Source organism: Phycodurus eques, chromosome 1, assembly GCF_024500275.1.
Source record: "Phycodurus eques isolate BA_2022a chromosome 1, UOR_Pequ_1.1, whole genome shotgun sequence".
NCBI classification, from domain to species: domain Eukaryota; kingdom Metazoa; phylum Chordata; class Actinopteri; order Syngnathiformes; family Syngnathidae; genus Phycodurus; species Phycodurus eques.
Genome location: NC_084525.1, coordinates 9,337,345 through 9,409,433, shown reverse-complemented (window position 1 = coordinate 9,409,433; position 72,089 = coordinate 9,337,345). Strand labels below are relative to the sequence as shown.

Genomic DNA, 72,089 nt, shown 5'->3' with positions numbered 1-72,089 from the left:
TTATCAGCTTTTATCATCCTTTTCCGCCCCGATGTCCTCTGGCGAGGTCACTGTCGCTTCAGTAGGCAAGGGGAAATAAAGATGAAGCCCATTCGTGTGTGTGAGTGTGTTTGCATGTATGTGCGTGTGTGTGTGTTTGTGTGCGTGTGTGTGTGTGTATTTGTGTATGTCTATGAAAAGGCTATGTCAAGAAAGCTAAAACACAATGTATAATTTTACACACACTGAGCAATTTGCCTTCATGTCGAGCATGACAGACGTGTTGCCAGCTGTGTTTGCCGGGACGCCGAACGCTATGCACATAATCACTTTACCAGCCCCGGCCTGCCCGTTATGGATGGCACTTGTCATTTACAGAGTAGAGCCCAGGGCCATCAGTCACCTGTATGTATGAGTGTGTTCGTGGGTTTGTGTGTATGCATGCCACGGGAGTGGGACTTGGTGGGCAGACAGATGAACAGAAAAACAAACAGGTTGGTCTCCATACAAGCAATAAGGGAACAGAAGAAAATAAGAGATGTGCTGCAGTGAGAGCACGCACTAGTAAATAGTCATTTGCACACACAAAATACACACTGTATGCGTGGTCAGACTCGTTTTTCTCAAAGGAAATTAGACAAATTTAATGAATTTATTCCAGGGTCAAACTGTTGCCATCATAATACCTATTAATTGTACACGTACCCTTTTTAGTAATATCAGAATCAGAATCAGAATCAGAATCATCTTTATTTGCCAAGTATGTCCAAAACACACAAGGAATTTGTCTCCGGTAGTTGGAGCCGCTCTAGTACAACAAACAGTCAATTTACAGAACACTTTGGGGACATAAAGACATTGACAAAAAACAATTGTGCAAAAAGATGCAGAGTCCTCTAGCACTTAGAGCAGTTCGAACGACTAATATTGCAATAATTAACTGTCACACAAGTACAAGTAATTAGAGTGAGCCTACGTATGAGTTTTTCGAGATACAGCCGTCCATTGGTTGATTTTTTGCTTTGACGTCTGAGCAAAAACAAAATAGATATGAACGCTGTATGGTGGCAAGGAACTCAATTCAACTCACTTCACAACAAGGACCACTTTGGCAGAAAGTGAACATTTTTTTAAAAGAGGCTTCAGGTGGTTTCATTCCACTCCCAGTTGATGTTTGATGTGGCTGGTGGTGGAAGTTAATTAATTTAGCGTTCTCGTGCGTACCCGGTATCTTTGGTCTCCGCTTTGATGCTCCGGGCGTTGGTAATTCACTTAGCGTCGGCATGCCAAAGCACATGTCTGTGTCTTGCTTCTGATGATAATGGCTGGTGATTCACTTAGTGTCTGTATTTGAAGTTGATTCTCGCCAACCCCGTGGTTGTCTATCTCGGCGGGAAGAGCGAGTCTCGCCGAAGACTGGGGTGCTGGGTGTCATTCCATGGCGTGTCCGCTACACATCCATGTGCAAAAAGAATTTAACCACTGTAAATGTAAAAACATGTTTAAAAAAACTCTACCTTATCTTTGATAACAAGTGACAACATGTTTAGCAGCTAAACAGTCAACCTGCAACTAGCACTAACAGGTAACATAAGTAGTCGCTCCTGGACTTCTGCGTATAAGAGCCAACCACTTTTTATTTTGGGGTCAGAAATGGAACTAAAAGGGCGAAATATACTCACTGTTAACGTCTCTGCATAAAAGATTTAACCATAATTAACTTTTCAAAAAGCAAAAATAACTGCAAAACTTTACAAATCCTGATCTGTACCATTGGAATTCATGGATGTGACTTTGTGAAAGCTCAATAGAAAGTGAAGCTTATGAGCTGATATCTAACCTGTGGCAGTTGCACCCAATGTGAGATGATGCCAATAGAAAACCAATTTCACATGGCATTTTCATTTTTTTAGGCACCTTCATAAACTACCCCAGCCACCACCCCTATCCCCAGAAATGCTGATATTGCAGATACCAGAAACAACCACTTGCTCAAATTAAGTGGTAGTAGTTGAGTACAAGTGTTAACAAGTGTTACCTGACAGGTATTCTGAAATCTGAATTGTCCTGCCATTAACTTCTTTGAATCTTGAAGTGTTAAACTAGTAAACTTGTCTAGTAGGGTCCACCAAACCCGATTGCAGCAGTTGTTGCCACGCCTAAAAATGTCACTGAAAGACATTTAAAAGTTGCCATAAATAATAACTTGAAGCAGTAATGCCATTGACTTGACAATCAAAACAAAGAATACCTTGCGAAAGTGAGTCGTAGTAGTTTAACTATTAATCAAACACGCAAAGTTTGTCCTTCGGAATCACTGCTGCTGCTTTCATTTCAGAGAATAAACAGAACTCTGTGGATGTGTCTGAAACAATCAATAGGTGACCCCTCATACTGCCAAAGTAATAACAGCTGTTACTTGAAGGTATGTGGCAAACTTAGGTGAATGCACCATGAATAATGACTTTCATTGCCTGGGTCTCTTTGGGACGGAAAAAAAGAAACACAAGACTAAAAGCCCAGCAGTCATCCAAAGGCATTTTTATTGTCTCACCTTCATGGAAGACTTACCTCCCATTCTACGGAATTAGTACTGGACCATGCACTCAAACCTTGTTATACTTCTGACATTTGAACCTACTGATCATATTAGCCGATGTAGAACAAAGCAATTTATTCAGCTCCCGGAGGAAATAACATCAGACAATTGTGGAATGAGTTATATCCAGCAGATGAATATTTCACTTCGCACACCTGAATAAAAGGTGCTGTTTGTTTTCAAATTGTGTGTCCAAGTTAGGGTTTCATTACATTGGGAGACAACTAGGAGCTGCCTCCTCAGTGGACATTTAAAGATTGTTTTTGTTTAAGCAGACATTGCTGTAAATCTTTATTAAGATATTTATTTTGATTTGATTTGATCGATTGTGTTTTTTCTCATATTAAATGTAGAATGTTGTGATTTGGTATTTTGTACTGTACAATGCTGCCTTGAGATACAAGTGAGCCAACTTACAAGCTTTTTGAGGCACGAGCTGTCGGTTGTATGATTTTTTAAAAAAATTTTTGTCTTGACTGGAAAAAAATTGAGATATGAGTCGTGAATGTTGATAATAAACTCAACTCACTTCACAACAAGCAGCACTTTGGCGGTTCTTCAAAAAAGAGGCTTCAAGCTTTTGAATGCCACTCCCAGTTGAATTTAACAAGCCAGCTAAAACTAAAACATCTAGAATTATACCTGTAGCGTACATTAGTTGAATAAAAATGTAATTAATTTAGGAGAAAAGAATAAGTTGGAAGCGACGCCTGCGTTACTTGAATTTTGTGAATTTTATGGAAAATGTACTGATATAACATGGGGGAATCTGCAACACAGAAAAAACAACAACACAAATGAAGGGCAGGCGAACATTGGCAAAGGAAAGTGACTTGTGATGTGAAGGTGGGCTGAGCGTGTAGTGACAATGCATAGAGCTGGGGATTCCTGTTCTCATTCATTTGAACCCAAATATGCACTAATCTGTACTTTTAGTAAACCGCGATGTTGGATTCACATGCCTTGAGGCAGGCAGGTCGAGCTTCCGGGTGTTCGGCCGCCCGGTCCGCACGGGGAATAGGTGGATTTGGCAGAAAGGAGGAAGAAAAAAAAAAAAGGAGCACAAAAAGTTCCCAGGCAGGACGGCCGTAGCCCGGGTGTCTCTCCTCACAAGATGTTCGGATCGGACGCGTGGTGCCCGCTTCCGTCCCCAGGGAGTGTGCACAGGCCCCCAAAAAGGGTAGCTAGGAGCGCTGGCACGATGCCCTGCAGTGGGGAAGGGTCCGATGTGTCCTCGTCACCTCGTGGTGAGGTTGGGCGTCCTGGCTGGGCCAGTCTTCGGCAAGTCGGTTGGACGAGACGAGCACCGAGTCCGTGGGTAGCTCCGGCCTTTTTATGGTCAGGCGAAAAAGGGGGTGGTTCCCCCCCTTCCTTTCCCACCACCAAAAGAGAAGCTGGACCGCCTCTGAATGTTACTTTTCCATTTGAGGATTATTTTGTGGAATAAAATATCAATTATTGGATTTCAGATGGGGGCGGCATGGTAGAAGACTGGTTAGAGCGTCAGCCTCACAGTTCTGAGGACCAGGGTTCAATCCCCGGCCCCACCTGTGTGGAGTTTGCATGTTCTCCCCGTGCCTGCGTGGGTTTTCTCCGGGCACTCCAGTTTCCTCCCACATCCCAAAAACATGCATTAATTGGAGACTCTAAATTGCCCGTAGGTGTGAATGTGAGTGCGAATGGTTGTTTGTTTGTATGTGCCCTGCGATTGGCTGGCAACCGGTTCAGGGTGTACCCCGCCTCCTGCCCGATGACAGCTGGGATAGGCTCCAGCACGTTCCATGGGGTTGTAATTCACTTAGCGCCTGTGTGCGAAGTTGTAGCTGCCGTGCTCCGTGGTCGTCCACCGAGGCGGTTATGCGGAACAGCACAAAACTGGGGGGAGCTTGGTGTCATCTTTAATGGCGTGTCTGTTACACACCTTATGTATTAAACATAAGTAGTAAAGTAAGTAAAAAATGTATAAAACAACATACACAGTAACAGCCTCAAAGCCTGCTAGCTTAATGCTAACACATAAAGGGAAACGCCATAGACAGCTAATGAATAGCATGAGTGTTGCCATGTTACTGCAGCAACATCCATCCATCCATTTTCTGAGCCACTTTTACTCACTAGGGTTGCGGGCATGCTGGAGCCTATCCCAGCTGTCATCGGGCAGGAGGCGGGGTACACCCTGAACTGGTTGCCAGCCAACCGCAGGGCACATAGAAACAAACAACCATTCGCACTCACAGTCATGCCTACGGGCAATTTAGAGTCTCCAATTTATGCATGTTTTGGGGATGTGGGAGGAAATTGAACCCGGGTCCTCAGAACTGTGAGGCTGACGCTCTAACCAGTCGTCCACCGTGCCGCCTACTGCAGCAACAGATATATGAATACAAAATTTGGACTAACACATAGAGGCAGATAATAAAATACTGGAGCAAAAAAATGTGGCAAAAACTGTTTAACTTCATTGAATTCTATTTAATGATGTCATTAATTTATGTTTCTTATCAAGTACAATATTATAGAGTGCTATTTTTGTTATTAAAAAGCGCATTACAAACCTTTTTTTTGGTAGACTGGAACGGATTAATGGGATTTCAATAGGGAAAGATGATTTGAGATACAAGTGTTATGAGCGTGGTCACAAAACTAATTAAATCTTAAGGCACACTGTATACGTATGACTGCAATATGAAGCACAATGTGAGTCCTCTCTGTGAAAAGAAAGCTATATAAATACAATTTACATCCTAAAATTGCAGTAGCTGAGAAAAAAAAACACATTTGACTCATGCTTCACATTGAATCACTTGATTTCCTCACTCAGTGATGTAATTTTGTGAGCAATGAGGAGCAGCAGAAAGGTGGCACATGAGAGCATGCGTCGATCAGTTTAATATCCAGGTATTATGATCTCAATCTTTGCCACTGTCAGTTGCATGCTAGTGATACATTGCAATTCCAAAAAAGATGAGAAAAATTTGCAGCAGTTTAGTGTTGTAGTGTGAGATTAATGAGGTGGACAACACTCCATCTTTCATCAGTGAGGGCTTTTTTTCTTTGATTTGATGAGAGCATTGCTTTGCTCTTGCGGTAACAATATTGATGTGATAATTCCTCAATTAGACATAGCCCTCACCTTCTCTTCACTGATGATGCTTTCTGAAACAAAATGAAAAGTCCTCCCGCGGTGGTGCTTTCGACAACAATTAACAGAAGGCATTCACAGAGAATGCGAAACACAAAGCACGCGTACGGTAATTTGTCAGCAGCCAAAACAAGCACCAGATGAAATAAATATGGAGCGACGGGAACCATCGTATTTCAGCAAAACAAATAGATCAGACATCCCTGCATAATTTTTGTAATACTCCTTATTCGGGGTTGCGGGCAGCGGTCAATCACATGCTCAATCTCATGGTGCATATTAAGACAGACAACAATTCATACTCACATTCACATCACTCATAGGGAACTGAACCCACGCTGTGCACCAAGTGTACCACTACAACATGGGTGACCATGAATGGAGGAAACATGTCAGTGCAAAAGAAACATCCGGTCTGCAAGTACCAGATAATAAATGAAATGTGAAAGGAAAATATTTTCCATTCCTAGTTTTTGGGAAATCCCAGTAGGTGAAACAGTTGAACAATAATATACACTGTAGGATTTTACTGGCCACACAGGGCTGGGATTCAAACCCACAACCTTTGAACTGCTAGGCTGAATTGCGAGGCAGTCATGCTAACCAGTTGGCCATGTGAACTCTCGATTCAAATTTTTTTGGAAAGGGTCTGTACATTATATATATATATATATATATATATATATATATATATATATATATATATATATATATATATATATATATATATATATATATATATATATATATATATATATATATATATATGTAGAATGTAGTTCACATGGCCAACTGGTTAGCATGACTGCCGAGCAGTATATATATGTATACATGTACAGACCCTTTCCAAAAAATGTGAATATCATGGAAAAGTTTATTTATTTCCATAATTCCATTCAAAAAGTTTAATTTACATAGATTATAGATTCAGGACCCACAATCTAAACAATTTTAAGTATTTATTTGTTTATTTTTACATAATTTGGGCTTCCAGCTCATAAAACCCACAAAATCAGGAATTCCAAAAAAATTAGAATACGGTAAAAAAATCAGCCCAAATTTTGCAGTACATAAGTGTTTTAAACTGAGTGTCACACACTAATCATCTACTGAACTCAAAGCACCTGCATAGGTTTCCTCAAGTGTCATTAAATTGTTTCAGTTTGATTCAATTGTCTCAATTGGGTTCTATATGGGTAAGACTGCGGATTTGACAACTGGCCAGAAGACCATCATTGATACCCTCCATAGGATGGGTAAGTCACAAAGGTTCATAGCTAAGGAGGCTAGCTGTTCACAGAGTGCTGTGTCCAAGCATATCAATGGAAAGCCTAGTGGAAGGACAAAATGTGGCAGGAGAAGATGCACCAGCAGAGATGACCGTGGGCTTCAGAGGATTATCAAACAGAAGATTCAAGAACCTAGAAGAGATCCAGAAAGAGTGGAATGAGGCGGGAGTCACTGCTTCAAAAACCACCACATTCAGATGCATCCGGGAGGTCTGAGCCTGAGCCAACGTAGGAAGCATCTGAACTGGGCCAAGGAGAAGACGGTATGGACTGGCGGCCAGTGGTCCAAGGTCCTCTTTTCTGATGAAAGTAAAGTGTGCCTTTCATTCGGGAATCAATGTCCAAAGGTTTGGAGGAAGATGGGTGACGCACAGAACCCAAGCTGCTTGAGGTCCAGTGTGAAATATCCACAGTCACTCATGATTTGGGCTGCAATGTCCAGTGCAGGTGTTAGTAAACTCTGCTTTCTTAAATCCAAGGTCACCGCAACAGTCTACCAGAATGTTTCAGAGCAGTGTTCACCAACCTTCTTTGCACCGCAGACCGGTTTAGAGTAGGCATTTTTCTCACGGACCAGCTGTGGTGTGCATATATATATAAAAAAAACAAATATATATATATATATATATATATATACACACACACTTGCCTCACTTCTGCTTCCTCCTTCGAGGCACGTCCACTGTGGGCGCGATGGAGGATTGGCAGTCGGAGTTGTTGTAGGCAGCCAGACCGGACTGCAGTTCCGTAGCTCCTCAATGAGAGCAGACATTTAATTCCGTAAAAGTAGTTTTGCCTGTGTCGAGCAGCAACCTCCGACTGTATCTGTATCAGAGCGGACTTGGTGCATGAGAGTTAACTGTTGCGATAAAGCCGTATTTTAAGTAGGACTCCTGATATAGTGTTGTTTCGTTCGCGAACGTTCAAAAGAACAAATCTTTTCAGTAAACGTAATGAACCGAATTAGTTTATGAAATGATTTTGTTCTTTGAGCTCTGCCGCCGTTAGCCAGCCCGCTCGGACCGGAAACAGAAGCTTTGGAGCCGGCTGGAACCGGAAACAGAAGCGTGCCATGCAGTCTCGACGTGTCAATTGAGATGCGCAGCTGTTGCCAGTTTTGTCATTTTTCAAAATAAAACACATTTACACGTGAATTGCAATACAACAGAAATTATATAAATTGGTCTTTCTTTCTCTGCGGCCCGTTAGCAAATGCCTCACGGCCCAGTGCCGGTCCGCGGACCCGTGGTTAGCGACCACTGTTTCAGAGGACTTCATGATTCCTTCTGCTGAGGATCTGTATGGATATGGAGAGTTCATCTTCCAGCAGGACCTGGCCCCTGCCCATACCGCTAGAAGCACCAAAACCTGGTTTGATGCCCATGCCATCACAGTGCTTGACTGGCCAGTCAGCTCGTCGGATCTAAACCCCATTGAGAATCTATGGGGTATTATCAAAAGGAAAATTTGGAGCATCAGAACCAAAAACAAAGAAGAACTGACAGAAAGCAACAAGGAAATCTAGGCTTCCATAACTCCCAGCCAATGGCACAGGCTGATTGCGTCAATGCCACGGTGAATCGAGGCAGTGATTAAAGCAAAGGGATTCCCAACCAAGTATTAAAGATCAACATATTGTTTTGAAAGTACCATATTTTGATTGATTGAATGGGACCCTAATTTCAAAAAGGTCTCGGATATGATCATTAAACTTTCATCCACAAACTGATAAATGTGAGGGAGGGAACAAACAAAAATTGCTTCTGTTTACGGTAATGTCTGCATAAATACAGTACATATGAAATAAGCAGCATTGTCACAAACACGACCAAAACACTTTTGTGAATGTGCAGGGTGAAACTACAAGAGGGATTCAAGAGTGCAAGCTGAGTGTTGTATTTTCCCCAACAAACGTTCAGAAGATTAAGGTATGAGGGAACAATACTTGGGATTGCTTTAAAACACTGAAATCAAGATTTCTTTAGGGTCAGCATATCTCAGTTTCACATCAAATGCACATAGTCTCTGGAAGGGGATCGCATCCAGCATCCCTTCCTCTCAAAAAAAAAAAAAAACACGGCCTTCAAATTTACATTTAGATGGGAGTGACGTTTATGAGGACCTCACGAGTCAAAGCCCAGGGAGGGGTGCATTGAAACTAAAACGGCATCCATCAAAGTCATTTGCCATGCCTCCAAGTAAAGGATGAAGATGCATCAATGTTATATCAAACCTAGAGGATGCAAGCCCATTAACTCAATTAATGACAGGTACATCTTGTGATCTGGTGGGGCTTGATATCATTTTAATTTGCTTATTTTAGTCTTCATGTCGCCACAAGCAAGAGCAAACAGCAGGGATGGCCTGTGAGTGTCAACGACTGCTTTCCACTTCACACATGTACAATACCCTTTGGACTTCTCGCCAGTAGAACGCAATGTCAAACAAACAGAGAAAATATGATTTTTTTTTCACACGTCATTATAGTCTCCAAATTTTCGCATCGCTCTCGCATACTTTTCCCGCCTCTCTCCAGTCACACGTTCTTTCAAAACACCTCCGTTCAGAGCTGTGGCGTCACTCTGCCCTGTCAACTCCAGACTGGAACTCACTTGATCTTCTCCGTCTCAGGCCATGGCAGCGTGAATAAACAAATGATTGGCAGCTCCATCAGGGAGGGCCTTCAACAGGCGCAAAACGGCATGTGCACTTCCGTGTGCTTACACTGACCCCAAATAAATTGCACTACTTGAGCTTGTCTACATGTTGTGTATGTAAGCATTTTAAAAACAACAACAACTTTACCTTAATGTCCAATAGCTTAACGCTAACACTGGCAGACTAATAAGAAAAGCTAATGGACTCATAAAGGACCCGTCTCACCACGGACACTTACTTTTCTCTCCTGTTCCCTGTGGAAAACGCTACAGGACATTGAAGTCTTCCAGAAACACCAGGCTTAACAACGGCTTCTGCCACCAAGCTGTGAAATCCAGCTGTCCCCCACTTCAACTGTAAGAACTAATGACTACAGCCCGCCCACAGCACAAACTCCACACATAAGTGCAATATAATGAAAGGCCCTACAATATTGTCTCAGCATTAACTATGCAATAACCAAATCCGATAATATAATATTTAAAACAATTGTGTAATATAGTCTTCATCCTCTGCGACAAAGACTAATATACCGTACTGAGGAGCTAAGGCCGTCTATATGTACAGTATATCCATACAGTATGTGTCACTGCACCTTATTGAGGAGCTGATTCCTTTCCATGTACAGCTTATCTGTATGTCTGTATTATGCCTCCCCCAGTTGGCAAAGGCACACACACTTGAAGGAGCACTACAATGTCCATTTAATTGATGCAAAAAATGGGGCAAAAACTGTTTAATGTATTTACATTCTATTTTATTATATCACTACTGTATGTTTTTAAAAATACATGAGTGCTATTTTTCTTATTATAAAACAGATTACATTTTTTTTTTTTTTTTTTAATTAATGGCATTCCGTTCATTTCAATATGGAATGATGATTTGAGATGCAAGTGTTTTGAGTTGCAAGCGTGGTAATAGAACAAATTAAACTCGGATTTCAAGGCCATATGAATATGAATATTAATATTTCTGTATATGAATATGACCTTGTTAATTCATAATCCTCTGTTGGCAAACACATTTAATAAAATATACCCAAGGTTTCTGTGACACACAAAATGCCTGAGTGATGTTGCCACAATTACCTTTTTAAAGCCTTTTCCCCGCCACATATGACGATGAATTGTGTTTGACGAGGGCAAAGACAGTGTGACACGAGCCGCATGAATCGACCCACACGTCCTCATGCGTATTTATATTCACTGGGCTCAGCATGTTGGAGAGCTTTGTCTCCCACCCTCTGTTCTCTCCAGTTATAACTGCAATGTGCCCTCCCACTGTTACGGATCAAGGCATTAGCATCATGCTGGCCTTTATCGGGTGAGAAATTATCCATTCACCTCACTGACTGTCGGAGCTCTGAGAAGATGGCAGGTGCACACTAAGTATTGAGACTCATCTCTTAATCAATTAACGACTAATTCTCGGGGGATTGACTCAATCGATACTGGACTGTTCTGTTTGTCTTAGAATACTTTTCACTTCTCATCCGAGCAAACTTCATCAGTTCATGCAACAAGGCTTAGTTAGGACGCACGAGCCAGTGTTAGTCTGGAAAACTCAATTATTTATGCTCCAACATATAGGTGTGGAGCATGCCTGTAAATTGGAGGATAAATAGTTGTGTCTTCTAAGACAAACAGAACAGTCCAGTTGCAATCGATTCAATTTCCTGAGAATGAAATCACCTGGCTAAAATAAACCTGGCTTCAGTGGTTTTTCTTCGCGTACTCCAGGTTCCTCCCACTGTCATGGTCTGTGTTTTGGTTTGGGTTGTGTTTAGTTTTGTTCCATGTTTTCCTGTGTTCCATGTTTGTCATGTGCTCATTTGGTTCTTGTGTCCACCTGTTCTCGTTTACCTTGTGTAGACCAATCAGCTCTCTCCAGCCGCTCGTGTCTTGTCCAGGTGTTCCTCGTTGTCTCGTCAATCTGTTTGTATTTAGTTCCCTGGTTTCTTTCAGTTCTTGTCGGTTCATTGTCGTTGTCTTTTCAGTATGTCATTGTCAGGTGTCATTGTCCCTATCTGTTCTCTGTCCTACTCACCTGATAGTTTGTTTCCAGTTTTAGGTATTTAAGTGTTTATTTGTTACTTTGGTTTGGTTGTGGGACTTTGTTTGGTTTTGCTTTATCCACGTTCCTTGTTGGCCGTTTTTGAAGATTAAATATTATTTTTATGAGACTCCCGGACTCCTGCCTTGCCTCCCTACTTCCCTGCACTTGGGTCCTCCATGTTCTTGCCTTGCGTTCCTCGCCTTCGACCAAACCCCAACCGTGACATCCACATTCCTAAAATGTGCACGTTAATGGAAAACTGAAAACGACGTCAAACTCAATCATGCGGACAATATCGAGCCCACATTTTGTGGCCCACTAAAAGCAAGCAATGTGTGTCTACTTCATGTTTGTTGCAAAATGGATTTGTTTTTTTCCTCATTTTGGCAGAACATCTATATTCAAATTGCAGTTTACATCACTTTATTCAGCTATTACAAACATTTTTTTTTGCCAAATCCCTTCTGCAGATAGACTGAAAAATAATATTGATATTTATTTATTTGGTTTTGGAATCTTGCGCAGAAATGGCTTTTAATGCCAAAATAATAATTGTTGCTTTTTTAAATGGCATTCCTCATTCACTATAAGCTGCGTCATCTTTTCTCATGACACACACTTTCTACTAAATGAAACCATGAAAAATGCTGCTCCATCCAGTGTGAGAGTCCTGTCGAGCCAATGGGAATGGATCCTTTAATGGTGGCTAAAATGATTTTTTCTGGGGTCCATGAGATATGATGATTTTCACCAAAATTGTGGTGAAACCCCAGTTGGACAACTTCTTGAAGTTCAAGGTACCAGTGTACATAAAATAGCTGTTGCAGGGATGGCTGATCTCGAAACAGAATGTTAGTCTTGGGTCATGTTATGTCACTGAAGGTACCCTATGTGAAAGCCTGTGACATCCATTTGGCCCAGGATCCATCCCAGGAAAGCCGCTTTGGCATGTGGAAAAACAGCCCCTGGCTTTGGCTTATTCCGCTTTGATTAGCAAGGGTGACAAAAACACTCATCAATAATGTAAAAACACAATTAATGACTTCCCCACTTCTGTCAGATCACTCATCACCAACCCCGCCCCTGAGCTGCTGCCATCCCCTCGCCTTGCCTGCACGTTACTACATGCAGCAACAGGACAGATATGGTAAATGGAAGTCATCACTAAAACATAGCAATGGTAACCTGTTGTGAATTGACGCTTTGTTTTCCTCTACCGGCGGATCAAAAGCTACGTTTATAGGGCAAAAGCAGCTGAGGTTTGCAGTTGTACAGTACATCCTACTGACTGTTTTGTAGCTGTGATCACAAACTTTGATTTTATGAAATATTCATGTTGCTTTGCATTTTGAATGGGCGCAACAGAAAAGTAATTGCTCGTGTAATTGCAAGATAAATTATGGGTTTAGTGCGAGCATGAAATTTGAAAGTTTGAAGCTCCTACAGAGAGGCGAAATGGCTAAACTTCATTTACATAAATACTGAATATTATTGTCTTTACAGCACATGACGCCAATTTTTTTTTTTGCTTTGGCTTGCGGGTAAAATTGGAGATACGGGTGATTTATGGTGGCAGGGAACTCAACTCACTTCGCAACAAACATCAGTTTGTCAGATAGTGAACATTTCTTCAAAAAGGAGGCTTCAAATTGTTCAATGCCACTCCCAGTTGAAGTTTACTGTCAAAATAAACACAGAAAAAGAGAATCCCATGTCTATTTAAAACTACCACATACTGTAGCTTTGCCTTTGATAAATCTGCTTAGCGTAATGCTAACAACACAATGTCAAACGCTATGGAAGGGCTAACAAATAGCATCTGTTAGGCAGTGAGTGTTACAACGCTTTAAGGAACAGTTATTTGAACACAAACGTTGCAGCAACACATGTAGACAGACATTATAACAATACTCACAGGCATATATTCTTTACCCTCTGCCAAAAACCACCAAATCTTACAACAGCACACTGAGTCTCTTACAGGGGTTATGAAACAAATGGCGACACCGGGTAACAACATGGCATTCATAAATCATGTGGTGTGGATTCAACCAATGGCACAGCAGTGTATTTACTTGAAATAGTGTCCAGACTTTCTTTTTATTTCCAAACTGTGAATTTTTTTTTTTTTTTTAAAGAAATATATATGTATTGTATATGCTCCAGCGCCCCGCGGCCCTAACCAGAATAAGCGGTGTTGAAAATCGATGGATATATGTATTGTTAGTCATTTATTTAGTGGGCAACTCAGCTCCAAGCGCAGCTGTGCGTCCCATCTTGTCACATTCATCACCATCTTGCATTGTGACATGCAGAGGCAGCTGCTATCTTTGTAATGACTTCCTAAAAAGATTATAATCTTGACAGTGACCATGTCAACTGGTCGATGGAGTGGAAAGGCACCAAAGGGAGCACACCAGCATCGCTGCAATGAGATGGATGCACGACAGTGAAGACAAGAAAATGGACGTTTTCCATGATTGTAATGTTCTTGCTCCTCAATTATCCTTCCACAACTGCGTATGGGCTTTGTGATGATGACTGTGTCCATACGTGCGTGCGCGCGTGTGTCAGGGGGTGGGGAGAACCCATCAATGAGCTGGCTACCATGGTTTTTCAGCCCAGCATGATATAAGACCTTCTACTCCACCTACGTTTCACTTTCTGATTGGCGTTACGCAGGTATCCAGCTATTATTTATTGCTCCCCAAAGGGTAGACCCCCCATTTATCCGGAGCAGCTTTCACTGCACTCTGCGCTTGAGCACACAACTCGGCAACTTCTCGCCACACACCAGGTACGAAAAATTACTTTATATAATATTGGTGGTGGGTAATTATATAAAATTATTACGTTATAGTTAGAAAATACCTAGTAATTTTGCGTGGGGTGCGTTTGTCTTTATTTAATGCGTATTTACGCACTAAATGCGCAACAAGTGCAGCTGATTCCAGGATAAAAGAATAGTAATCAGCAGTAAATGTACCTTTTTGGCGAGTTAAGGCTTATAGTGTTGTTTTTCAGGTGTTGCTTGGAAAATGAGAAGGAGTTTTTTACTGGTGTCTCTGCTCCTCCTCGTCAAACTTCGATGCAGTCAGTCCAGATGCGAGGAGCCCGAGTCACGCAAAACAACTTCACTTGTAGGTTCCCCCCTCCCCCCCCCCCTCTTATTTTCCAAATGTTCATGTATTTCAGACTTGTTGACTGATTGATTTTATTTGACTGATCTTCATTACAGCACCAGACCCTTGGTTTAAATTACCCCAAACCGAACCTCATTAAGAGGTATAGCGATTGGGATTATGACAGTTTTGTGGGTCTGATGGGCAGAAGAGATGCTGCCGGTGAGTCGCTTTGTTTTATGTATGTGTCTTGGTTTATTCAATTATAAGGATTCATTCTTTCGGACGTTGCTTCAATATTATGAATTTCCCTGAAATAATTGTTTCAGGTGAAAACATTGTGCAGCACCCACAAAAAAGTAAGTCGATTTTTTTCCTTAAAAAGCTTCTCTTTTTTTTTTTATTGAAGGATGATATGTAATTGTGGTTCTTTTCAGGGGAAATGCATGACATATTTGTTGGGTTAATGGGAAGAAGAAACTCTGAGCCTGGTGAGTGTGCCATCTGACTTCACTGGATAATTTTTTTGTCGTTGTACAGGTGTACCTATAGTTATGGCCAATGTCTTTGTGGTACTTTTTTTTTTTTTTTTACACCCAGATAACGGTGCCTGGAGGAGAACGCTACCTGAGAGGAGAAGGATATTTGTGAACAAGTGTAGGCTGAGGTGAGGGACTTTTCTCTTTCAATGGGTCTATAGAATGCACTCTGCCGAATTGCTGCTGATATATGGTGAATTTACAATAGTATTCTATTGTATTTCATAATAATTGTAAAGTACTGTTAAATTGTCATCCCTTGCAGGTAAATTAACAGTTAAATTTATCATTTAACTAAAACAGCAAATAACTGTAATTTATGAGCATAAAACAGAATATTTAATGGATAGCTGTAAACTAATGGTGGATCCATTCATCCAGCCATCAAGCCATTTTCTTTTGTGCTTGTCCTCATGGCGTCGTGGCTGAGCTGGACTGCGACTTTGGGGCAGATGTGGGGTAGATACTGTGTACTGGTCAAAGACAAAGCCATGTTATGCAGAGCTTTTGAGCAGTAAAAACAATAAATAGCCTTTTGAAAACATTTGGATTATGCAACTATTGGTTTGAAATGTTGAAGTAAAAATAAATTCTCATTTCAAAACTGCCTGGTGTGTTTTTGCTGCAGGTTTCTCCAGGGGCTGTGACAGAACTGAAAGCAACAACATCCGCATCATGAAGGAGACGACTGACGGAGAATATGAGTAGCGATATACTGTAAACCTGTCAAATGGCCAATGAAAAAACATGCCTTCTACTTTATTACTTGATTCAAAGTTCCAAATAAACGTACTTTTATATAAAATGTATTCTTTTACTGTGGTGACGAATACTCAGTGACCAACTGTATTTGTTCTCATAAAATTGCTCCACAAGGATTCATATAATGATTTATTAGTTTAGGGCTTAGGTGCTCTCAGATGAAAATAAACAGTCTCATAGAGGAATTTTTTTTTTTTTTTTTTAATGAAACAGTTATTCTTCTCTTCTCCTGCCTTTGGATTTTGGGGAAAATGAACAGGAAACACAACATTCAAGACATTTTCAAGTAAAAAAAAAAAACTAAACATTTTAAAATAAAAATCATACTGAGTGACCTGACCTTTAGAATTTGAAAATCGTACTAATTATGTTACATTGTACATGTCACCTCAATTTAAAAGAGGATTCTTTAGATTTTTGGTGTCCCCATCATGCAATGCTCATGAGATGAATTGAGGAGGACGTCCAACTGCAATCCTTTACTCATTTGTGCGTCACTGGTCACATAGTGCTTATGACAAATGATGCGAAATGAATGTAATATCACACATGACAAAGAAATCAGGCATGCAAAGTGATAGCGTGTGCCATTAATACGCCACTTTGTGTTACAGTAAGATTGAAATCTACATACTGATGTTGTCAAACATTGTTACGCAAAATCCAAATAAAGTTGCTGCTGCTAAGTCCAAATTTTATTGTGCAATTACTGTCACACCAGAAAAAAACACCATTACCATCAGCGAGAAAGATCTTTCAGGTACTTCTGTTGACTCCCAAATTCCAAAACCATGCATATTAGGTTCACTGAACACTTGAAAATGTCCTTATTGGTGTGAACTTGAGTGTGGATGTTTGTTTGTCTGTATGTGCCCTGTGACTGGTTGGTGAGAAGTTCGGAGTCCACCCCACCTCTTGCCCAAAGTCAGCTGGGAAAGCAGAGTGGCGGTCCTGAGGGGTGGGGGGGGGGGGGGGGGGGGTTTGGGAGTGCCCAGACTGCCCTGTGCCAACCCCCCCCCCCCCCGCCCGTCCATACAGTTAATATGCAGTACCCCCCCCCCCCCAGTGTAATTGGTCTCGAACCGCCACAGAGGGAAAAGCAACCCTATTGAAGATAAGTGGTATGGTAAATGGATGGATGGATGTTTTGTTTTTCTCAGATATGCACATATGTATATCTAGAAAATGGTTGTTTAAAAATTGACAATATATACCATAATGGCATCAAACTACTTTGTATACACGGGGCTTGCCATGTACCAGTGTCATTTATTTGTATTTGAATTTTTTCTTACAACAGCTATTACAAATGCCGACAAATGTTTTCTGTTTTTATATTTGGTTAGTATTATAATTTGACATCAAAAGCCAATTAGTTTTTTTTTTTTAATCTGTTCATCGGGTTTGTCAGGATGAATAAAGTGGCAATCCCATGGGTACCAGGATCAGTCATGGATCTGTCTCATAGGAATTGCAAATTTAATTGCATCATAAACAACAAATTGACCAATTATCCCTTTGTTGACAGGGCAGTGTGTCCGCTGCAATCATCCACTTTAAAATGAACCCGTCTCTATGTCGATGTCTGAGTTCTGAGGTGCGGGTCAGGTGCACAATTTCAATGCATCAGATACTCACATGTTCAATTAGTTTGTTATCATCTCTATTATAGCAAATTCATATATCATTGCAGGACAACTTCAGTTAGAAAACACAACTTTGCTAATAAAAAAAAAATCATTTTCCAGCTAGATGGCAATGATATTAAAGGATTTTCAATATTGTTTTTTTTTTTCTGTCATGAATACTGTACTTGCATATTCACGAAATTTGTTCTCTGCATTTAACCCATCACAGTAGTGACCACAGAAAACAGAAGGTCAAGTAAGTGTGATTCCCACTAAGTGAGATCACATTAGTTAAGTGTTTTATTTATTTTGTCAAGGTTTTGAGTGTTTGTAATTTATTTTTGTCTTTTAAAATCCAATTGGTGTCTCATATTCTGGTTTTATTGTATACCACGCACAATACAAATGTTGGTCAGTAGTCTATTGGGCATGCACGAGGCCATTTCTTCATGGCCAAATTTAAGTTTGTTGTCATATGATAAACTTTAACACTACATTTTTGCAGAGAAGGGAAATGTGCACATCGCAGTGATTTTTCATTAAATATTGAGTTTGGCCTGCGATGTCCCAATTTGTTACTTGGGCCCACCGTGAATTTGAGTTTGACACCCCTGGTCTAGGACCTCTCAGAAGTGGAATGGTTGTGTGATTCTTTTTAATGGCCATGTGAAATCAGTGGTAATGACAGACACATACGCAGAGTTAAAATGAATTATTCTGTAATACAACATCAGCTCCTTATAAAAATTCCTGGGCTGCATCGTCTTGTATCTCACGCAAGTGGAATGGTCAAGTGATAAAAAGGGAAAATATTTCTAATATGACTCTTAAATCAGATATACTTACAGACTGATAGTCAGATTTCAAAAGGCTTACATTTTGAAATAATAAATGAGATCAGAGTAACTGTTAATGGATCTAAATGCCTCGCTGTACCGATCAGTCACATGTCAATCCAATTCATCCATTCATGTAGTATGTTGCACGCTGCCTAAACTGGGACAATAATTAGACAAATGTTACAATAATGTCACATTATCCAGCGTCACGTATTTAACTCTGAAAATGCAATAAATAAATAAATATAACAGCATAAATATAGAAAAAAAAAAATGAGCTGGTTACCGATGACGTAAACAACCAACCAGGAAGCAGCCTTTTGTGAATACGAGTACTGTGCTGCAAAAGCATATAGTTGGGGGTTTATGTTTTTTTTTTTTTTAAATCACTTCATTCTAGTTGGAAGGCAACAAAGACTGAAGAGGGAAAGCACTAAAATGGTGTTCTAACATTCCTGACCACCAGATGCCCCCCTAGCAAAGCCAAGTAGAACAATTACTCCTACTGTCAATTGAAAACTCTATTTTAGTATAGTTACAGTACTTTTACACAATAAATGAATGGCACAGCTTATACAAGTCAACCAATCAACTCAAGCTGTTGCATTAAAAGAGACTTGCTAATAAAGCTTTGTTATATGGAGGATATTGCCCAAGATTACCGTCATTTACACTATTAATATAGGCAATTATTTAGACAGAAAATTAAGGGGGGCATCAATTACTCGCATTATTTTCACTATTCACATCAGGGCTCCATCCCGATCACTGTACTAGAACACAACGCAGCATGTTTTCTCCAAAGGGATCGTTAGATTGGAAGGGAAATTCCACAACTGAATACAAATGGATCTGCCTGAGTCACATGATGCAAGTTACTTGGCAGGAGTTTCAGTCTTTCCTCTTCCTGTCCGTATGTTCAGAGCTGCACTGTGACATCTGTTGAGACAAAGGTTATTTGAATTTCCAGGAAAAGGCACTTTTTTAAAAAAAAAAAGCTTTTTCCTCCCACAGAAAGGCCTCTATCTCAATCTACAGATACAAGTCAACCTAATTGTTCACATTTACTCTGACATCCTTTATGTAACAACCAGCTAATTGTTTCAAATCTACAGTATGTGACGTGCATCCTGTGTGAAATTTATCACAACGAGAAGCTGTGGACACCCGATCAGACACATCAACACAGACAACCACAAACTAAACACTGCACCATCTACAGTATATGCTCAATGATGACTTTTGAGACTTCCATTTTCTATTTTCTGTACCGCTTATCCTCACTAGGGTCGCGGGAGTGCTGGAGCCTATCCCGCCTATCTCTGGACGAGAGGCGGGGTACACCCTGAACTGGTCGCCAGCCAATTGCAGGACAGACTTTCGAGACTTGAAAAATGATAGTTTAATTTGACTAAAATCTTATTTGCCATTCATGGTTGACATTTAACATGTTTTTGTTTTTCCTGTCCAAATGACTTTTGGCAAAAGGCGGGTACCCTGCACTGGTTGCTAGCCAATCACAAGGCACGTGTCGACAAACTACCACACTCACAATCAATATGGACAATTTGGAGTCTTCAATTAATTTCTTTGCATGGTTTTATATCAAGACTGGTTAGCACATCTGCCTCACAGTTCTGAGGACCTGGGTTCAAATCCAGCCTCATCTGTGTGGAGTTTTCTTGTTTTTCCAGGTACTGCGGCTTCCTCCCACATCCCCAAAACATACATGGTTGGAAAATTTAAGACTCTAAATTGCCCGTAGTGCTATGGTTGTTTTTTTTTTATACAGTATGTGGCCTACGATTGGCTGGTGACCAGTTCAGTGAGTACTCCGCCTCTTGCCCGGAGTCAGCTGGAATAGGTGACACTCGTGAGGACAAGTGGTATGGAAAATGGATGGATGGATGTTTTTCAGGTAATGTTAGTCACAAGTGTGTCAGAAAGGTTCCAGGACTGGTGTCCCAAAAGATATATTTCAAACCCAAACTATAAACTATGATTTTTCCTCTTCGATGTGGGCCAGATGGTCAAGCAGTAAATCCACAAAGAGATCTTGTGACGTTTGCTTGGTCCAGTGCACAAGAAGAAGCGATAGTTTTGGCAGAACAACTCGTGGCTGCTCACAATGCCGTGAGCATCTGACGGTTCCTGGCTGAGAAGAACATCTGGAGCAACCTCCCTTCTCACCTGACCTGGATCTGTGTGATTTTATCCTCTTTCCCAAACTCAAGGGGTTCAGCAAGGGGACCCTTCTTAGAGACGTGGATGCAGTGGCGTTATTTGGTATGTGCGAACTGTGCAGATGCACACGGCGGAGAGAGGGAAAAAAAAAAAAAAAAAAAAAAAAGCACCCGATTGAAACATTCCATAATTGACCAGGTTAATTGGGAACAAGTGAGTGTCATGATTGCGTATAAAAGGAGCATCCCCAAAAGGCTCAGTTTCTCACAAGCAAGGATGGGGCGAGGTTGACTACTTTGTGTACAAATATTCCAACATCTTAAGAAAGCAGTTTCTCACCGCACAATTGAAAGGGATTTCAGGATTTCATCATCTGCGGTCCATAATATCATCAAAAGATTCAAATAAGAGATAGGTTACCTGTTGCAAACGTAAATTACGGCCAGTATTCTTTCTCCCTTCCAACTAATTTACCTCATGACATTTCACACATTCAAACTACAGCAGCAGAGAAGGCTAAAATCATCATACAAGCCATTTCCCCTGTGTTCAAAGTTGCTCTGCCTTTGCTGAATGACATAGAAGGGTTTGTGTACTAGTGTTGCCATCAAAATCGCTTGAGCTTTTGCCATCCAGAAGTACATGAGACATCATGGTGAAAAGTTTGATTGGAAAAGAGCACGACTTTCACCACCTGCCACATACTAGTGGGGATGTCCCTCAATTCCTTAATTTCTATTATTATCTTTTTGTGTATATATATGTCTATTGAAATTGTACGTTATGTCTTCACTTGCTTACTTTGCCGTGCATAACACACAAGTGCACAACTGCATTGAGCCAGCCTCACAACATACAAAATAACAAACAAAACAAAACATGTATTCACAGCTACACCCATGGGAGACAGATGACAGAGAAGCATCTGAGATACCAGAGATGCTGCAGCATAGCAGGCCACCCAAAGCTGCAGCCGAGGGCCCTGAGCTGAAGTGGGGCCTTAGATACAGCTCACATTGGCCCATAACAATGACAAAAATATGGCACAGCTTTAGACACTGCAACAACAAAATGTTGGGAATGCGGTAGCTAGTAGGAGGCCCTGACAGATAACTGATATTGGTCCATATCAAGGACTACCATGTTTATCTTCACGTTCAGCACTCAGGTGTCACCAATCTGGTATCTGCGCAACCTGCATCCGCATTGTGCAAAACCGGTCTAAACCCTTCCTCCCGGTTCGGGTGACTGGCGAAGGGGCAAGTGACAAAGCAATCGTCTGAACTTTAAATGTCTACAATTTATTTTCTTAACACAAGATTTCAGCACAGAGCCACCAAAGATTACAATAGTCAATGTTTAAGCATCATTCATGTTTACATATATCATATTTGTATAAATAAATGATATACTTGCATTTAACCGTTCAAGAAACAGCTCACATAATGTGAATGTGAATATAGGCGAAAATGAATCACTTATCTGCAGAGGCATTACAGCGACCGAGTTCAATAAAACAAGCCTGTACACAAATGTAATTAACCTCCCAATTTTCACTCATTGTCTTAAAAAAAAAAAAAAATCCACTTTGAATATAGGCGACAATTACGCCCCATGCTTGATTGTGACTCAATCAAGTATATTGCCTAGTATGGGAAAAATCAGACCTGTGTCTGCCCCTAGCGTCAAAGCTCAAGTAGGGTTTCTACCAAAATATGAGTGGACCAAGATCTGTAAAAAAAAAAATTTAAATAAAATAAATAAATAAAATCAAAATACTGAGTCTTTCTTAGGGTGGGGGCTTCTTTCTGTACACAATGTTTTTAAGTCCAGAACTATGGAACACGTGCCAATGTCCACTTTTTTCTTTCTTTCTTTTCTTTTTAACTTGGTGGCGTTTTCACGATTGTATAAAATGTTGCACTTTACATGTTTTTGGAAGTTATTAATACCACGTATGTAAAGTTAGCTTTCATTGGTGGTAGTTCTTATTGATTTTGTGAGTCAATTCTTAAATAAAATCAATCGCCCTGGTTTTGTTTGGAAAGAAACGCCCCTCCTCTCTGTACCGCGAACTTTCGCCAACGAAAGTGTTTTTTTCTCTCATTTATTGATTTATTTTTCTGCCGTCTTGGGCGCGTTCCACGTTTACTGCCCACGCGTGCACCAGAGAGCCGCCGTCTTGAAAAGATTGCTTTTTTTTTTTTTTTGCAACGCACCTGCGGTCAATGTCGCGCTCTTGTCAAAATGACAGCTAAGCTGCGACTTCTTGACTTCCGCTGCGCGTGGGGGTGAGGCCCACCCAGAGCAGCAACACGTTTATCGAGCCACGAACGCGCCGCTACGCCCAAAGTTGCATTGCAAGACCGCACGAATTCATCCGGCTGCTGCACACGGTAAGATTGCCACACGCGACTCGCGCATTTACATAACACTTAAAAGTAGCTACTTTTTTGGTCAACACACATCCAGAATGCTCGTAAGAATAAAAAGTAAACGGTTTTTGTTGTTGGGGACCTTCAAATAACATGACGAAAAAAAGTCAAATGCGCTTTGCGATGTAAGTCAAGCGGTTTCAACTTTTAAAAGCTAAATTTGACTCTCCGGAATGAACATTAATGTGCCTCTGTGTCCATCCGACCAGTCGTAGTTACATTTGGAATATTTAGAATTTTCATTGACGATATCTGAAGCGACACTGTGACTCGTTGGCGAAACGACCGATATATCTGCGTTCAGTTTTGCCCTGTCATAACTGGAATACAGCTGCACTGCATCTGCAACGCCAATTCGCGACGAACACTTTTTTTTTTTTTTTTTTTTTTTTTTTTTTTTTTTTTTTTTTGGCCATTCATGCTCATGGTGGTTTCTCATTAGAGATATCTACAATTCAGTTGCACATATCAGCTAGTGAATGACAAATACTGTTTGTGCAACTGCATTGTACGTATCTGCAACTCCAGTTTGGGATATCTATAATGTTATTTTGACTAGTCAACTTGGAATTTGCATATATATATATATATATATATATATATATATATATATATATATATATAAATGTAACATAATTTTGCCCAGTTAAACCTTTATTTAAGATATCTGAAAAGGAAGGTAAATTAAATTGAATTGGGGATTATGACTTGACAGAATCAAATTGTACATGGGGGGGGTTTATAATTAGCTACTCTTGGCCAAAATTCTGTTCTGTGTAAGTCACTTGTAGTCAAAAAGATGTAAGCATTTATACGTAACCAGTTGAGGTTTACAAATGAGGAACTTTCTTTTGTCATAATTAACATTACAAATTTATGGAAAAGAAGAATACTGTAATCCTCTACACTGCCCATTTTGTCACTCTGTTCGTAAGTCAGTTTAACAAACTTCTTGAGGGGTGTGGAAAGAATGTACAGTATATTTGCTTACTATATGTCATTTTTATCAAGTTAATATTTTCTGAGTATGTGAATGACTATCGTTGGTTGGTTGTACAGTGACTGGAGCCGGTTTTTATCCATTTTGATTGAAATGAATAAAAACTGCTTCGACTCGTAGTATAGATAAACGTTAGTGCTAACTGACCAGTGTGAAGACTACAATATGTTTGAACTTTGACTTTAACACAAACAAACCAAACAATTTCCTCATGATTTTGAAAGATCTTATCTTATTTTGCTGCATGACTAACTTTCCGTTCTCCTACAGACGCCTTTCGGTGCAGTTATGTCCATGGTGTATTGTGGAAATTTGGTCTCTTTGTTTCTCTTAACATGCAATCATGCAACATGCAATCCAATTTCCAAATATGCCCAAATGGAATTGCTGAATGTTTTTGGTTCGATACAAGTTCTAGTCAGACATATACAGTGGATAAGAAAAGTCTACACACCTTTGAACAATGAGAACCCTCTGATGCTGCGAAAGTTCTCTACTTGTGTTATCAACTGTGACGACAAAAATGGTAGGAAAAAGCCTATTAGAACATCTGAACTATATTTGGGGTTAATCAGAGCCACTTTAAATGGGGGTGCAGGTGCGTGCTAACTCATGCCGACTTAAATAACATACATTTTGAACACAGCCACATATCCAATTATAAGAGTGTGCGCACACTTGTGCAACCATATTAAATTAGTTATTTGCTTGTACTTCCCTCTCCAAAATGTTTTTTTAATTTTTTTTTTCCAGTTTAGTCATAGACGATTATAGGGCACATTAATTGTGGAAAAAGTCTTTGAATTATTGGCACAATTATTTACAGCACAAAAACCTGGCATTTGAACAGTGGTGTGTAGACTTTTTATATCCACTGTCTGAGTCCTTGTGTTACTTTGCCGCAGTTCAGTGAGGCATGGGACACAACTGAATTATATAAAGTTATATCTCACATGTATAACTATACATGTGAGATATACATGTAACTTTTCTCTCACAGTCTTGAGTCTAAGCCATATCCTTATCAAACCAAATTTCCATCATAGCTAATATTCCAGCACTGAGGTCCAAACACTTTTTCTGGATATTTAAGATTTTTTTTTTTAGTCATCATCTTCATACACACCCAAGATCATTTTGTGATTTATCTTATTTTTTTATTTGTTTCTTTTTTTTGTTTCTTTATCAGTGACAAAAAAAACAAGTGTACCCAGAGACCACTTTTTCAACCGCTCTCATTATGCGCTTCATTGTGTACTGTGTTGTCAACATTTAACATAAACCACACAAGGGGAGTAAGCTGGGGAAATTACACAGTCACTTATTAAATTCACTCTCAAATTTGCCTGAGAGATTCACTGCTACTGAGATGAAATATGGTGATTATGAAAAGATATAAAATGCGTTTTGTACTTTTCTAAAAAAAAATACATTTTATAAGTGAAGAGGGACTCAAGCACATCTTAAGTCAATACTTATTGGCGCTCCCCTGCTATTTTTTGTCAATATCTCATATGTGCAGTACATGCTGTTATTTTTTTTTACACTTCTTATTAAGCAATCTAAAGTGTTGAAAATAGCTTGAAAACAAATCAATTAACTCTCTTGAATGCTGAACCGTCTGAGAAGTAGGCTTTACGTGATCACAATTTTTTGGGGCCGATCAGCGAGTTGAAAAAAACGATCACCGATCTGATCACAAGATGGAGCAATGTGTTTATTTAAATGACTTGTTAATTTACTTAATTGCAAAAATTTTTTATTTACAATAAATATATCTTTATTTATCCTCGTGAAGCACAGTGACAGAACAAATAAATGATCTTCTATTAGATGGCAGGAAGTACATACAGAAATTAATGTATCCAGTTTTTGTGACATTTTTGTTGTTGTGCCGTGAGATTTTTCAATTGTAAAATATGTGCCTTAGCTCCATAAAGGTTGGAAATCAGTGCTCTAGTCAGGTAATGTATTCTAATCACTCAGGTCAAACCAACACTACAACATGAAAGAAATAATGGGTGCTAATTTCCATCCATCCATCCATTTTCTGAGCCGCTTCTCCTCACTAGGTTCGCGGGCGTGCTGGAGGCTATCCCAGCTGTCATCGGGCAGGAGGCGGGGTACACCCTGAACTGGTTGCCAGCCCATCGCAGGGCACATGCATACAAACAACCATCCGCACTCACATTCACACCTACGGGCAATTGAGAGTCTCCAATTAATGCATGTTTTTGGGATGTGGGAGGAAACCGGAGTGCCTGGAGAAAACCCACACAGGCACGGGGAGAACATGCAAACTCCACACAGGCGGGGCCGGGGATTGAACCCGGGTCCTCAGAACTGTGAGGCTGACTCTCTAACTGGTGCTAATTTACTGTAATTAAATTATTGTAATTACTTCAAAAACACCGGCAGGTTTACGTACAACCGTTAGTGCTAACAGTAGCTTGCTAAGCTACATAACGTTTTGTTGCCTGATTGCGAGCCGTATAGTCTTAAAAGTACGTGAACATACCTCAAGCAATCCTTGAATTAAAGTCTTCTCCCGAGCATTGGTGACCACCAACACGCGTTTTTTCCCCATTTAGTGCTTATACTACACACGACAGTGATCCTAAAAAACGGGATGCGGTGGTATCGGAATACAAGATTTTATTGCAGTAGTCTGACATAGTGCAATCGTGAAAGACCAAATTTGTCTTGTAGTCTGATCCGCGCATTACGTGTTGTCTGTCCCACACCGCTGATGTTTTTCTTTTTTTTTTTTTTATAAAATACCTTTTATTGGTGGTCAGATATTTACAGTACTAGGTCAAAAGACACGCGAGGCTACAAATAAACTAGCTTTTGGATTCAAATATACCGTACATGATGATGACGACGCGGCGGCACGGTGGACGACTGGTTAGAGCATCAGCCTCACAGTTCTGAGGACCCGGGTTCAATCCCCGGCCCTGCCTGTGTGGAGTTTGCATGTTCTCCCCGTGCCTGCGTGGGTTTTCTCTGGGCACTCCGGTTTCCTCCCACATCCCAAAAACATGCATTAATTGGAGACTCTAAATTGCCCGTAGGTGTGAATGTGAGTGCGGATTGGTTGTTTGTTTGCATGTGCCCTGCGATTGGTTGGCAACCAGTTCAGGGTGTACCCCGCCTCCTGCCCGATGACAGCTGGGATAGGCTCCAGAACGCCCGCGGCCCTTGTGAGGAGAAGCGGCTCAGAAAATGGATGGATGGATGATGACGATGCAGCGTAAATGTCTTCGCGGAGCCGATCAATGACATCATTGATCAGATGGGTGAATTATGACATTAAAGCCGATCAGCATAAAACTATAATTATCGGCCGATACCGATCAGGCCGATATGATCGGTGTAAAGTCTACTGAGAAGTATCGTAAAACTCCACCTCCTCCCTCACACTGCGGCAGATGTGCAGCATTATGTTTCCTCGAGATTGAAAGTGTGGATGTTTTATTGACAATAAAAGGTGAAAATACTTTCGATACATTTGAGTAAGCTTGTTTTGTTAGGAATGGACTGCTGTAATGGTTTGGTGCAGAAGGAACTGGTCAGCCACAAAGGTGAGTGAGTGCATGCAGATTCATTTCCAAATATTATTTTTGTCGATGTGGGTGCCCAACGGTATATGATAGTAATATAAGGTATAATACCAACTTGAACAATTAGTCTTTGGTAACTCAAGCAAGATGCATAGTGTTTTTGTGTACTATTTGTATATTACATATTTTTTGAAAAATTACTTTATGTTGTAATCTGCCTTCTAGATGCGCATCACCTACAAGAAGTGTCTTGGACTGCTTGTGATCAGTGGTTTCATGCTGGTAGCGTTGTTGAATTCATGGAGCCCAGGAGGCGGCTCAGGAGTTGACCTATGGCCAGGAAGGATCATTGAAATGGAGTTGGTCATCAGGGAGAAAATTCAAGATATCTTTAATGACCATAATAACATTTCCTATCATATAAAGAAGGATGTAGCATGGTGGGTTTCACTAAGTTAATTTGGTTCTGTAATGGTTGAACCTGGTCATCACTTATTTGTTTTCCGGTACAGCCGCTTGGCAACGAATACGTGTGTCTGCGTGGCTGATAAGGAGACTTTTCGCCTGCCTTTCTCCAAACTGCTTTTCCCACGCGTAAAGGCCCACAACCTGGACATGAAATTCTTACAATCACATCCCGATCCCGAGGGTGTGAAGCATCACAGAGATCAAGAATACAAGAGTATTCAGATGAGGTAAAGTAAGGTTTTTTTTTTTTTAATTTTTATTTATTTATTTATTTTTTTTTATAAATGAAAATTACAAGTTCATTACATCAGCTGTCTGTAGAAAAGGAGTTGCCATGATGGATCTATAGCTCAGTGGTGTGCAAAGAGGGGTGGGGGTCAGTGGCCCCTGGCATGCGCCCGGAGGGGGGCGTCCAAATTTAATTACTGCAAAAAGTGTTCCAGCATAAGTTTGGCTATACCTGTATATGTATTTAATTTTTGAGCAAAAATAGCTTTAATAATAATTTGCGTGTGTCTGCTTAAAAACAAATTCTTCATTATTATGTTGGTTAGAGTTTGTTAGTTAATGTTAGTTTATTTTAGGGTTACATTCAATCAATAGGCCCAAATCTCCAGTTAATTCCAATTAATTATCATTAACTCTCATTGAAAGTAGCCAACTAAATACTTCCACAGTTCCTTAAATTGCAATTGAAATGATAAGTTTCCGGAACTTAACCTGAAACGTTTTACCCCTTTGTACTTACCCTGTTGTCTTCAATACACCTTAAAGAAGGTTGAACACAATATTCTACTGTCTTTAAAAAGACAGTTCTTATTGGTAATAAGTCATTGTAAAAGAGCCCATCCTTGTGTCATCTTGCAGTCCGACAAGTAAAACCTGTAACCTGCATCAATCATCAGGCCCTGACAGATGTTAGTGTACAGAAATTGCACCACACCACCTCTCACAATGTCTGTTGAAATGAAACCAAAACCAAAAGGCATTGGAAACTTGGCAGCATTCTTGCTTTCCTTGAGTTCACTAACTCAATTGTTTTCTGTTGTTTAGTCCTTTTGAAATGTGTGAACTCGGCCCTCATCATCTCAACATCGTCAATAACTCTCTCTCCTCTGGAATTGTTACCTCCTCATTCAAAATCTGCTTAAATTAAACCGCTGCTCAAAGAAACCATACCTCGACCCTGATGCTTCTTGAGAATCGCAGACCCATTTCCAACCTTCCATTTCTCTCAAATGTTCTGCGGAAAAAAAAAAACTGTTTTAAAAAAATTCACCAACTAGCTCAACTCAATCATTTTGAAACTTTTCAATCCGGCTTTAGGACACTTCATAGTAATGAAACTTCTTTTTCCACACAGCGTGTCATCCTTTTCCATGTAAGCCTATCTCCTGCATCTTCCTCTCTAACACCAACTGCCCTCATGTCTTCCCTCACGACATCCATCAACCTTCTCTTTGGTCTTCCTCTAGCTTTCTTGCATGGCAGCTCCATCCTCATCATTCTTCTACGAATATATTCACTATCTCTCCTCTGTATGTGTCCAAACCATTGAAGTCTGCTCTCTCTAGCTTTGTCTCCAAAACATCTAACCTTGGCCGTCCCTCTGATGAGCTCATTTATAATTTTATCCAACTTGGTCACTCCTAGAGTGAACCTCAACATCTTCATTTCCGCCACCTCCAGCTCTGCTTCCTTTGTCTCTTCACTGCCACTGTCTCTAATCGTACATCATGGCTGGCCTCACCACTATCTTGTAAACTTTGCCCTTCATCCTAGCAGAGGCTCTTCTGTCACATAACACACCTGACAGCTTCCTCCACCCGTTTCTTCACTTCCTGACCACACTCACCATTGCTCTGGACTGTTGACCCCAAGTATTTAAAGTCCTATACTCTTGCTATCTCTTCTCCCTATAGCTTCACTCTCCCCCCTCCACCCCTCTCATTCATGCACATATATTCTGTCTTACTTCTTCATTCCTCTCTTTTCCAGTGGATGCCTCAATTTTTATAATTGTTCCTCCACCTCCTCTCTGCTTTGACTGCAGATTACAATGTCATCTGCAAACATCAGGGTGCACAGGGATTTCAGTCTAACCTCATCTGTCAGCCTATCCATGACCACTGCAAACAGGAAGGGGCTCAGGGCTGATCCCTGATGCAGTCCCACCTCCACCTTAAATGAGTCTGCCACACCTACAGCACACCTCACCACTGTTCTGCTGCCCTCGTACATGTCCTGTATTATTCTAACATACTTCTCTGCCACTCCAGACTTCTACATGCAGTACCACAGATCCTCTCTGGGTACTCTGTCATAGAGTTTCTCTAGATCTACAAAGACACAATGTAGCTCCTTCTGACCTTCTTTGTACTTTTGCATCAACATCCTCAAGGCAAATAATGCATCCGTGGTACTCTTTCTAGGTATGAAACCATACTGTTGCTCACAAATACTCACTTCTGTCCTGAGTCTAGCCTCCACTACTCTTTCCCATAACTTCATTGTGTGGCTCATCAACTTAATTGCTCTATAGTTCCCACAGCTCTGCACATCACCCTTGTTCTTAAAAATGGGCACCAGCACACTTTTCCGCCATTCCTCAGGCATCTTCTCACCCACTAAAATTCTATTGAACAAGCTGGTCAAAAGCTCCACAGCCACCTCTCCAAGATGCTGCCATACCTCCACAGGAATGTCATCAGGACCCACTGCCTTTCCATTTTTCATCCTCTTTAATGCCTTTCTAACGCCCCCCTTACTAATCATTGCCACTTCCTAGTCCACCACACTTGTCTCTTCTACTCTCCCTTCTCTCTCATTTTCCTCATTCATGAACTCCTCGAAGTATTCTTTCCATCTATCTAGCACACTACTGGCACCACTCAACATATTTCCATCGCTATCCTTAATCACCCTAACCTGCTGCACATCCTTCCCATCTCTATCCCTCTGTCTGGCCAACATTTATAGATCATTTTCTCCTTCTTTAGTGTCCAACCTGGCATTCATGTCATCATGTGACTCTTGTTTAGCATTTGCAACTTCTACCTTTTGCCCTACGTCGCATCTCAATTTATTCCTTTCGCCTCTCCTCGGTCCTCTGTGTCCCACTTTTTCTTAGCTAACCTCTTTCCTTGTATGATTTCCTGTACTTTTGAGGTTCCACCACCAAGTCTCCTTTCTCTCCTTTCCTGCCAGAAGATACACCAAGTGCTCTCCTGCCTATCTCTCTGATCACCTTTGCTGTAGTGGTCCTGTCTTCTGGAAGCTCCTCCTGTCTCACCTCTTCCTGAAAAGCCGCACAACACTATTCCTTTCTCAGCTTCCACCACATGGTTCTCTGCTGTGGCTTTGTCTTCTTAATCTTCCTCCCCACCACCTGAGTCATCTTACACACCACCATCCTATGCTGTCTAGCCACAGACTCCCCTACCACTAACGTACAGTCAGTAACCTCCTTCATATTACATTGTCTGCACAAGACGTGCTTCTACCTCCACTCTTGTACCTCACCCTATGTTGCTGCCTCTTCTGGGGGAAAAAAAGTGTTTACTACAGCCATTTCCCATCTGTCCCTCCAAGTTCTTTTCCTGAATGCCATACTTACCCATCACTTCTTCATCACTCCTGTTTCCTTCACCAACATTACAATCTGCACCAATCGCGACACTCTCTCTGTCTGGGATGCTCAGAATGACTCAGATTCTGTCATCTTCTCTCCTCATTCTACTCAATTTTAGTGCAGCATATGACACAATTGACCACCCCAGTCTGTTAAATCGTCTAACAACCCTTCTCCGTATTCGCAATTCTGCACTCTTCTACTTATCAAATAGAAGACAACATCTCTCATCGATGCTCTCTCTCTGATTACTGACCAACTGTGGCCTCCCACAAGGCTTAGTACTTGGCCCTCTCCTCTATATATGCTTCTTCTAGGATCCATCCTCCGTCACTATGATAAGCAATTTCACTGTTATGCAGACAACACTCACATTTATATACAGTACCTCTCACTCCCGACGACCACTTAAAAATCACTCATCTTGAGTCCTCTTTGCATGCCGTCACAAGCTGGATGTCGCAAAACTTCCTTAAACTTAATCCTAACAAAACTGAGATGCTGGTTATTGGGCCAAAAAAACAAACTCACTTGTTATGCAGACCTCAACCTCTCCCTCAATAATTGAACAATTACGTGCTGCAGTTAAAAACTAGGGCATCTCTCCTTCACTGCTCACATTCAAGATATTTACAAAATAGCCTTCTTTTACCTACGTAACCCCTCCAAGATTTTCTCAATGATAAGCCCAGATGCCGAAACTCGAATCCATGCGTTCGTTTTTTCTCGACTCAACTACGGCATTGTCCTTCTTTCCGACTTACCTCTGTGGTCCACAAAAAAAACTTAAACTCACAACATGCAAAATAGTGCAGCCAGAATATTCACTGGCACCAAATGATTGAATCCCATCACCTCTGTCCTTAAGTCCCTTCATTATATAATTTTGTATATGAAGGTCCTCAAGCCCTGCAGATGTGCTGATTGTAAATGAGGCGAACAGTCCTCTTCAGTTTCCTTCCCAAGGTGTGGCGGTGCGACCCCTCAACACAATCATCATACCAGGTAATGGTGGGATTCTCAAACTGTAGTGCACGCCATGGGGTGCGTGAAATTAAACCCAAGTTGGCGATCTGGTGTAATAATTGCACATTTACATTGTTTGGTTTCTTATTTTTTTCATTACTTTTGTATAAATACACTGTACGTTTTCAGTAGATTGACACTAAAGGTATGATTTTGCCAAAATGAGTCAGAGTGACACATGCAAGTTGAAATTGGCTGAGTGAATCTGGCATTACCCTATGAATTGAGCTGAAAAATGTATTTTGGTATTCACTTCAATTATTGTATCATTGTATATGCTTGCTGTGGAAAACAGACACATTTCCAACATGTTCATTGACCTAGCTATTGTCATGTATTGTGGATTCACATTTCTCAGAATTTACAGTATTTCTATAAACGCCCTGTTATCATTGATCAAATATCGTGTCATATTGTGCATTACTTTGATTCCTACTCTACTCTATATCCTAAAATACATGCTTGGATGGGTTTTTTTGTGAAATAACTTGACCTCATCATTCAGGGCAGTAAATAAATTTTCATTGTCTTTAATTTAGGTTTGGGTCTTATTGAAGAAGCAACATCGAATCATACGGTAAGTTCAGTCCCCCCACACATGCATGCCTTTTATGTACAAGATGTAAAAATGGTCAATGTTTTTATTTCTTTCATGAAATGCCATTCAAGGTATATTTGACCTCCACACTGGGGACTTTTGATGTCGCTGCTACAGTGGATAAGGTCTCTGTTAAAGGAGAGGGAAAGATGCACATGATCCTCTCAAGTGCTTCTCTCTCTGCGTTGAACAGGCAGCTCCAGTTTCTCACCTATACAAACACGGTGTTCCATCCCAGGACAGCAGACACAGGTGCAGTGGTCTCATCTGTGAACAATGTCATATATTTTTATAAAACAGACTTTCTAAACAAATACTGTTTGTCACATAGCTACAGTATGTTGATTGCTCCAATTTACAATTTCGTATTAGCACTGCCCCAGAGAAGATATCAGAGACACTGTGACTCTAAAAGACATTGTTCAATTCAGGGCTATATAGTTAATGATCAGCCTTTGAGCAGAGGATGACGTTTGATAAGAAAACAGTTACCACTAGCACCCTTGTAAACATACCAGAGACAATAAAAGGACTTTGGCCTGCCCGTCTGGTTGAACCTTGGTCACAAACCAAAGAGAGATGACAAGAAATGGGCAACAGATACACTTTCTCAAACTTAAGCATCACACATTGCATTTGATTACAAGCAAGAGCTGAATATACAGCGGAACCTGAAAATTGAAAGTTTCTACAACAGAGTATGGCCTCATGTCTTCAGTAATACATACCCCAAAAGCTTTTATAATAGCTTCAGCCTGGTCGAATTCTACAGTAAATGGCTCCTTAAATGCTGCGATGATAAGCGGTTGTTGGGCAGTCTTCGTCTTGGCTGAAATGTCACATCCCCGGTGTGTGTGTGTGTGTGTGTGTGTATAAACAAACTCGTTAAATGGAGGTCAGCCATTTAAAGTGCCTCTGACTAACCCCAAATAAAATTCAGATGTTCTAATGGGCTTTTCCTGACATTTTTGTTGAGCATCTTTCAGCACAAGCCATGGTCCACTGAGAGCTTCCACAGCACCAGAGGGATCTCATTGTTCAAAGGTATAGGTCAGAAGGATACAAAAGAATTTCCAAGGAATCATATACCATAGGTCACATCATCAAGTGGAGATCATATGACACAACAGTTACATTACCAATAACTGGATGTCCCACCAAAGTTGATGAAGAAAACTGATCAGGGAGGCTGCCAAGCGAGGTGCAAGATTTTATGGCAAGTACTGACTGTTTAGTACAGTTGAAAACATTGTCCCTTCTTCATATGTCTATCCTATGGGGTAGGGGGACAGGATGGGAGCCTTATCGTACACAGAAAAACATCTAAGCCTGGCTATATTTTGCATCACAGTTCTCCCAAACACGTAGTATGTATTATGGTCTAACAATTCTAAAATGTATATTTGGCGAAAACAAAACACTGCGCATCGTCAAAAAAACAAAACAAAAAAACACCGTAACTACAGTGAAGCATGGTGATGGCAGCATCATGCTTTGTGCTTTGGAGTTGTTTCTTCAAATGGAACTAGGGCTTCAGTCAAGGTGGAGGGAGTTATGAACAGTTCTAAACAGCAGAGTTAGCATAAAACCTTCAGGGGTCTGCTAGAATGCAGAAATGTCTGGAAAAGCCTACTGGTACACCTGAATGTTAGGTATTTTGAGGCAATTTAAATGGTGGGAGTTGTGTGCTCACTAGAACATGAGTTTGTATGTGATTGGGTAATTCTGTACACAGCAGGGTGTCTACACTTATGAAACCATCCATCCATTTTCTGAGCCGCTTCTCCTCACTAGGGTCGCGGGCGTGCTGGAGCCCATCCCAGCTATCATCGGGCAGGAGGCGGGGTACACCCTGAACTGGTTGCCAGCCAATCGCAGTTATGAAACCATATTATGTTTATTTTTACTTCCAAACTTGGAAAGATTTACTTTTTTTTTTTTTTTTTTTTTTTTCCGTTGCATTGTACAGATTATCGGTCAATGATGAAAAAACAGATTCATCTTGGTCTCATTTTTTCATATCACAAAAAAACCTGGCATTTGAACAGGGGTGTTTAGACTTTTTACATCCACTGTATCTTTGCCAGTGTCATATAATAACAGAGAACAATTAAACCCTCTTCCACTCAATTTACATGAATATCAACCTGTTACTAGTAATACAACTTAATAACAGCTTTTGTTCAACTAATCAGGCTTTGATTTCACTCTCAGGGAATTTGTAAGTACGGGATCACCATTATGAGTTGAGATGTTTCTGATGTAAAATATGCGGCGTGGCTCAGTAAATGTTGCAACACACTGAGTTAGAAGCTTGTCAATGTAGTTGCCTCTGCAGTTCTAGATTGGGCTGCAGGCCGATGCTATCTATGCCTTGCTCGTGTGTGATGTGTTTGAAGTACATTGTAGGTGTGGCGCTTGCCTGCTTGCATTGCACTCCTTTTGCAAACAGTAATGATGGTAGCGGTGAGGAAGGGCAACAGACCCTTAAGTTATATGAGAGCTGGTTTTATTGCAGTTGGTTTCTACTCCACAGTTCAGTTTGCAACTGAAGGTCACCGCTCATTTTTCACCATAAAAATTGGACATTCTGCCGTCCCAAGACTTTACAACACTGGCTATCCAAAAGGTGGGCATGTTTTCTCTTCTGTATTGTTTGATCTTCTTTTTTGTCATATTCTGAAACTTAATCAGTGCGTTTGTGTTTCCCCCTCCCAAGAGAACAATATTAGCACTTTTGTTACCATTGTGACGAAGACATTTCTACGTTATGATAAACTCAAAGACCTCATCGACAGCATACGAGAGTATTATCCAACCATCACCATAGTGATAGCAGATGATAATGAGCAGCCTCAGCCAGTGACTGGACCTCACATTGAACAATTCATTATGCCCTTTGGAAAGGTAAATATTTATTCAATAAGTATTGAATGTCGTTTTGAGCAAGCATTGCAAATTCCAGGTCCTTGTTTGATCATCAGGGTTGGTTTGCTGGGCGAAATCTGGCAGTGTCTCAGGTGACCACCAAATATGTGCTTTGGGTGGATGATGATTTCCTCTTCAATGCAGACACCAAGTTGGAGAAGATGGTGGACATACTTGAAAGGACCAGTCTGGATCTGGTAAGATGAATGCAAGAAAATACGGGTGTATTCAGCAGCACTAGGCAAACAAAGAAGCCTTGCGGAATTGAGGTAATTGTGTAATTTTATGTGCAACAAGTTGTGAGTTTGATGGACTGTATTTGCAACACATCACTGTTCCTCCCATTCGCTGTTGCAACTAGAGAGCTCCAATTTGTAACCACGTTTTCCTCCAGTGCATCTATGCTTGCCCAAGCAAGCATAAGAATTAATCAGAGGTGGGTAGAGTAGCCAAATATTGTACTCCAATAACAGTACTGTTACTTTTGAATAATATGACTTAAGTAAAAAGTAGCCCTCCAAATAATTACTTGAGTAAGAGTAACTAAGTACTCAGTCAAAAAAAAAACTATTCAAGTATTGTGGTACTAGTGAGTAAATTGTGATTTATTTTTTTAAATGAGAGCATGAATCTCAAATAAAAAAAAGACTAAATAAAATATGAATGTGCAAATTCAGATATTTGTGAACAATATTACTTAGTCTAAAACATAATTAGTAATTTCATAAAGATTTTATTTAAGTCAAATTCAGCTCCAAGAAATGGTCTTCTACTATATTGTTGTCACTTGTTAAACAGCACCATACTGTCGGCTCACAAAAACAAACAAAACAAAAACCGGAACAACGCTGCAGTGGATATCAAAAGTATACACAGCCTTGTTCAAATGCCAGGGTTTTGTGTTATAAAATAATTTTGACCAAAATAAATAATTTTAAAACTTGCTCTACCATTAATGTGACCTAGAATTTGTACAACTCAATTGATTTATTTCATATAATTTTGAGATGGTATGTGAAAATAAACAACTGAAATAAACTTGAATGTGATTGACTTGGACTTGACGTTTAACTTGCTGCCTTCTTGGCCAGGTCACCATTGCAAAATAGATGTTCTGTTTTAACTGGTCTTTTACCTGGTAAATAAAGATTAAATAAAATTTAAATAAATCTGTTTGCACAAGGATGTCCTCCCTCTTTTAACTGGCATGTGGCTGAATAAGTAACTGATTACATTCAAACTCCTGTTCAATGGGAGGCCATACACACCTGTGTACAGTATGTGTGTGTGAGAGAGAGAGAGCACGAGAGAGAGAGACTGAGGGAGGGAGAGAGCGAGACGGAGAGAGCGAGAGAGAGACAACAGAAGTTGCATGTTGTACTCTTGTAACAAAAATAGAGCTAATGTTACCACCATATGCGCAGCCAAAACAACAGAAAAAACTTACAACTTACCACAAGGTGTGTTCTCAAGTTAGAAGTGGGCTGAAATATCCAAGTTTGGCGACAAAACTACATTGCATCTTAAAGCTTTTCTTTTTCATAGTCTGTAATGTAAACACGAGTCGCACACGACTCACTTTGATTGGCCCGCAAAGCCCAATAGAAGACTTTGTGTGTGGACATGTGACTTTCCTGTGTTGTTTGATTAGTGAACTTGAGTCAAACATCACTGTGGTAATCACGGTGGATTGGAGCAACGGCGTCCAATGCGGAAGTCGAAAACTAAAGTTTAAAAATAGATTGTGCACACAATTATTGATAAATGAACGTAGCGAGCGGCATATTCATGTAAGATGGCGCCTACCAGTGTGGCCGCCTCGGTAACGCGCTCTCTAGTATTGTCTTTGTTTTTGTGTTTTTCGTCCGTCTTTGGAGACCTTACACGACTCACTTACACAAGGGGAGACCTGCTAACCATCAAGGAGGCTACTCCGGACTTTCTGTCACCAACTTTCGAAAATCCGCTCAGTTTTTTCCCCGAGTTACTCACCGGAGCGGCGTCCGCGGTTTTCGGCGCATGGATGCGGAAGCGGCGCCACAGAGGAAAACGAGCCGGAATTCAGGTGAAACTCCGCAAGAGAGGACACAGATTGGCGTTCCCGTCGATCCACCTCGCGAATGTACGCTCCCTACCCAACAAAATGGACGAGCTTCATCTTCTGTTAAAGACCAGTAAAGACTTCGGACGTTCCGCGGCCATGTGCTTCACGGAGACCTGGCTTTGCGACGCTGTACCCGATGGCGCCGTCACGCTTCCCGGCTTTAACATTCATCGAGCGGACCGCGACATGGAATCATCGGGAAAAACGAAGGGCGGCGGGATATGCCTCCATATAAACGAAAAATGGTGTACGGACGTCACGGTGCTCAGCACACACTGCAGCCCGCATTTGGAGTCGCTGTTTCTGAACTGTAAACCATTTTACGCGCCACGTGAGTTTGCATCGTTTATACTGGCTGGAGTCTATATCACACCGCAAGCTAACACGAACGCCGCATTGCTAACGCTCGCCGAACAAGTCAACGAAATTGAAAAAAAACACCCTGACTCACCCCTCATTATTCTCGGGGACTTTAACAAAGCTAAACTCAACCACGAACTCCCTAAATACAAGCAGCACATCGACTGTCCTACCAGGGAAAATAATACTTTAGACCACTGCTACACTACGGTAAAAAACGCATACCGTGCTATACCTCGTGCAGCCCTGGGCTCGTCTGATCACTGCTTAATTCACTTAATACCGACGTACAAGCAAGAACTTAAATGTGCGAAGCCTACAGTGAAAACAGTCAAAAAGTGGACCAATGAAGCAAAGATGGAACTTCAAAGCTGTTTAGACTGCACAGACTGGAGTGTCTTTGAAAATTCAGCTGGCAGCCTGGATGAATATACGGACACTGTCACATCCTATATCAGTTTCTGTGAAGAGGTTTGTGTACCAACAAAATCATTTCGGACATTCAACAACAACAAGCCGTGGTTCACTGCTAAACTTAAGCAGCTTCGCCAAGCTAAGGAAGATGCATATCAGAGCGGGGACAGGGCCCTGTATAATCGAGCTAGAAACCAGCTTACTAAAGAAATTAACATTGCAAAGAGGATCTATGCAGCAAAGTTGGAAAAACAGTTTAGCGCGAACGACTCGAAATCAGTCTGGCATGCATTCCAATCGCTGACTAATTACAAACGACGATCCCCCCCAAGCTGAGAACAATAGCACACTAGCCAACGACTTGAATACCTTCTATTGCAGATTTGAAAAGGACAGTTTCACTCCACACACCCACCCGGCCGCACCCGCGACCACAACCACACCTCTGACTTCTGCGTTAACCATCCATGAACAGGATGTGAGACGCATCTTCAAACAACAGAAGATTAACAAAGCAACAGGACCGGACCATGTGTCCCCATCCTGCCTCAAAGTCTGCGCGGACCAGGTCGCTCCAGTCTTCACTCAGATCTTTAACAGATCTTTGGAAATGTGCGAAGTTCCATCCTGCTTCAAACGCTCCACCATCATTCCAGTCCCCAAGAAACCTGCAATCTCTAGTCTGAATGACTACAGGCCTGTCGCTTTGACATCTGTGGTCATGAAGTCCTTTGAACGTCTCGTGCTGGACCACCTCAAGAGTGTCACAGGTCCCCTGCTGGACCCCCTGCAGTTTGCCTACCAAGCGAACAGGTCTGCGGATGATGCAGTCAACATGGGACTGCACTTAATCCTAGAACACCTCGACAGTGCAGGGACCTACGCGAGGATCCTGTTCGTGGACTTCAGCTCAGCGTTCAACACCATCATCCCTGAACTCCTTTCAACCAAGCTTCTCCAGCTCAGCGTCTCACCTGCCATCTGCCAGTGGATTTACAGCTTTCTGACGGGCAGGACACAGCAGGTCAGGCTGGGGGAGGCCACCTCATCCACACGCAGCATCAGCACTGGGGCGCCCCAAGGTTGTGTCCTCTCTCCGCTGCTCTTCTCTCTCTACAAGAACGACTGCACCTCAGCGAACCCGACTGTCAAGCTCCTGAAGTTTGCAGATGACACCACTGTCATCGGCCTCATCAAGGACGGTGACGAGTCTGCATATCGACAGGAAGCGGAGCGGCTGGAGCTGTGGTGCGGGCGACACAACCTGGAGCTGAACACGCTCAAGACGGTAGAGATGATCGTGGACTTCAGGAGGCATCCTTCGCCACAGCTGCCCCTCACGTTGTCCAGCTGCCTTGTGTCAACCGTCGAGACCTTCAAGTTCCTGGGAATTACAATCTCTCAGGACCTGAAGTGGGCGAACAACATCAACTCCGTCCTCAAAAAGGCCCAGCAGAGGATGTACTTCCTGCGGCTTCTGAGAAAGCACGGCCTGCCACCGGAGCTGCTGAGACAGTTCTACACAGCGGTCATCGAATCGGTCCTGTGTTCTTCCATCACAGTCTGGTTTGGTGCTGCTACAAAAAAGGACAAACTCCGACTGCAACGGACAATCAAAACTGCTGAAAGGATTGTCGGTACCCCCCTACCCACCATTGAGGACTTGCACGCTGCCAGAACTAAGACAAGGGCGTGCAAAATCCTCTCGGACCGTCTGCACCCCGGTCACCAGCTCTTCCAGCTCCTTCCCTCAGGTAGGCGCTACCGATCAACGCAAACTAGAACTAGTAGACATTCCAACAGCTTCTTCCCTCTTGCGATCAACTTCTTAAACACCTAACCTATAATTCCATTACAACAAGCTGGCAATTTTTTGACTTGAGTTCGTTGTCACATTTCTGTGGGGCCAATTATGTATTATGTATTACTTGTGCACTCACTGTAGTTGTCTCGCCATGCTGCACTATTTGCATATACTGGCCACTCATGCCAGAGTAGCATCTGCTCCATTTGCACACTGATTGAGGAGTATCTGTAACATTTGCACAACCGACATTGTCCCAGATGATCGCACTACTCGTCACTTTAAACCGCATACACTCCTTGAAGTCTCAGCGCCCTTTGCACAATGGTCATTGCACCGGACTATTGCAATATTAGTCGTTCGAACTGCTCTAAGTGCTAGAGGACTCTGCATCTTTTTGCACAATTGTTTTTTGTCAATGTCTTTATGTCCCCAAAGTGTTCTGTAAATTGACTGTTTGTTGTACTAGAGCGGCTCCAACTACCGGAGACAAATTCCTTGTGTGTTTTGGACATACTTGGCAAATAAAGATGATTCTGATTCTGATTCTGATATAGATTATTGTAACATAGTAAAAGTACCGTTCCTTCATAACACAAATTCTCCAGTAAAAGTAAAAAGCTTGCTGAATTAAAACTACTATAACAAGTACAATTTATCCAAAATCTTGCTTGATTAAATATAGCGGCGTAAATGTAGTGCATTACTACCCACCTTTGGAATTAATACATAGTGCTGCACAATTGCGGTAAGGACACGATAAGTAATATGCAACAAACGGCAGACTGCAACTTCCCTTGTTCATTCTTCCTATTGAACAAAATGTACAGAAACAGACACAGAAGCATTTTTATATTCCAAAGCCGCAGAACGCTGTGGAGCTGACATAACTCACTGCCTTTGTTGTGACTTCCTCTAGATAACTAACAGTTGTCACCGATGCGTTGACAAATAAGAATGAAATTATGGCTTTGTTCTGAATCATTGAATATCAAATATTGGTCTGGTATTGTGTTGTCCACTTAAATAAATGCTGCATCTCAAGATGCCCCCCTTTTTTTTTTTTTTTTTTTTTTTTTTTTTTTTTTTTTTTATATATATAAACAAGTGGTGCTAGGTGGCTGTTCACATTTACGGCAATTTTAATAGCCACATATTCGCTGAAAAACTCACCAACAGTGATGCCTTGAAGTGTATTTCTGTTTTGTGACTACACTCGTAACTCAAAACACTCCTATCTCAAAGTATCATTCCCTATTGAAATTAATGGAAATACCATTAATCTGTTCCAGCCTGCCCAAAAAGCCCCATGATTTTTTTTTAAAATAAGGAAAATACTGTTGCACTCTATAATAGTTTACTTAATAAAACATGCAATAATAAAATGTAAAGATTTAAAGGTTTGTGCTTCAGGATTAATTATTTGTGATTCCTTCTGTTTTGTGCAAACTGGCCACTGGGGGCAGAATAATACAGTCATGCTGACACAAACAAACAAGAGTTTCATAACTACTGTTAACTGCAGTAAAATGAGTTTTTGCAGATGCCTGTGAGTATTGTGAGATTGTCTGTCTACACGTGTTGATGCACTGTTTGTGTATAAATATCTAAGCTAGCAGACTCGAAGGCAAAGTTAGGTGGTTATTTTAAACGCACAACTCTTGTAACTGGCGGCATGGTTGCTGACTGGTTACCATGTCTGCCTCACTGTTCTGAGGACCCGGGTTCAAATCCGGCCTCGCCTGTGTGGAGTTTGCATGTTCTCCCCGTGCCTGCGTGAGTTTTCTCTGGGTATTCCGGTTTCCTCCCACATCCCAAAAACATGCATGGTAGGTTCTTTAAAGTCTGTAAATTGCCCGTAGGCGTGAATGTGCGTGTGAATGGTTGTTTGTTTATATGTGGTACAATTGGCTGGCGACCAGTTCAGGGTCTACCCCACCTCTCGCCCAAAGTCAGCTGGGATAGGCTCCAGCACGCCTGAATGAATGAATGAATGAACTCTTGTAACAGTCTTTGTTTTATATTTAGTTTAAGGGCAAATAAACAGCTTAAAGCCTGTTTTTTTTTTAATTGTCCACTATCTACCAAAATGTTGAATGTTATGAAGTGAGTTGAGTCGAGTTCATGAGTCAAAAGAAAAACATCGACCCAATGTCAGCTTGTAACCCGTAAAAGTAATTCAGGTCACTCGTGACTCAAGTGGACTATTTTCCATTTTGTGCTCTTTCTGAGATGCGACAAGATGGTATCACAACCCTGTCTGAATAGGAAACTAGCAAATCGGTGTCAAGGAAGTACACTATACTGCAAAAAGTATTCGCTCACCTGTCTTGAGTCATATATAATTTTAAGTACTAATATCCCATTCTAAATATAGTACATATGTGTTAATATGATATAACGGCTTTCAGGGAAGGCTTTCAACAAGGTTTAGGAGTGTGTTTATGGGAATTTTTACCCATTGTTTCAGGAGCATATTTGTGGGGTCACGTGCTGATGATGGATGAGAAGGCTTGGCTCACAGTCCACTCAAATCAGCCCAAAAGTGTTCTATCGGGTTGAGGGCGGGACTCTGTGCAGACCAGTCAGGTTTATCCATACCAAATTCTCTCAACCATGTTTTTATGGAGATTGCTTTGTGCACTGGTGCACAGACATGTTGGAACAGAAGGGGTAATCCCCAAAACTGTCCAAAATCTCTTGGAATTCTGAAGCATTCAGAGTTCCTTTCACTGGAGCTCAGGGGCTAATATTTTGGACATTTTCAACTTTTGTGGGAGCAGTTTGGAGATGGCCCATTTCTGTTCCAACAGGATTGTGCATCAGTGCACAAATCAAGGTCATGATTGTGCATCAGAGCACAAATCAAGGTCATGATTGTGCATCAGTGCACAAATCAAGGTCATGATTGTGCATCAGTGCACAAATCAAGGTTCATAAAGAAATGGATGAGAGAGTTTGAGATGGATGAACATGTCCTCAACTCTATAGAACACTTTTGGATGAATTAGAGCGGAGACTGAGAGCCAGGCCTTCTCGTCCAACATCAGTGTGTAACCTCAAAAATGCACTTCTGGAAATAGGGTTATAAATTCCCATAAACACACTCTTAAACCTTGTGGAAAGCCTTTCCTGAAGAGTTTAAGATATTATAATTGCAGAGGCTGGACCAATGTCATATTAAACCCTATGGATTAAGAATGGGATGTCACTTAAATTCATATCTGAGTCAAGGCAGGTGAGTGAATACTTTTGGCAATATAGTGTATATTTAAGTGATCCATCTGGATGTAGCGAAAAGCTTTGTATATCAGGGAAGAGCTCAATTTACATTTTTCCTAAATAAAATTCTGCCTGCCATTTTAAAGGAAATGTTAGATGTGTTTCAGGTTATATTAAACTGTTTTGCAATCATAATAATATAATTAGTTTCAACTATTAATATAGGCAATTATGAAACACGTTGAGGGGGCATCAATTACTTTAGTTTTTAAGCAGAGTTTAAAGACTTATGGTTACCTTTTATATCAGAATTATCTTTATTTTTTAATCTGGGTGGCTGGTTGTCGGGGTGCCTCGGTGTGGCCGGCGGACCGCCCTGGGTCCCTCGGTGTGCGACGCGACCTCTCTTACCAAGGCTCTTCTCCCCCAATTGCTCAGTTTGGCCAGATGGCCAGCTCTCGGAAGGGTTCTAGTCGTCCCAAACGTCTTCCATTTCAGGATTATGGAGGCCACTGTGCTCTTAGGAACCTTAAGTGCAGCTAAAAAAATTTTGTAACCTTGGCCGGATCTGTGCCTTGCCACAATTCTGTTTCTGAGCGCTTCGGGCAGTTGCTTTGACCTCATGATTCTCATTTGCTCTGACATGCACTGTGAGCTGCAAGTTCTTATATAGACAGGGGTGTGGTTTTCCTAATCAAGTTCAATCAGTATAATCAAACACAGCTGGACTCCAATGAAGGTGTAGAACCATTGTAAGGATGATCAGAAGAAATGGACAGCACCCGAGTTAAATATGAGTGTCACAGCAAAGGGTCTGAATACTTATGGCTGTGTGATATTTCAGTTTTTCTTTTTTAATAAATGAGCTAAAATGTCAACAATTACGTTTTTTTTTCTGTCATAAAGGGGTGCTGTGTGTACATTTAATGAGGAAAAAAATAACTTAAATGATTTTAACATATGCCTGCAATATAACTAAGAGTGAAAAATGTAAGGGGGTCTGAAAACATTCCGTACCCACTGTAGGTCGCTCAAGTCATTAGCCTAATATAATCACGTCAAGTCATTTTCAAATTACTGTCACAACATAATACGCGCTTACTAAAAATAGTTTTTCTTTATAAACAGTATTTGTAGATTGAAGCAACTGAACTCTTCATGTTTGTTAAAATTTCCTCCTTGTTTTCCAAAAATGTTCAAATATGGCCTTGGCTACTATGCTGTTAGGTTAACGACACTGTCCTTCAGTTCCTTGCTAACATCCTCAGTCAGCTGCATAATTTCTATCATGAATCTATGCTTGCATTTGTATTTATTATTATTATTTTTTTAATGTATCGTTAACCTTATTTTGTGTCTTAAATGCCACAGGTTGGGGGTGCGGTTCGAGAGTTAACAGGCTGGACTTCAACCTTCCGTCACACTATTTCAGTGGAAACGGGGGGAGAAGATGGTGATTGTATACATATTAGACGCGGTTATCATCATGCCATAGAGGGATTTCCTAATTGTGTGGTCGCTGATGCTGTCATCAACTTCTTCATGGGGAGAACAGACAAAGTGCAGCAGGTTGGCTTTAACCCCCGCCTGGCTCGACGCGGCCATCTGGGTGAGTAGCTCTGACTCCTGGCCACAAAAGTTGAATGTCGAATGATTGAGCTGCATCAAAATTTCTGCCTATACAAATACAGTGGCGCCTTCGAGATACGAGTGTGATTTGTTATATGACCAGGCTTATAACTCAAAACTAGGGTCTGCTAAATGCTGGGGGAAGAGGGGGGCACGGCTCTCTCAAACATACCCTCAAATCAAATCCGCGGATGCTTCCTCAACTCCTCTGCTTCGTCCTGTGATCAGCTGTCTGCAAGGGAGACTATAGAGACAGCCACAAAGTCACCGTAATGTATTGTTTAGGGAAGTATGTTAATCTTTAAAAAAAAAAATAAGTGCCTTAAACATTTATTAATTTTGTATGTTTGTATAATGTTGTTTGAGGAGTCGAAATTACGTAATTTGCACAGTGTGGCGATCGTCAAGTTAGCCTAAATCCGTCACTGGAGTTGATGCGATTTTGAATTTCAAAATAAGAGCAAAACCAGAAGTGTTATGTTGGTTACTTGAGTCTTGCTGAATTAACATCGTTTTGATAGATTTGCTTTGTAAAGTCTCCTGACTGATCTTGTAATGTGCCCTTGTCTAGTTCTTCTGTTTTTGTCCTCACCCACACAACGAAATAAATTTATGAAGAGATGGGAATTATATTCAAGGGGAAAACTGAATGAAGTAAATAAGAAAAAGTTACACAAAATTTTAATTTGCAAGTATATTCATAAGTGCCATAGAGTGGGTTAATCTATTAAATCGGGGTACCTTGAGCGTTTTTTGTTTTTCTGCTCATTTTTGTATTGTTATTCAAGCGGTCCAGTTCACCTTATTTGTGCATGGGTTGTAACATCACAATGGCTAGAGAAGTGAAGCTTGCGATGCAAGTGGTAGAAGTTTTTTTTCGACTGTGTGCTTTAATGGCAAATGAGTAATGACACACAAATAACATTGCCCTGTTAACAGTCATTAACTGTGTTCAGCGGCAATGCTGGCCTTCAAACCCCAGGCCCCTAGATTGCGCCGCCCCCCTGCCCCCATCGTTCATCAACGATTTTTCAATTTTTACTGTTGCTCCAAATACTATATATTAATAATTACACTTTGCATATGCCAATTTGCACCAGCGCTGGCTATACCTTTAGTCACTTGCCTCGCGCCATGTGTGTTATTAGAGTGAAAGTAGTTCAGTAGTGAAATATGCCGTGTAGCGAGCCCTAAGATAGCATCATAATAAATAACGATAATAATATAAAATTAAAATATGCTGCTACTTGAAGACCCCTGAACACTTCTGCCTGCCCCCTCAATAATGCATCCCTTCACTGCTCAAAACACCCGTATCCCCTCAAAAAAAACAACCAAAATCTTTGATTTTTTTTTTTTTTTTTTTTTTTTTATATAAATACCTCGCACTCTATAATATTGTACATTATGAAGGTACTGTATGTTTTTACAATAATTACATAATTAGATATAAGGTAAATAATTAAACATGTTTTTTTTTTGCTTCAGTTCGACGGACATTGTGCTGCTCATTCTGTTATGCGCGCCTTACCCACCTGTGAGCAGTTGGGTATAGCGATGTTCCGCTGAGCTGTTGTTACGGATTTAACTGGTTTAAATACCGTGTTTATTCCTAGCTTGACGAAAACCATCGTGAGTGGCTGGCATTTCTATCCTCTCGTTCAGCAGGAGAGGATCTGATTACAAATCCAACGTTCTTTTGAATATTTGTGATTGGGTGAGCGAGAGTGTGTATGTGGAACTTTGGTATATCCAGTATCTTCAGTTGATTGTCCCTAATGAAGTGTTCAATGAGGGTTTTTTTTTTCGGTCTTGCTATAGCTGTAATGACAAAATTGCTTTATGATTGAAGTGTGTGTGTGTTCTTTTTCTCCCCACAGAGTTCTTCATTGACGGGCTGGGGTCTCTGCACATTGGCTCCTGCAGTGATGTCATTATAAACCACGCGTCAAAGATCAAACTGCCATGGAGTGCAACAAAATCCGAAAAGGCCTATAAAAGGTTTCGATACTCCAACAGCAAGGATGAAAATCAGATTCATGATGAAGTCTTCTACTTTACGAACAGATTCAAATGCATGACCAGGCATGAATGAAGCCTGCTCCTCCTTTTGATGCCAATAGCTACTGTGATTGTTTTAGAAAAGTGAATTTTGTATTTGTTTTTTTTATTTTATTTGCCCAAATATGTTAAATTGTATAGTGGGAAGTATCTAACAGACGTCACGCACTATATGTAAAATTGACTCTTGTTTTCAAATGCCTCAAAAGGCATATTTGTGTGCTTCTGCCTGTGGCCTGCTGGCATGGGCTCCACAGGATGGATCGGCCAATGGCGCCACCTTGTGGTTGATATTTGAGGCGCATCTATCAATTTTCTGTACCGCTTATCCTCACTGGGGTCGCGGACGTGCTGGACACTATCCCAGACAATATTTCATATAGACTGGAGCCTCCAAAGCCGAACACCATCTGTTCTCTTCCAACTTTATTTTCTATTAAGTTCAACTATAATTGTAAAAGTGTCAGCGTCACCATCATAAAACCACTAGTAGTAACTATGTGAGCTTTAAGTAACATCTCAACCTTCTTACCTGTCATACAAATAAATGAAAAGCAGTAGGCCTCTTAGGTGGCTAGACTACATCAATCTAAAATAAAATGACTGTCTTTCATTCCAACTTTATCTCAGCTTACTGATCTTACTGATTAATATGAAAATATCTAAAGGGGAGTAATTGTTCTTTTTCTGCCATGATGCCAGAATGTGCTCATCTGAACAAAGAACGGCAGGCAGTAAGCGAATAAGGCTTCAGTCCTGTGACACTCAATGGCGTAATATAGTTGTCAACTTCATATTACTGGTGGTTTATTAGCACTGTTTAAGGCACAGGGGTGTTACCCTTTATCGTCCTCAAGCGCACCAAAAATGTTATAACGACAACCCTACAAACGTCACTGGTGAGCGGAAGTACTAATTAATATTGCATTATAGTATTATTTTTCTACCTTGTTTTCATATTTTAATGTGTATTGACTGCACAGTTGGTGTATGATGCAGGGACCACCTTTCTGTTAGCAGTACAGTACATTCACTCGTTATCACTCATTTGAGTCAAGTTTCAAAGGTTTTTATGAGAGTAGGATATTAGTTGAGTCCCTCAACCCCCCTCATACTGGTTTCCTTTAAGAGACAGAAATTTGATTAAGCACTATGTTGTGAGTTAAAGTTGAGCTTATTATGCATTTGTGTGTTTCACCCACCACATTGTCAGTCAGTAGAGAATAACAATGTCAAATATTGTCTCCCTCGTGAATATTTGCCTCAGGTTTTATTAAATGAAAATGTATAAACTGTAATATATTCTTCAACACGCCAACAATTTTGAAAGTAACATTGTAATGTGTACCCAGTTGAATTAGTGTTTTGCCATGAAACATATTCCACAATTGATTTTCTTAAAACATGTTGTGTGGTTTCATTATAGAGGATTTTTGTTTCATTAATCATCACACTGTCCTGTGTGAGCTTAAATATTTCAAACTTGTAGGGAAAATATCTGTTTCAGTCTGAAAGTGAGAAGAATATAGTGCTCTACAAGCTGCCAGGTAGCATAATTATCAGTCACGGTTATAATTTATGACTATCAGTATGTGCTCTTAAGTGTTGACGAGGTAAATGTTAACATTCACATGCCCCAAGAGTCGTAATTTCTGCCATTTCCAGCATGGCAATTGTTTCAGGAAGTTTTACTGCATTCCTGTATGTAGCACCTTTTCTTGCTTCAAGGCGCTCAAAGAGCATTTTCCAAAGGCACTTTGGTGTTATTCACTCCAGAGGAAACCGCTCATTGACGCGCTGATGATGGGGTTGTTCGCTTCTATTCACTCTATTATAATTAGGCTCAAGCATTTTTCCTTTGTCATTTTCACAGGCCTCGCCTCAGCGCCGCTATTCTAAACCAATTCAGTCCTGTTTTCTTTCTACATGTATTTTAATCAAATTAAAGGCACTACAAAATAAGATAGTCAGGATCATCCAAAGGAAACTAAAACTTCATTGAAATGAGTTCACTTGTAGCTCTTACCTGTCAGCCATATACTGTAGTGAATATTATTTGAGGGATGAGTCATACAAGTTAATGCATTGTACGATACTACAATGCTTGACTACAGTGTAAACAGTGTGTGCCTGTGCGTTATGTTTGGTTGTATCAACCGTTTATCAGAAATAATGGCAACTAGATGACATATTTTGCTAGTATTTTGACTGTGCTAAACTGAAGCTTTTTTTTTTTTTTTGCCAACTTAACCACTTTTTTTTTTTTAATTGTATGTAATGTAACGTGATGTGTTCCTGTCCCTTCAGTGAGAAGGGTGAGCCTCTTGTTCTTTCAACTGGTGGCCACAGATACCGTAGATCTGCAATTCTTTTGCGTTTACAAATATTCTGTTGTAATGGTGATGTGTGGGTCTTAAATTATTTGATGCATGACATCAAGCAGGTTTTTTTTTTTTCTATTGCTATTGTTTTCAGTTATTAAGTTTGTCACAATACTGCTGCTATTTCTGATTGTTGCTATTTTGTAAAAATGACTGAGTAAGCATTCATGATTTTTTTGCGTTTTATGTTACAAGTGCTCTATTAATAAAGTTGAGTATTCTTGCTCACATTGTAGTTCGAATTCGATCTTATTGGTATTTAACTTAAATTTTGAGTCAGTTTTGATGTTCTTCCTAATGGAAATAAAGTACCAGTCAGAATACTGTAATGCAGAGCAAACAAATAAGCATGTTTTTGCGTGTCTGCGTTAATTGTTTGTTTAAAATATAGGCCAGTGTAGCATGTTAGTAGGCCTGCCTGTAGAATCTGGCTTGTACATAGTTGGCCAGAACCTTGTGTACCATCCTCTAATAGGAGTGGTCTACTTCCTGCCAATTAGAGAAACACTCCTTGAGCTTAAAAGGGAAAATCCACAGGGTACAGTGTCTAGAGAGCTCTTTGAAATGTGGACTGGAAAAAAATAAATTGGCTATCTAACATCAAGCGAGAACATAATTAGATTTTTGTCTTTTCTGTCCTGGTTTTTATGCAGTTTTATTAGGTCAAGGTTACAGTGTACGCGAGGACACACCTCTTTTGACCACAAGAGAGCAGCAGAGAGCAGATGAGGTAATGTTTTGGTAGACTTAAAAAAATTCACTTGATTAAAATGTTTCCTTCAGTGTGATCACAGCACAGGTTATTTGTTTCTGTTCAGGCTTTCCGTGTCACAATCATGCGGATATTGTGGTAGAGTCGTGTGTCTGTTTTTCATCAAGTTTTATAATCCAAGAGCCTGGCATGCTTCACATTCCTAACCTGTAATAAAATGTAACAAAAAAAAAAGTCACCAGATAATGTATTGGTGAAGAAACTCATCATTTCCTTTAATAAAATATAGTCTCATAATCCTTGAAAAGCGATATATTTGTTATAAAAACAGCCGCTGGAGAACAGTTGCAGAAAAATACCAAACAGTATTGCACGGCATGTCCTGTACACGTGTTCATATTTAAGCACATATAAAATATATAAATATACAAAGTATTTAAGCAGTTCAGTGCACTTTTCAGTATATTTGGCTCTGGAGTACAATCAAATAATATTCTCTGTTAAAAATCCAGCATAGATGGCATGGCGATGCTTTGCTTACATACAATAAGTAACACTGTAAAGCCTCAATAATGCTACAACAGGCTACTGCTTCTTAGAAACACAATTAACAACATGCGTCCAATGCAGGACTGACAAGTCCGATTGTGATTGTCCTATTTCTGTCCCAAGCACTTGATTGAGGAACATGAGCCATCATCGGTTTGCCTTTGCACTTTGCCACTTTGCATCACACCCAAACAGTCGTGGTGTTTTCTGGATGTTTTTCCTACAATAAATGGCAATAGTTTGAGCAATTGACACATCTTTAAATCCAATATGTGGTTATTGCTGTTTTCTATCATACCTTCTGCTGCTGAATGTACATCACAGCATCGTGTACAGTGACGAAAATATGCTGGGGGTTCATGTAGTTCATGAGACCGCTTGATGTGAGGATCTTTAAAACACTCTCTGGGGGAACAGAGAACTTATTCTGTATGATGCACAAGTTATCTATCAAGAACATTCACCATAACCCAAGAATAACAACTATGAAACAATAAAAACATGCAAAGGCCTTACCATTACAGTTGGACAAATAAACATGAACTCCAACTTTTTGGCATTCAATGCACATCTGCAATTATTAAACGCAATATGTTGGCATGAGGCACCGCCAAGAGACGTTGACATTGTTTTTGCACACTAACCTGAGTAAAGAGTCTCGCTCCTGCAACATCAACAAATATCACGCTGCTGCAGTCGATTAGCACTACCTGGACCTCATGCTCGGATGCTTCTGCAGACAGCGAGAGGGAAAAAAAAAAAAAAAAAAAAACATTCCGGTGAATTATAAGAGTTAATTGTAATTACAATCATCTCAAAACATTAGAAGTACAATAATGCCATAACTGAATCATGTCTCCATGTTTAAAATGACAAAACAGACTTTAAGTGTACCTGCAAAATCTAACACATTCCACAACAATTGTTATCTTTGTAAGTGCAGAATTTTGCACACACTGTACATTGGTGTGTATTGGATCGTATGTGCAGCTGTACCTAATGAAGGAAGACTTGACTAGATTATCATACATTTACATTGTGTTTTTTTTCTATAGGTGAGTGTGTGTGTTTACTGTATATCATCACTTACCTGATTTAAAGAACTCATTTTCTGAAGAAAATGATGCGTTTGCAATTCCTCTTTCCTTAAGAACGACAAAAACCAGAAATACAAAATAATTATACAATTTTACCATATTAAGTGCCTATTTCTGACTGTGGTCATTGGGTGAGTGCAGCAGACGTACCACCGTGTTAACGTTGGTCTCTCTTTCACGCTTCTCCAGAGCTTTTCGGGCCTTCTCTCGGCTGCGGATCTTCTCTGGCGTCAGGCCCAACAACCTACTCATCTCCTTCCTAAAAAAACTACGGTTTCCATAGTAAATAGGTCCGTTGTATGTCAGGATCTTCATCCCTGGCACCTCATAGCACTGGAGGGAAGACAAGATGCAAGCCGCTTTCTAAAATATCCATAAGGTAGGAGACTGAAATGTTGCTAAACAAAATATCTGTTTAAATTTATACTTAAAGAGCCTGTAAAGTGAATACAGAGATTTGTTTCTAAATACATTATACATACTGTATGGTATGATTGCTAAGAACATGAGCCCTGACTGAGAACTATAAGTATCTCTCTGAATTGTGGAGATGTAGCATCAAAACCGTTTTAGTTTTCTTGATTTTTCTGGCCCCGCGACACACTTGGGTGTCCCACATGAGTCCCCCCTCTCCCACTTTATAAGAACTGGAGCACCTTCGTTTGCATTGCATCAGTGGTTATCCGGCGCAATTGTGACATGCAGTTAGCTAGCTAGTGTTGCCTGCACCCCCAGAATGCATCTTCCCCAGACAGTCCGCTGGTGTGGCCGCTTTAGAGCGCCTCATTGTCGGCCGTGGGTACGAGCACCTCACAAAGAAAAAGGTGGAAGAGCGAGGAGAGAAAAAAAAAAATCTGACATGTCAGACAGCGTGTGGACTGGGACTTCATGCAGACATGGTAGCTTTCGAGAACCTCGTTGTCCAGTTGTGGAAAAGCCCCGCAACAACCCAGTGAGATATATTCCATCTTTGGGGGATATATTTTCACGGGTCAAACATGGGGTTACAGTACATTTAGGCATACAAAAGATTCTAGCATCCATTTACCAGGTCATAGTAATGGTGCTTGCTTGACAGTTGACTGTTGACAGTTGAGGGGGGAATCGTGCCACAAATTCAGCGGACATGCCCGCAGCGTTTAAGAGTGGAGAAAATGGCTTGATTTTGAAGCCTTATTTTATATACTTGGCAATTTTTTCAGTCATTCAGATTCAGTAGAGTTGTTAACATGACTCTCCTCTGTTGATTCTCAAATTTAGAAAAAAAATGTTATTTTCACTTTACAGTTCAGTATTCTGGCATCCTCTCACCTTGCTATGATTCTCCAGAGGTCTGTAAATTTCTGTGTTGCTGGCACGACCGAGCACGGAGCAACCAGCCCTGATGAATGAACCATGGTTCAGTGGATGCAATCAACAAGCCTGACAGACGTTAAGCGAGCTTTTTACCATTTACCTAATCAGCCACAATATTACGTACATTTAATCTCGAAAAAGAGCCAATACAAAAGTGCTGCGTACAAAAAAGATAAATCACTGTGAAGAAGACAGACTTGCACCTAGGAAGAAACAAATGGCTCTTTTACTGGACGTGGCTAACGTTATGATGTGCAGAAAATAAGGTAATACAAATTTGAGGTATTAGTATTTCCATGAAATACAAAAAAAATAAAATTTAAAATGTACCTTTGCGTGCGGCAGATTACAGTCATCATTGAGAACACCACCCCGATGGCTAAGCCAAGATCCACGTTGAGAACCACAACAGACAGCCAGGTGACCACCCAAACCATCTGTATAAATGTAACATTCTTAAAATGATACCAGGACACATTTTGCATCAATAGACAACCGCGTGATCAGAATTTATGGGTACATCTTGTTTCTGTTTCTTAACAGAAAGATGACCACAGCTTCAATACAAATTGAAAAAGCCCAATTAGCTGGGCTTTGGGAATCAGTTGTTGATTGGATGGTAACCGGGGAACTAATTAGCCATCTCCAATCCCTGCTCAAGGGAGTCTCGTCGTGCCTGGGGATCACATTCCAGAATAGATCCAATAACATCTAGTCCTTCACTCTTCCTGTGGCCTTACAAAGTCAATTTTGCTGATTCTCCACAGTTCCGGTAAGTCCTGGAACTGCAGAAACATTTGCCTGAGGCTGGTCACATTGATGCATGCCAGTACCGCCTGTGGACAAACAAAACAAGCAAAATTTGGTGAGCTATGTCTCTACTCCTTCACCTCTGATACCTGGACAATAACACACCTTAGGTAGGAAGTGGAACAGAGGTCCAATAAGCAGCAGAACAATTAGTACAACAAGACTGGTGAACAAGCCAGAGAACTGCAGAAACAAACACAACAGAAGCTACATCACTCACTGAAAATCGTAATGCAACCAAGGCGGTCGGTGTGCTATAATAATTACACATTTACATGAGTGATATTTTTTCTCTTGTAAAATACTTACCTTTGGATTCAATAAAGGTTGGGAAACAATGCTGAAGTTGTTCTACTATTGTTTATATCCATCAATCCGTTTTCTACACCGCTTATCCTCACTAGGGTCACGGGGTCGCGGGCGTGCTGGAGCCTATCCCAGCTATCTTCGGGGGAGAGGCAGGGTACACTCTGAACTGGTCGCCAGCCAGTCGCAGGGCACATATAAACAAATAAACATTCACACTCATATTCACACCTACGGGCAATTTGGAGTTCTCAATTACCCTACCATGCAAGTTTTTGGGATGTGGGAGGAAGCCAGTGTACCCGGAGAAAACCCAAGCAGGCACGGGGAAAACATGCAAACGCCACACAGGCGAGGCCGGATTTGAACCCGGGTCCTCAGAACTGTGAGGCAGGAAAATAATTTTTTTAATTTCAATTCAATGATTACTCAGTGATGACCACTCATTTTTGTGTGGATTAACTTTAAGAGTACTGTATTCTTTTTTTTCTGTACTCTGGCAGGTTCGATTGCACCTACAGTAACTAAGGACTGCATCTGTCACTTGGTTAACTATCTCTATGTAAATAATATAACATAATGTTATTTAAAACAAAACAATGCAATATGACAGAGAGAGAGGTGTGCTGTTGTCGAACGTAGCGATTGTGAAACAAACATTAAAATAACGTGTTATTGATCTGATTCACCAGTCGCTCTATTGATTTTCTCTCTACCGCACTCCAGCGCAGCTGCTACAGCGTCCCGTGCGTTAGCTACCTTAGTGACGTAGCAACGCTGTCCCTTCATATGTCCCAGACATTTTACATGAGGCGCAGTAAAGTACTGTACTACTATTCCTGGATTGAACGGACTCTGAGAGCAAATGAGAGACGAAAAGTGACGGCGAACAGCAAGAGGCAAACGTTAGCTGCTTCTCTCACAATCGGCAGCGTTGCAACAGTCTGTCTGTCTGTCTGTCTGTCTGTCTGTCTGTCTGTCTGTCTGTCTGTCTGTCTGTCTATCTATCTATCTATCTATCTATCTATCTTCTCTCACTTAAGAGTCTTTAAAGAAGTGTACTGAGTATGGTCTGCTTGTTTACATTTACATGTAGGTGGCTATTTGGCATGTCAAGTCTGGACTAAGTTGCTCATTTAATGTGGCTTCAACGACACTATTTAAATTATTTGTTCATGTTGATGACATCATTCTGTAACTTGTGTGGCATACATTATGTGGCATATGGATACAGTTAAGCTAATGCTTTTTTGTACTGTGGATAAGTGTTATTCATGCCCCATGACAGCTGCTGAAAGTAACTAAAAAGTTCCTTTTTTCGAACTTAGTTACTTTTGAAATCAAGTAATCAGTAAAGTAAGTTACTTTTTCAAGTTAACTGTGGCAATATTGACGGTGAAGGGATTCTATTTGTACCGTGATATGAATTTTAGGGTGTATCGCCCTGCCCTAAGTATGACCTACCTGTGTGTATCCACCTGCACTTTCCAGTATGTTTGTGGTGGCGAGTGTGGCCGAACTTGGGAAGCAGGTGAAAAAGGACGACACAGTGTTGGAGATACCATGAGCCAGCAGCTCCTGCAACCACAAGTTTTCAAGTTACTAGACTGGTAAGAAGCTTCAGCAAGCATTTCTGGGCTTTACCTGGTTCGGATGGATGGAATATCCATGCTTGTCAGCATAGATCATTGCCAGTGACACAGACACAGCATAGCCAACAAAGGTGATAGCAACAGTGTCGCCAGCAATGTCAGGAAATGTGTGCAAGGAAGGCAACTGAGGCCTTGGGAAACTGAAGAAAGGACAAATGCAAGTAAAACAACGTAAATCTGTTGGGTTGTTCGTGCTGTTCAAGATTTTTACCACTGAAAAATTACCCTGCTGGAATGTGGCCAACAATCTCAATGGCGTAAAAGGAGTCCAGAGAGAAAGCATAAGCCACACTAGTGGCAATAATCACCTAAAGAAGCATAAACAAAAACACAAAATGTTAATTCACTGGCCCCTAGTGGCTGTAATCAACATAGTGAGAACATCAAGTCATCATTGCAATGTCATTGTGATTTTGTCTACGATTTTGCCTTGAATCTTGCGGGAAAAAGTCCAATAAAGTGGTATTTTGACATGGAAAAAAATGTGCTAAATACAAAGACAACTCTTTTACTACTCATAATATTTTCCTGTTAGGTCAATGCCGGTCAATACCAGTTTTATAGCAGCAGTATTGTTTCGTCAAGTCTAGATCAGACTACAGGATTTTATCCTCAATACTGGCCCGATTAGCTGTCGTGGGCGAGTTCCCAGATTGGGGCCGAGATATTTTGTCGGAAACGACAAAATGTCTTGTAGTGTGAAATAATACACGACCAACGATTTGACCCAACAATAACCCTACGAAGCCAAAATGAAAAGTCCATCATGTTTGATTTTTTGGGGATATCTTCCGTGTAGTGTGACATATCGACAACTCTGCGACAGCGCACCTTGACGTTGACCAATAGGATTGCATACTGCTACCGGCGCATCGCCTCTCGTGCTTGCTGGTGTCAACATACTTGGTCGCTGTTGTCAACATTTACTCACGCGCAAAAACCAACGTTTACCAAAGCTTGAGAGCATGGTTCGACAGAACGCCGGCTTGTTTACATACAAATGTTTGTGCTAGCACTAGCTTGCTAGGGTAGGTAACATTATGTTGCCTGCTTGCGCATCGTATTGTATTAAAAGTACGCGGACATACCTCATGTTCTTCTTGAATGGACAGCCCACGCCCAAGCACCAGTGACGACACTACGCTTTCCCTCTTTTTTCCACCAGCACAATACGATTCATTGGCCCGATCCATTGTTGTTATCGTCGCCATGGTAATGTGTGTATCTGGTCATGTTTACCAGCGAAATTTTTTCTCGTTCTGCCTCTCCGACAGCGTTTGATTTGACAAGATAAAGCCCAGTGATCGTAAAAGACGGGATGCTGTACTATTCGGAATAAATGTCACTGTTTACCCAAGATACGGCAAGATTTCTCAGATTTCTCAGTCGCTTTGGTACATTTCTCAGATCAGAATTTACATTTTCAAAACTAATTGTTTAATCTTCACATCATTGTGTCATTTGTGCACATCAAAAAAGCAGAAGGCAAAGTTGCAAATGCTCAGCCACATCCATTCAAATGATTATGGACAATTCTCTGCAGTTTCCTTAATTATCAATTGCTTTTGTCATGTTGATCAAAGTGTTTCAGTGCTCTCAATTGATCAGATCCACAACATTTAAGGATTAGTTTATAGTATTTACATGCAAAATGGTTCAACAAGGTGTCATATATCAAGCATATTTCTATACATTCCCATTAGACTTTCCAGCAGACTTTTTTTGCAAGGTGAATATTGACTTTCTCTAACAAAAGGAAATGTGTGAATCCTTATATCAACCAATGATCAACCAGTTTTCTGAAATAGCTCATCGCAGGAGAAGATAACCATTGTGATGTGGATACAAATTTGTGGCCCAAAAGCCAGAAACGTCAGGTGTAGGAAGACTGCACTGTAATTCCTACAGCGTTGCATGTTTTGTTTTCCCTGACTCTACTAGTGTTCAATATTTCTACTTCTGTTGTTTTTTTTTTTTTTTTGGGGGGGGGGGTTCTTTGCGCTATGCAGTGCTGTCTTTTTCTTTATGCATTGCCATGACAAGGACTATCAACAAATTACAGAACAAACAGCATAAATGTAAATGTCAATCTTGTCCAGTCTCTTGCAATCAATCTCCCAGATCCACTAAGGTGTAAATTACAATTTAGAATAATTGTCATTAAAACTTTAGCCATACTTTACATGAGAACATCCCTTTAGAGTACACTGTTATACTGTTAAATATAAGTTATCCAAACACAATGACACAAGGACTCATTCTGATGGCGCTGACATGTTCATGGACACCGATAGGCCTGCTTACTTTAGAGAAATGAACTCAGGATTTTGAGGAAGCTATTAACTTTTCCAGGTAATTCATAGTGTTTTGCTGTATGTATGTTTGTTTGGAGTAATGCACTTACTGTTTCGCAAATGTTGAAGTTGATTTGAGATATGAACCGAAGCGATTGAGCGAAACGTGTAATATCCATTGCCAGGCGATGCAGTGGTTGACTTACACTTCCGTGTTTATTAGTAACACAGACTCACACTACTATGGACATGACTTGAACTGACCGTGAGGATCTCCACAGGGATGGGTGTACGCAGGCGCTGTCGGTAGCGCATGTTGATCTCTTTCACTGGGACCAGAACCGCCAAACATACCAAGGAGATCAGCAGCTCCGCCATGTTAGTCTGAGGCAGGTTCTCCATCACAGACGCTAAAGTCTGAATACACAAGTTGCTGAGCAGCAGGCAGGTGGTAGCCAATCACATATCATAACCCACCCCCGTTGACGAATTTGAAACACCGACTCATTAGCACTCCTCAAATCCAGACTCAAGACTCACCTATTCCGGACTGCCTATTCACTTTTATGTGTTATGTTCTATTATTTTATTGTACTGCTTGTTTTCTTTCATGATGTTTTTACAGTGACCTTTGAGTGCCCTCAAAGGTGCCTATAAATAAAAATAATTATGATTAAGATTATTATTTCAAGCAGGAAAAATTTTGGCAAGTGCAAATCCTGAGTGGCTACTAACTCCAGGAACCCACGAGCCACAGTGGGTCATGAGCTAAAAGGTTAATGTCTAATGAGCCTTGAACGCCTTGAACGTGACCCCCACGATAAATGTGGAATTGCTGGAGTACAAATAAATAAGTTTTTTCAGCAAACAGCTGATGATAGGTTCCACAGTAAACACATGAATAGGTGGTATTCACAGTTTTCTCTACTGCCCATTATTTCCCCTTACTGACCACAAGGGTCTCATGTAAAAAGCTCTGCTCACCTTGAAGATGGAGAAAGTGCCCGTGTGGCGAGAAAGGCGGAGCCCTAGCATGCTTTGCAGCTGTGAGCTGGTGACATGGAAAGCAGCGGCACTGGTGAAAGCCTTAACAATTGGCTCTGACAGATAGGTGGAGAGGAAGCCCAACTGAAGACCAAACATACAAAGCTGGAACACAAAATAGTTCACTTGGGTTATGATCCATTTTTGAGTAAACTTGGGTCAAATAGCAGTGGCCTTTGTCCTCTGTGATGGTCCACAAATTTCCTTACATACCATAATAATTCCAGAGAGAAGTGCTACAGCTGAGGCCACACCGATCCTTTGGAGCTCAAAATCGGCCCCTTCGGGAGAACTTGAGTTCAGCTCCAGAGGTGTGGGGACCAGCTGCTCCACAACAGAGCCAGTCATGAGACTTACCACAGCAAATGTACCTGCGAGAAATCCTTTGACCTCAGTGACAGTGACACAGATTGTATGGCTAATAAGTAATATTTCTTTGAAGATGGACTGTATCCCTACCTGTGGATACATGGCGACCAGTGCCAAAAATCATATAGATGATCACAGGGAAGAAGGACGTGTAGAGACCAAATATCGGTGCTACAGAAGTGAGAAGTGCAAAAGCCATCCCTGTGTTGGGGAGAAAAGTCAAAATCCCAGTTTCTATCAGCAGCATGGATTTAAATAATAAGGGTTAGGAGAATAAGCACAAGGAAAGACAATACATTAGCTACAGTAGTGTTTTATGCTCGTATTTTCCGTGTTTGCAGGTTACGTGGAGAGCAAATGTTATTTGTGTATGTTTATATACAGTACAATACTGTTGAGTACAATTTTTCTTATTTAAAAAACACGTTTTAAAAAAACTAATTTTTGGTTCGAGGGTTTAAGGGGCAGGGCTGGAATGGATTCATTTCATTTACAGTACATTCCTTTCAATGGGGAAAGATGATTTAAGATTAAGCGATTTAATTTGACCTACAAGCATGTTTGCAGAATAATTTAAACTCATATCCCAAGGCACCAGTGTACACTGATAATGAAATAAAGTAAATTTTTAATACAATTATAATAATGCAGGGGCGACACAGTGTACAACTGGTTAGCATATCTGGCTCACAGTTCTGGGGACCCGGGTTCAAATCCGGCCTCGCCTGTGTGGAGTTTTTTTGCATGTTCTCCCCTTGCCTGCGTGGGTATTCTCCAGGTACTCCGGTTTCCTCCCATCTCCCAAAAACATGCATGGTAGGTTAATTGAAGACAGAATCAGTGGTTCTTAACCTGGGTTCGATCGAACCCCAAGGGTTCGGTGAGGCAGTCGCAGGGGTTCAACGGTGGACAAGACACACACAGTGTGTGCGTGCGTGTGTCCATAAAAGCACGCCGTTCAAAACGCAACGTTGTGTAATGGTGGGCGTTTGCGGAATGCTTCTACAGTGGAAACAGCAATACTTAGACGTGAATAGAAAGCATACTAGATACGGCAGCGCGCTGTAGCGGCCCTGCTAAATGACGCGGTCACGTTGGTGGGGGCAATGTTCCCATCAAGGGCAATGCACGCTTATTGAAAATAAATCATAAATTGCTCATTTCATAACCGATTTTCACGAGATTTACTTTTTTGTCAACATCAATGCATGTACTATTAATACGCAACATTTGAAAAAAAAGAGCCCAAAAAAATTACTCTTCCATATGAACCCTTTTCAGGGATTTTAGCAATAACACAAAGAAATACAATGGACTTTGTTGTGAAAATGATATGAGAGTGGCACTTGCCAAGAAGAAAGGCAACAGCAAAATTCACATTAATTTACGGTAATATTTATAGAATTGAATTATTTGTGTTTTTTTGTGTGAAATTCATGTTTTGTTGCTATCGTTCTTTGAACATAATGATTTTGTGTGTAACTGATGCGTGGTTCATTTTGTCCACAAATAAAATATATATCTGCAAAGGTTGAAACATGGCAACTGGACAGTTTGTTTTTGTTGAACAAACAAACAAGAACAGTCCTGTCGCCATGATTCAACCTTTGCGGATTACCATGACATGGATGACGGAGAAGCTACACAGAAAATAAAATACGCAGTACAGCTCTTTTGAATTTGAAATAAACCATCTTTTTTTTCTAATTAGGAAGGGTTCTGTGAATGCCCGTATGACACTTGCGGGATTCCATACCTCCAACAAAGTTAAGAACCACTGCTCTAAATCGTGTGAATGTGAGTGCGAATGGTTGTTTGTTTATATGTGCCCTGCGATTGATTGGCTGGCGACCAGTCACGGGTGTACCCCGCCTCTCGACCGGAGTCAACTGGGATAGTCTCCAGCACGTCCGCGACCCTAGTGAGCTAAAGCCGTAAGGAAAATGGATGGATGGATATAATAATGCACAACAATAAGTAGTAGTTGTAGTTGCTGTAGTACAATAGTCTTTATTATTAGTATTTTCTATACCATAGACTACCAAGCAATCACACTCACATTCAGACCGATGGACTATAACTGCAATGTTGCCTGCAACAAAAATTAGTTTGACACCCCTGCAATGGGTGACATTGTAAATATAAATAACATTGTAAATGTATATAACAATAATAAATCATATAGCTAACCTGACATAATAAATAAAATCAAATATATTACATAAACATATATTTTAAAAAATATTTTTAAAATGAAGTATTGTAACTACTAGGGTGCTACTACAATTAACATCATAGTAATTATTATTAAGTAAAGCTACTTCTAATAATTGTAATGGTAATGTGTGACATATAAAATATGTCAATCAAGTCCTCTATCTAATAAACTTGCTTTTGACTGTCCTTTTTAATTATTTTTATTTATCTTTTCTACTAACGTGTTTATTTCATTGATTGCTTGATTTTATTTGTTTGTTTATTTGTTTGTTTTACTGTGCTCATTATAATAAACGTCTTAAACGTTGATAATTGATCATCGCCAACCTTGCGGGATGTGGAGAATGCCAACTGTCAGTCCGGCGACAGTGTCTCCTAAAAAGCATTTTTTAAAGCGGTATCCCGGCAGCCAGTTGAATATCGGGACTCTCTGACGGAGCAGGTGGAGGCACGCCCGCCGTGAACACCTGCACCGCTCGGCCAGCTTGTCCCGCAGCCGCACACCTCCATTCGTGTTGTCCTCCTCGGAGCCGTAGGCCTGCTTGAAGCGGTCCTCGGTGAAGATGCTCCGGTACACGGCCACAGAGGCACTCATGTTGTCCAGAGGGTGGGTGAGACGACTAGATGACCGCTCGAGTCCCGTCTATCTAAGTGCGTGCGCGCGTGGATTGCGTCATGACTTTTATAGCAAAGTCTGCCCCTGCTGCCTCGATGCTTTCTTGCCAGCCAATGACACGCTCAACTTTTCTTGTTTCACTCTTGACTTCTTCTCAAGTGGACACTGGAGAGACACACACACACACTAAAATAAAAAAAAAAAAAGGTGAGTTGGTGCAGGTTGTCATCAGGTCGCCAGGCTCTCAAATCCTCTGGGTCCTATCGCCCAAAACTTCTCACATTTACTAAAGAAGACATACTGTAGTATTATGGAATACTGTAGTCACAGTGACTCCTGAATAGTAGGCAGGTGGTAAGCACATCTGCCTCACAGGTCTAAGGTTTTGGGTTAGAATCTCAGCTCTGGCCTTCCTGTCCAGGAGCAACCAATCCAACACAATCGCCACGTATGCTTGCGTGGGTTTTCTCTGAGTGCTACGCCTTCCCCCCACATTCCAAAATCATGCGTGTCAACTCCATTGAAGTCTAGTCTAAATTGTCCATAGATGTGAATGTGACAGAATAGTGGTTTCTCTATATGTGGCCCGCAATTGACTGGCGACCGCTTTGACTACCGAGGACCTGAATTGAAACAATGATAATAACTTGTTGTGCTTGGGGTTGCACGGCCATTTACAGTGGATATAAAAAGTTTACACACCCCTGTTCAATGCCATGTTTTTGTGATATGAAAAATGAAACCAAGATAAATCATTGTAAAACGTCTTTCACCATTAACGTGACCTAAAACCTTTACAATTCAATTGAAAAACATTTTTTCAGTACACAACTGCCACTGTTTAAAGGCTTTGTCTCTTGCCGTCTGGAAATACGGGAGATGTCATGGTAAAAATGTTTGTTGCTTGTACAGTACATACTGTACAGTGAACCGTCGCCACTTGTGGGATTGGGGACCAAGCCCCAATGCGAAGAGAAACATTTTTCAAATAATGGATGCCTTCCAAAATAAATGTTTATTGTTGCCGATTGGTTATGTGGTGTGAAACACAAAAATGTGAGACGAATTGTCCCCGTGAGGGACTATAATGAGTATCCATCCATTTTCTATGCCACTGACTGCTGACTTTGGATGAGAGGCAGGGTACAACCTGGACTAGTTGCCAGTCAATCGCATGGCACATACAAACAACCATTCACATTCACACCTAAGGAACAAATTAGAGCGCTCGTAGTGTCAACCTAACATGCATCATTTGGGCACGTGGGAATAAGTTGTAGTACTCAGAGAAAACCCACGCAAGATTTTGGAGTCGATGTGTGAGATTTTTTGTGAGATTGGATGTCCCCGGTGTTGGATGAGATTGTGAGCCAGGCGCATCCAGAAGATGAGTTAAGATGAAGATTCGTCCAACGGTATTTTTACTGATGAAGAGTTCTCTTTATTTGGTATACCCAAATACACAGACCCATCACAATGTATCGACTTCCATTCAGGTGACATGTCAGCTATGTGGTAGGCACAAGCTCAGACGACTCATGCAATGTATATCACTATGACACGTCCAAGGACATCAAAGTGCTATTGTTGGTGGAGCTGAGATGTAACCTCAAACCACTTGCGTTAGCGAGGAGTTCATTTCCGAGAAGGATGGATGTCTCTAATAGGCGGGTGTTTAAAGTGTGCAGCCCCAGGAAAAGAGTCTGGTACCCACGAGATCCTGTGAAACTCAATCACACATGTCAGGCTGGTTCATGGATCAAACAACACTAGACTCTGATCAGAGGTTGTTGTGCCATGATTTGGAGTGCTGCTCTTTGTCAGACAGGAGCGACTGCAAGGAAGCTGTGGATAAACATTAAATGGGATGAACAGAAAAAGGATCTGTGTGTAGAGTATAAAGGAGTTTCCATTTACCTGACGAGTACAGCTACACTTGTAAATCTTTGCCAACCATAACCATCCATCCATCCATCCATCCATTTTCTTTACTGCTTATCCTCACTAGGGTCGCAGGCTGCTGGAGCCTATCCCAGTTATCTTCGGCCGGGAGGCGGGGTACACCCTGAACCGGTCGCCAGCCCATCGCAGGGCACATAGAAACAAACAACCATTCGCACTCACATTCACACCTATGGGCAATTTAGAGTCCTCAATCAACCTACCACGCATGTTTTTGGGATGTGGGAGGAAACCGCAGTGCCCGGAGAAAACCCACCCAGGCACGGGGAGAACATGCAAACTCCACACGTGCGGGGCCGGGATTTGAAGCCCAGAACTGTGAGGCAGATGCGCTAACCAGTCGTCCACCATTGCCGACTGCCTGAAATATAACTCCCTTAGTTTCTTGTGTATAATATGCACTTGCACAGTCCAATTAATTTGAGTATGTGCCTGTTATCAAAAAACTAACTGATAATGCTTTTAGCTAATGCAAATCTCTCTCTCTCTCTCTCTCTCTCTCTCTCTCTCTCTCTCTCTCTCTCTCGCATCTTTGTCCCAGAATGGCGATAGTTTAGTGCATCAGGGATTGAAGCAGCAGTGGTTATTTCCAGCTAATCCTTGACTGGACAGTCTTTGGAACAGGTGTCGCAGATAAAGATTGAAGGTCTTCATGTTGAAATTACATGCTCTTTCCTTCCTGCACGCTTTCTCACCAACTAGACCCTCATATTCTCTTCAATTTCTCTCAGCAGGCGGTCAGGCATCGTACGGTGCAGATGACCGAGCCACCGGAGGCGCCTTTGCCTTGTAAATGCAGCAATACTTGCCAATGCAGCCCTGCTCTAGGACATCAATGTTGGGGACTCTGTCCTGCCATTTGATATGTAGAAGACACCAAAGTCAATGGAGGTGGAAACCATTGAGCCTCTTCACCTGGCTGGCGTAGGCAGCTCAGGCCTCACCGGCGTAAAGAAGTGTGGACAGGACACAAGCGTGAGAGATCGTTAGTTTGGTCTTTTTGCTCAACAGATAGTTGTTCCGCACTCGCTTGGTGAGCTTGGCCTTGACAACAGCTGCCTTGGCAATTCTGGAGATGTTCCAACTGTCCAGCAAAAGGATGTTTGAAACAGTAAGCCATAGGTAGGAGTCCACAACCTCCAGTTGTGTATTGTTGATGGTGATGACAGGAGAGGAGTCATAATCTTGCGCCATGGTTTTAGTTTTCTTGATGCTGATCCTGAGCCCAAATTCCTTGGTTGACATAGTTTGTCAACCAAGTGCTGCAAGCCCTCCATATATGTGATGCTAGAGCAGTACTGTCTGCGAACAGCAGTTCACGTATGAGGACCTTGTAGAATTTGGTTTTAGCGCAAAGTCTGGCGATATTGAGCAGTTTACTGTGAGGTCAGGTCTCGTGTAGATGTAAACACCTTCAGGACAGTTGGCATGACGAAGGAGCATTGAGAAGAAAATCCCAAACAGAGTCGGTGCTAAGACGCAACCCTGTTTCACTCCACTGATGACTGGACACGCATCTAAGGTGGTTCCATCAAAGCAAACCATGCTTTGCGTATTCCTGTGGAACGAGGAGATGGTTGCAAGGAGCTTTGGTGATTCAACCGATCCTCTGCATGATCTGGACAAATCAAATCAAATAAAACTTTATTTGTAGAACACTTTTCATACAATGATACGCATCTCACAATCCCCTCCCACCATGCACACACACACACACACACACACACACACACACACACACACACACACACACACACACACACACAATGTTTTAAAAAGGTAAGAAAATAATAATGCAATGACCTATGGGTGGGCACAGCGAAACCAAGTGGGAAACACCATCTCAGGGAGCCTTCTGGACAAGCCCTATTCAACAAAGTAGAAGGCTTTGGTAAAGTCCACGATAGCGAGGAACAACAGCTGCTGCTATTTTCAACACTTCTCCTGCAGTTGGGGGAGAGAAAAGATCATGTCCATCATGTCCATGTCCTTTCAACTCCGAAGCCACACTGTTACTCAGAGTAGACTTGCGAGGCGAGTATCTGCAGGCGGGACAGGCTGACCCGGGCAAAGACCTTGCCAGTTATACTCAAAAGGGAGATACCACAGTAGTTTTTGCAATCATTACGACCACCTTTGTTCTTATACAGCGTGACTATATTGGCATCTCTCATGTTTTGGGGATGTGTCCTTAGACTCACCCCTAAGCCTCTACTAGCCTTGGTCCTCTGGTGGGTTCAGAATAACAAAGTTGAAGACGCTCTAAGGAGGTGCAGTGGGAGATCTCTGTTGCATGACATCACACAGGCACTCATGTTATGAACATTAAGCCACTTCCTAATTGGGTGGTGAGTCACCTCATCTGCCCAGATAGAAGAAAGTGTGCTAATCATCCCACATAGAGTGACCATGCAGGAGGCCGGTCAAATAATTTTACCCTGATGTTTACTTTTAATGACTATTGTGGATTTAAACCAGAGCATATGTTGTGAAAAAGAAAACATTGCAAAAGACGCTGCAGGAGACAGGTTGACGAGAGGCCCAGTGATGCATGACAAGAGGCGATTCACTGGAAGAACCCCTCTCATTGATGAAATCAACAGACATACATGTATAAGGTTGTAATTCTTTGTCATATTCATAGAATAATGATGTTCCTAGAAGTGTGCAGATGCACTGATATAAGGGACTTCCTTTAAATTTCAGGAATGTAGGCCATTGTGTTGATCAGCACCGAAGGATTTATGAACATACAGTACCAACAGTGCGTTGTGTCTGCTAGCTGTTTAAACAAGATGTTAATCAGTGGTAAAAGGAACAATGTCCTCAATGGAAAAGGATATGGAATGTTAACCCCAAACAAGAAGAAACCCTTCTAGTTCCTTCATAACATAGAAAGCAGTCTGTACTGTAACTTAAAACAACGACAATGTGAAGTCGAGTGTGTAATTGTGCTAATCAGTGAATGCAAATAGCTTAAAACTGTACAAAGAATCTTGGGTAAGGAACATATTTTGTAAACCTGCACAGCTCACTATGAGGAAGTGGAAGCATCCAAATACAGTATGAATCTTTGGATCTTGCTGTATAGGCATAGCAGTACAGTTGTTGTCTATTAATTGCCAAGGGCGGCCTATTTGTGGTCCCTGTTCTGTTAAGGCTTTTTCAAACTGCCCTTAGTGCAGCGTCTTGTGTTTGTGGTGTCGTGACAAAGTGGCGCAGCGCCCTGTGGCTGAATCTGTATGTGCACAGGGTAAGTGCCACAAAAACCAAGTGTAGTGAGTAAGTGCCTTTATTTAGACTTTTTGGTTGGGTCAGAACATATGACTTGTCTCCATGCCTAACGATACACTGACTTCCTGCTGTGAGTGCAATTTTTAACTTTCGCTTTCATTTTTGGAGCAGTTGGCATACTGTTGAGACTTGGTCAGCTGTAGAAGCTTGTTCCAAGTTCGCTGCTAAAACAAAAGTGGAGAGTGAAAATTGCCAGTTCAAAGAAGAATGGACTGAAAAATGTGCATTCTCCCTTCAACTAGCACAAGACCAATGAGCTTAATATGCCAAGAGACGATAGCTGCGATTTCCAACTTGAAATGGCGTGATGAGAATTTTGAAGTGTCATTTCCTCAAAATTCAGAGGAAAGAACAAGAAAAATAAATGCACTGAAATCGTCATATCAATCTGCAATCTGGATTCTTGTCACATCTAAGATACAACAAAAAGCAATAGAGTGCTCACTTAGAGTGGTGTGGATTTTGGGTAAGCACAAGGTGTCATTTTCATATGCAGAAACAAAAGAATGCATTACTACGCTCGTGAAAATGTACACAATTCTTAAAGGCAAGGAAAAAGAGCAAATCCCCCTCTCAGTTTTATCTAACTATTTATTTTAACTTATGCCAAAATTGAAACAACATCTTGTTTTAGTTCATATTCTTTGTTGCCATTTTGAATGAAAGGGACATTTTGTTTTTAATAATACATTATTATGGCATCTGGCCTGACAGACCTAAACAAATGGACCTTTAACTCATTAAAAAGATTATTTTTAATGAGTTACCCTAGTGAGGAGAAGCGGCGACCCTAGTGAGGAGAAGCGGCTCAGAAAATGGATGGATGGATAATTACTGATTGTAATTACAACCCCAATTCCAGTGAAGTTGGGACATTGTGTTAAACATAAATAAAAACAGAATACAATGATAAGTAAATCATGTTCAACCTATATTTAATTGAATACACTACAAAGTTAATGTTAAAACTGATAAATGTTATTGTTTTTAGCAAATAATCATTAACTTTCCAAAAAAGGTGGGACAGGTGCCAAAACAGACTGAAAAAGTTGAGGAATGCTCATCAATCACCTGTTTGGAACATCCCACAGGTGAACAGGCTAATTGGGAACAGGTGGGTGCCATGATTGGGTATAAAAGGAGCTTCCCCAAGCAAAGACGGGGCGAGGTTCACCTCTTTGTGAACAAGTGTGTGAGAAAATCAGTCGAACATTTTAAGGACAATGTTCCTCAACGTACAATTGCAAGGAATTTTGGGATTTCATCATCTACGGTCCATAATATCATGAAAAGGTTCAGAGAATCTGGAGAAATCACTGCATGTAAGCAGCAAGGCCGAAAACCAACATTGAATGCCCGTGACCTTCGATCCCACAGGCGGCACTGCATCAAAAACCGAAATCAATGTGTAAAGGATATCACCACATGGGCTCAGGAACACTTCCGAAAACCAATGTCAGTAAATACAGTTCGGCGCTACATCCGTAAGTGCAACTTAAAACTCTACTATGCAAAGCAAAAGCCATTTGTCAACAACACCCAGAAACGCCGCCGTCCATCTTAGAGCTCATCTAAGATGGACTGATGAAAAGTGGAAAAGTGTTCTGTGGTCTGACGCGTCTACATTTCAATTTCTTTTTGGAAATTGTGGGCCAGAAGAAAAGAACCATCCAGACTGTTATGGATGCAAAGTTCAAAAGCCAGCATCTGTGATGGTATGGGGTTGTGTTAGTGCCAATGGCATGGGTAACTTACACATCTGTGAAGGCACCATTAATGCTGAAAGGTGCATACAGGTTTTGGAGAAACATATGCTGCCATCCAAGCAACGTCTTTTTTTATGGGCGCCCATGCTTATTTCAGCAAGACAATGCCAAACCACATTCTGCACGTGTTACAACAGTGTGGCTTCGTAGTAAAAGAGGGCGGGTACTAGACTGGGCTGCCTGCAGTCCAGACCTGTCTCCCATTGAAATGTGTGGCTCATTATGAAGCGTAAAATACGACAACGGAGACCCCGGACCGTTGAACAGCTGAAGTTGTACACGAAGCAAGAATGGGAAAGAATTCCACCTACAAAGCTTCAACAATTAGTGTCCTCAGTTCCCAAACGTTTGACTGTTGTTAAAAGAAAAGGTTATGTAACACCCTGGTAAAAATGACCCTGTCCCAGCTTTTTTGGAACGTGTTGCAGCCATAAAATTCGAAGTTAATGATTATTTGCTAAAAACAATCAAGCTTATCAGTTTGAACATTAAATATATTGTCTTTGTAGTGTATTCAATTTAATATAGGTTTGACATGATTTGCAAATCATTGTATTCTGTTTTTTTTATGTTTAATACAACGTCCCAATGGCGGCCTGGTGGCCGACTGATTAGAGCGTCTACCTCACAGTTCTGAGGACCGGGGTTCAATCCCCGGCCCTGGCTGTGTGGAGTTTGTATGTTCTCCCTGTGCCTGCGTGGGTTTTCTCTAAATTGCCCGTAGGTGTGAATGTGAGTGCGAATGGTTGTTTGTTTATATGTGCCCTGCGATTGGCTGGCAACCAGTTGAGGGTGTACCCCGCCTCCTGCCCGATGATAGCTGGGATAGGCTCCAGCACTCCCGCAACCCTTGTGAGGAGAAGCAACTCAAAAAATGGATGGATGGATGGATGGACAATGTCCCAACCTCATTGGAATTGGGGTTGTACCTTACTGACTTGTGTTCTAGTTCAGTTAAGCCTTACAACATTTCCTTGGCAGACAATAAACAGTTTTGTAAGAGTCATAGCATTAACACTTTGATGGCAAGTGTTGTTATATTTAGCAAATTAATTTGTGACTCTATTTTCCTTGCTGCATTAAAGTTCAGCCCATCCCCTTCATGCAGCGTGTGTGCTGGTCTTTCTATTCTTCACATCCAAGGAGAGGCTCCAGTCTTGTTGTTCCTGGAATTGTTCTTTATCTGCTTTATGGGATCCTTGTCCCGGCCCCCCTCTGGCATGTCGACCTTGTCTATGAGGCTCAAGTGCTGCTTGTGTCCCTGTCTCCTTACCTCTCCCATCCCTTTCCGCTGACTGCTCCTATCTGTCTATCAGTAGCTCTTCTCATGCTGTTAAGCTGTTTACATTGTTTGACTTTATGAGTTCTGACTCTTGCCAAAAAACAAAAATCTTCCTGTCGCCGCATGAATTTGCTTTAATTTTTCAGTCATTCCACACAAACTTTCTTTCAAGCTCAAGAGCTGAGCACAGAAGTTCAACAGCCCTTTAATATGCATTGAAAAGACATTATTTCTTGATGGGGATTTGTCGGCCACCATTATTTATATAATTCAATAATCAAACGCAATGTATTCTGTTGAGAAAGAGCATTGACTTGTGGCTTTTTGGCTCTGAAAAGGT

The 72,089-nt window shown here is 41.1% G+C and overlaps 3 protein-coding genes across 5 annotated transcripts; 2 read left to right on the top strand and 1 right to left on the bottom strand.

Moving 5' to 3' along the window:
• The first annotated feature begins 14,359 nt into the window (after nucleotides 1-14,359).
• On the top strand, nucleotides 14,360-16,502 carry tac3a (tachykinin precursor 3a). Its single transcript, XM_061676932.1, has 7 exons — nucleotides 14,360-14,522; nucleotides 14,750-14,865; nucleotides 14,964-15,069; nucleotides 15,177-15,206; nucleotides 15,285-15,338; nucleotides 15,448-15,514; nucleotides 16,015-16,502. Exons 2-7 carry the CDS (start codon nucleotides 14,764-14,766, stop codon nucleotides 16,031-16,033), a joined length of 378 nt encoding a protein of 125 aa, XP_061532916.1. The 5' UTR covers nucleotides 14,360-14,522; nucleotides 14,750-14,763; the 3' UTR covers nucleotides 16,034-16,502.
• A 6,541-nt stretch (nucleotides 16,503-23,043) lies between these two features.
• Nucleotides 23,044-50,651, top strand: b4galnt1a (beta-1,4-N-acetyl-galactosaminyl transferase 1a). Of its 3 annotated transcripts, XM_061675915.1 has the most exons (12): nucleotides 23,044-23,195; nucleotides 27,768-27,818; nucleotides 28,023-28,237; nucleotides 28,310-28,492; nucleotides 32,795-32,901; nucleotides 33,462-33,499; nucleotides 33,592-33,772; nucleotides 36,057-36,149; nucleotides 36,240-36,427; nucleotides 36,505-36,645; nucleotides 45,724-45,961; nucleotides 47,862-50,651. In XM_061675915.1, exons 2-12 carry the CDS (start codon nucleotides 27,783-27,785, stop codon nucleotides 48,074-48,076), a joined length of 1,635 nt encoding a protein of 544 aa, XP_061531899.1. In that variant the 5' UTR covers nucleotides 23,044-23,195; nucleotides 27,768-27,782; the 3' UTR covers nucleotides 48,077-50,651. The 3 variants fall into 3 exon arrangements, with proteins under 3 accessions (XP_061531899.1, XP_061531908.1, XP_061531917.1); XM_061675924.1 differs by lacking the exon at nucleotides 27,768-27,818; XM_061675933.1 differs by lacking the exons at nucleotides 23,044-23,195; nucleotides 27,768-27,818; nucleotides 28,023-28,237 and having other exon boundaries at nucleotides 28,403-28,492; nucleotides 33,714-33,772.
• A 758-nt stretch (nucleotides 50,652-51,409) lies between these two features.
• On the bottom strand, nucleotides 51,410-63,591 carry slc26a10 (solute carrier family 26 member 10). Its single transcript, XM_061676795.1, has 18 exons — nucleotides 63,157-63,591; nucleotides 60,703-60,813; nucleotides 60,457-60,614; nucleotides 60,184-60,348; nucleotides 59,464-59,616; nucleotides 57,131-57,213; nucleotides 56,898-57,045; nucleotides 56,718-56,831; nucleotides 55,053-55,130; nucleotides 54,878-54,973; nucleotides 54,468-54,574; nucleotides 54,093-54,162; nucleotides 52,932-53,114; nucleotides 52,775-52,829; nucleotides 52,329-52,417; nucleotides 52,201-52,255; nucleotides 51,983-52,089; nucleotides 51,410-51,904 (listed from the first exon to the last, which is right to left on the bottom strand). Exons 1-18 carry the CDS (start codon nucleotides 63,422-63,424, stop codon nucleotides 51,866-51,868), a joined length of 2,079 nt encoding a protein of 692 aa, XP_061532779.1. The 5' UTR covers nucleotides 63,425-63,591; the 3' UTR covers nucleotides 51,410-51,865.
• Nucleotides 63,592-72,089: the final 8,498 nt, after the last annotated feature.

Coding starts and splice junctions, on each gene's coding strand:
- b4galnt1a (XM_061675915.1), top strand. CDS start 27,783: ATGGTTTGGTGCAGAAGGAACTGGTCAGCCACAAAG. Junction 36,150..36,239: donor CAACACTGGCTATCCAAAAG/GTGGGCATGTTT, acceptor CCCCCTCCCAAG/AGAACAATATTAGCACTTTT. Junction 36,646..45,723: donor AAAGGACCAGTCTGGATCTG/GTAAGATGAATG, acceptor TAAATGCCACAG/GTTGGGGGTGCGGTTCGAGA.
- tac3a (XM_061676932.1), top strand. CDS start 14,764: ATGAGAAGGAGTTTTTTACTGGTGTCTCTGCTCCTCCTCGTCAAACTT. Junction 14,866..14,963: donor CACGCAAAACAACTTCACTT/GTAGGTTCCCCC, acceptor TCTTCATTACAG/CACCAGACCCTTGGTTTAAA. Junction 15,339..15,447: donor AAGAAGAAACTCTGAGCCTG/GTGAGTGTGCCA, acceptor TTTTACACCCAG/ATAACGGTGCCTGGAGGAGA.
- slc26a10 (XM_061676795.1), bottom strand. CDS start 63,424: ATGAGTGCCTCTGTGGCCGTGTACCGGAGCATCTTCACCGAGGACCGC. Junction 55,131..56,717: donor GTGCAGGTGGATACACACAG/GTAGGTCATACT, acceptor TTGTTTCTGCAG/TTCTCTGGCTTGTTCACCAG. Junction 52,090..52,200: donor TTATTTGTCCAACTGTAATG/GTAAGGCCTTTG, acceptor CTGTTCCCCCAG/AGAGTGTTTTAAAGATCCTC.